The following is a 72,089-nucleotide window of genomic DNA, read 5'->3' as shown; positions in this document are numbered from 1 at the left end:
TGGGTTTCTGTGGTGAGTCAGTGGGTCTCCGTGTGGTGAGTCTGTGGGTCTCTGTGTGGTGAGTCTATGGATCTCTGTGTGGTGAGTCTGTGGGTGTCTGTGTGGTGAGTCTGTAGGTCTCTGTGTGGTGAGTCTGTTGGTGTCTGTGTGTGGTGAGTCTGTGGGTCTCTGTGCGGTGAGTCTCTGGGTGTTTGTGGTGAGTCTATGGGTCTCTGTGTGGTGAGTCTGTGTGTCTCTGTGTGATGAGTCTGTGGGTCTCTGTGTGATGAGTCTGTGGGTCTCTGATGAGTCAGTGGGTCTCTGTGTGGTGAGTCTATGGGTCTCTTTGTGATGAGTCTATGTGTCTCTGTGTGATGAGTCTGTGGGTCTCTGTGTGGTGAGTCCGTGGGTCTCTGTGTGGTGAGTCTGTGGGTCTCTGTGTGGTGAGTCTATGGGTCTCTTTGTGATGAGTCTATGTGTCTCTGTGTGGTGAGTCTGTGGGTCTCTGTGTGGTGAGTCCGTGGGTCTCTGTGTGGTGAGTCTGTGGGTCTCTGTGTGGTGAGTCTGTGGGTCTCTGTGTGATGAGTCTATGGGTCTCTGTGTGGTGAGTCTGTGGGACTCTGTGTGGTGAGTCTGTAGGTCTCTGTGTGGTGAGTCTGTGGGTCTCTGTGTGGTGAGTCTGTGGGTCTCTTTGTGGTGAGACTGTGGGTCTCTGTGTGGTGAGTCTATCGGTCTCTGTGTGGTGAGTCTGTGGGTCTCTGTGTGGTGAGTCTGTGGGTCTCTGTGTGGTGAGTCTGTGGGTCTCTGTGTGGTGAGTCTGTCTGTCTCTGTTTGATGAGTCTATGGGTCTCTGTGTGGTGAGTCTCTGGGTATCTGTGTGGTGAGTCTGTGAGTCTCTGTGTGGTGAGTCTGTGGGTCTCTGTGTGGTGAGTCTGTGGGTCTCTGTGTGGTGAGTCTGTGGGTCTCTGTGTGGTGAGCCTGTGGGTCTCTGTGTGGTGAGTCTGTGGTTCTCTGTGTGGTGAGTCCGTGGGTCTCTGTGTGGTGAGTCTGTGGGTTTCTGTGTGGTGAGTCTGTGGGTCTCTGTGTGGTGAGTCTGTGGGTCTCTGTGTGGTGAGTCTGTGGGTCTCTGTGTGGTGAGTCTGTGGGTCTCTGTGTGGTGAGTCTGTGGGTCTCTGTGTGGTGAGTCTGTGGGTCTCTGTGTGGTGAGTCTGTGGGTCTCTGTGTGGTGAGACTGTGGGTCTCTGTGTGGTGAGTCTGTGGGTCTCTGTGTGGTGAGTCTGTGGGTCTCTGTGTGATGAGTCTGTGGGTTTCTGTGTGGTGAGTCTGTGGGTCTCTGTGGTGAGTCAGTGGGTCTCTGTGTGGTGAGTCTGTGGGTCTCTGTGTGGTGAGTCTGTGGGTGTCTGTGTGTGGTGAGTCTGTGGGTCTCTGTGTGGTGAGTCTGTGGGTCTCTGTGTGGTGAGTCTGTGGGTGTCTGTGTGTGGTGAGTCTGTGGGTTTCTGTGCGGTGAGTCTCTGGGTGTTTGTGGTGAGTCTATGGGTCTCTGTGTGGTGAGTCTGTGGGTATCTGTGTGGTGAGTCTGTGGGTCTCTGTGTGGTGAGTCTGTGTGTCTCTGTGTGATGAGTCTGTGGGTCTCTGTGTGATGAGTCTGTGGGTCTCTGTGTGGTGAGTCTGTGGGTCTCTGTGTGGTGAGTCTATGGGTCTCTGTGTGGTGAGTCTGTGGGTCTCTGTGTGGTGAGTCTGTGGGTCTCTGTGTGGTTAGTCTGTGGGTCTCTGTGTGGTGAGTCTGTGTGTCTCTGTGTGATGAGTCTATGGGTCTATGTGTGGTGAGTCTGTGTGTATCTGTGTGGTGAGTCTGTGGGTCTCTGTGTGGTGAGTCTGTGGGTCTCTGTGTGGTGAGTCTGTGGGTCTCTGTGTGATGAGTCTATGGGTCTCTGTGTGGTGAGTCTGTGGGACTCTGTGTGGTGAGTCTGTAGGTCTCTGTGTGGTGAGTCTGTGGGTCTCTGTGTGGTGAGTCTGTGGGTCTCTTTGTGGTGAGACTGTGGGTCTCTGTGTGGTGAGTCTATCGGTCTCTGTGTGGTGAGTCTGTGGGTCTCTGTGTGGTGAGTCTGTGGGTCTCTGTGTGGTGAGTCTGTGGGTCTCTGTGTGGTGAGTCTGTGTGTCTCTGTTTGATGAGTCTATGGGTCTCTGTGTGGTGAGTCTCTGGGTATCTGTGTGGTGAGTCTGTGGGTCTCTGTGTGGTGAGTCTGTGGGTCTCTGTGTGGTGAGTCTGTGGGTCTCTGTGTGGTGAGTCTGTGGGTCTCTGTGTGGTGAGTCTGTGGGTCTCTGTGTGGTGAGTCTGTGGGTCTCTGTGTGGTGAGTCTGTGGGTACTCTTTGGTTCTATTGGGTAAAGTCAAGTAGGTAAAAAAATAAAATAACAAAAATCACGACGTTTCGGCCACAACACAAGCGGCCTTCATCAGGTGAAGGGACGAGACTGTCTGGAGGACAGCGCTGGAGTGAAAAAAGCCACGCTCAGATCACGACCTTTAAGCTGTGTGAGAAGAAACAAAGCGCCTTGACAAAGGAATTAGCATATAATTTAGCATTGAAATGGCTGAGTGATTAGCTTGTGGCTGGTGACAGAAATTACTATGTTAAAGTTAAAGCATACACATCCGCAAAGGCACCCCTTGACAAAGGAATTAGCATAGAATTTAGCAATGAAATAGCTAAGTTAAAGTATACACATCCGTAGAGGCACCTTTTGACAAAGGAATTAGCATAGAATTTAGCATTGAAATAGCTGAGTGATTAGCTTGTAACTGGTCGCAGAAATAGCTATGTTAAAGTCAGAGCATATACATTCACCGAGGCACCTAGTACAAATCAAACAGGAGAATTAAGCAACCATTGGAAAGATGTTCTAAATCGAACTAAACATTAAAGTAACTTCAATGGTACAGTATATTTTTCAAGTAGTGGTACCCCAAACTTTCGCAGCTCTTATAAATTCCCTTTTCACACCATCAATAGGTAAACTCCCCCCACGCGCCAAACGGCCAGTCCACCGGCACGTACACCACCTCTTTTCTATAATCGGCCAATCAAATGCTAATTTTTATGCTAATTTCTTTGTCAGGACACCTTGTTTGCTCGCACACAGCTTAAAGGTCCGCGGTCTGAGCATGGTTGTGTTTCGCTAAATTCTCCTGTTTGATTTGTACTAGGTGCCTCGGTGAATGTATATGCTCTGACTTTAACATAGCTATTTCTGAGTCCAGTTACAAGCTAATCACTCAGCTATTTCAATGCTAAATTCTATGCTAATTCCTTTGTCAAGGGGTGCCTCTGCGGATGTGTATACTTTAACTTAGCTATTTCAATGCTAAATTCTATGCTAATTCCTTTATCAAGGGGTGCCTTTGCGGATGTGTATGCTTTAACTTTAACATAGCCATTTCTGTGACCAGCCACAAGCTAATCACTCAGCCATTTCATTCCTTTGTCAAGGCGCTTTGTTTCTTCTCACACGGCTTAAAGGTCGTGATCTGAGCGTGGCTTTTTTCACTCCACCAGAACTCACACAGCCAGCCCCAAACACTGACCCAGAACTCATACGGCCTGCACCAAACACTCACCCAGAACTCACACAGCCACCCCCAACACTCATGCAGAACTCACACAGCCAGCCCCAAACACTCACCCAGAACTCACAAGGCCAGCACCAAACACTCACCCAGAACTCACTGTCACCCCCAAACACTCACCCAGAACTCACACAGCCACCCACAAACACTCACCCAGAACTCACACAGCCAGCCCCAAACCCTCACCCAGAACTCACACAGCAAGCACCAAACCATCACCCAGAACTCACACAGCCAGCCCCAAACACTCACCCAGCACTCACACAGCCAGCCCCAAGCCCTCACCCAGCACTCACACAGCCAGCCCCAAACACTCACCCAGAACTCACACAGCCAGCCCCAAACCCTCACCCAGAACTCACACAGCCAGCTCCAAACCCTCACCCAGCACTCACACAGCCAGCCCCAAACACTCACCCAGAACTCACACAGTCAGCCCCAAACACTCACCCAGAACTCAAACAGCCAGCCCCAAACACTCACCCAGAACTCACACAGCCAGCCCCAAACACTCACCCAGAACTCACACAGCCAGCCCCAAACACTCATCCAGAACTCACACAGCCATCCCCAAACACTCACCCAGAACTCACTGCCACCCCCAAACACTCACCCAGAACTCACACAGCCACCCACAAACACTCACCCAGAACTCACACAGCCAGCCCCAAACCCTCACCCAGAACTCACACAGCAAGCACCAAACCATCACCCAGAACTCACACAGCCAGCCCCAAACACTCACCCAGCACTCACACAGCCAGCCCCAAGCCCTCACCCAGCACTCACACAGCCAGCCCCAAACACTCACCCAGAACTCACACAGCCACCCACAAACACTCACCCAGAACTCACACAGCCAGCCCCAAACCCTCACCCAGAACTCACACAGCAAGCACCAAACCATCACCCAGAACTCACACAGCCAGCCCCAAACCCTCACCCAGCACTCACACAGCCAGCCCCAAGCTCTCACCCAGCACTCACACAGCCAGCCCCAAACACTCACCCAGAACTCACACAGCCAGCCCCAAACCCTCACCCAAAACTTACACAGCCAGCTCCAAACCCTCACCCAGCACTCACACAGCCAGCCCCAAACAATCACCCAGAACTCACACAGCCAGCCCCAAACACTCACCCAGAACTCACACAGTCAGCCCCAAACACTCACCCAGAACTCAAACAGCCAGCCCCAAACACTCACCCAGAACTCACACAGCCAGCAGCAAACCCTCACCCAGAACTCACACAGCAAGCACCAAACCATCACCCAGAACTCACACAGCCAGCCCCAAACACTCACCCAGAACTCACACAGCCAGCCCCAAACCCTCACCCAGAACTCACACAGCCAGCTCCAAACCCTCACCCAGCACTCACACAGCCAGCCCCAAACACTCACCCAGAACTCACACAGCCAGCCCCAAACACTCACCCAGAACTCACACAGTCAGCCCCAAACACTCACCCAGAACTCAAACAGCCAGCCCCAAACACTCACCCAGAACTCACACAGCCAGCCCCAAACACTCACCCAGAACTCACACAGCCTGCCCCAAACACTCATCCAGAACTCACACAGCCATCCCCAAACACTCACCCAGAACTCACAAGGCCAGCACCAAACACTCACCCAGAACTCACTGCCACCCCCAAACACTCACCCAGAACTCACACAGCCACCCACAAACACTCACCCAGAACTCACACAGCCAGCCCCAAACCCTCACCCAGAACTCACACAGCAAGCACCAAACCATCACCCAGAACTCACACAGCCAGCCCCAAACACTCACCCAGCACTCACACAGCCAGCCCCAAGCCCTCACCCAGCACTCACACAGCCAGCCCCAAACACTCACCCAGAACTCACACAGCCACCCACAAACACTCACCCAGAACTCACACAGCCAGCCCCAAACCCTCACCCAGAACTCACACAGCAAGCACCAAACCATCACCCAGAACTCACACAGCCAGCCCCAAACCCTCACCCAGCACTCACACAGCCAGCCCCAAGCCCTCACCCAGCACTCACACAGCCAGCCCCAAACACTCACCCAGAACTCACACAGCCAGCCCCAAACCCTCACCCAAAACTTACACAGCCAGCTCCAAACCCTCACCCAGCACTCACACAGCCAGCCCCAAACAATCACCCAGAACTCACACAGCCAGCCCCAAACACTCACCCAGAACTCACACAGTCAGCCCCAAACACTCACCCAGAACTCAAACAGTCAGCCCCAAACACTCACCCAGAACTCACACAGCCAGCAGCAAACCCTCACCCAGAACTCACACAGCAAGCACCAAACCATCACCCAGAACTCACACAGCCAGCCCCAAACACTCACCCAGAACTCACACAGCCAGCCCCAAACCCTCACCCAGAACTCACACAGCCAGCTCCAAACCCTCACCCAGCACTCACACAGCCAGCCCCAAACACTCACCCAGAACTCACACAGCCAGCCCCAAACACTCACCCAGAACTCACACAGTCAGCCCCAAACACTCACCCAGAACTCAAACAGCCAGCCCCAAACACTCACCCAGAACTCACACAGCCAGCCCCAAACACTCACCCAGAACTCACACAGCCTGCCCCAAACACTCATCCAGAACTCACACAACCATCCCCAAACACTCACCCAGAACTCACAAGGCCAGCACCAAACACTCACCCAGAACTCACTGCCACCCCCAAACACTCACCCAGAACTCACACAGCCACCCACAAACACTCACCCAGAACTCACACAGCCAGCCCCAAACCCTCACCCAGAACTCACACAGCAAGCACCAAACCATCACCCAGAACTCACACAGCCAGCCCCAAACACTCACCCAGCACTCACACAGCCAGCCCCAAGCCCTCACCCAGCACTCACACAGCCAGCCCCAAACACTCACCCAGAACTCACACAGCCAGCCCCAAACCCTCACCCAAAACTTACACAGCCAGCTCCAAACCCTCACCCAGCACTCACACAGCCAGCCCCAAACAATCACCCAGAACTCACACAGCCAGCCCCAAACACTCACCCAGAACTCACACAGTCAGCCCCAAACGCTCACCCAGAACTCAAACAGCCAGCCCCAAACACTCACCCAGAACTCACACAGCCAGCCCCAAACCCTCACGCAGAACTCACACAGCCAGCAGCAAACACTCACCCAGAACTCACACGGCCAGCCCCAAACACTCACCCAGAACTCACACAGCCAGCCCCAAACCCTCACGCAGAACTCACACAGCCAGCCCCAAACACTCACCCAGAACTCACACAGCCAGCACCAAACACTCACCCAAAACTCACACAGCCAGCCCCAAGCACTCATCCAGAACTCACACAGCCAGCCCCAAACACTCACCCAGAACTCACACAGCCAGCACCAAACACTCCCCCAGAACTCACACAGCCAGCCCCAAACACTCACCCAGAACTCACACAGCCAGCCCCAAACACTCACCCAGAACTCACACGGCCAGCCCCAATCCCTCACCCAGAACTCACCCAGCCAGCCCCAAACACTAACCTATAACTCACACAGCCAGCCCCAAACACTCACCCAGAACTCACACAGCCAGCCCCAAACCCTCACCCAGAACTCACACAGCCAGCCCCAAACCCTCACCCAGAACTCACACAGCCAGCTCCAAACCCTCACCCAGCACTCACACAGCCAGCCCCAAACACTCACCCAGAACTCACACAGCCAGCCCCAAACACTCACCCAGAACTCACACAGTCAGCCCCAAACACTCACCCAGAACTCAAACAGCCAGCCCCAAACACTCACCCAGAACTCACACAGCCAGCCCCAAACACTCACCCAGAACTCACACAGCCTGCCCCAAACACTCATCCAGAACTCACACAGCCATCCCCAAACACTCACCCAGAACTCACAAGGCCAGCACCAAACACTCACCCAGAACTCACTGCCACCCCCAAACACTCACCCAGAACTCACACAGCCACCCACAAACACTCACCCAGAACTCACACAGCCAGCCCCAAACCCTCACCCAGAACTCACACAGCAAGCACCAAACCATCACCCAGAACTCACACAGCCAGCCCCAAACACTCACCCAGCACTCACACAGCCAGCCCCAAGCCCTCACCCAGCACTCACACAGCCAGCCCCAAACACTCACCCAGAACTCACACAGCCACCCACAAACACTCACCCAGAACTCACACAGCCAGCCCCAAACCCTCACCCAGAACTCACACAGCAAGCACCAAACCATCACCCAGAACTCACACAGCCAGCCCCAAACCCTCACCCAGCACTCACACAGCCAGCCCCAAGCCCTCACCCAGCACTCACACAGCCAGCCCCAAACACTCACCCAGAACTCACACAGCCAGCCCCAAACCCTCACCCAAAACTTACACAGCCAGCTCCAAACCCTCACCCAGCACTCACACAGCCAGCCCCAAACAATCACCCAGAACTCACACAGCCAGCCCCAAACACTCACCCAGAACTCACACAGTCAGCCCCAAACACTCACCCAGAACTCAAACAGTCAGCCCCAAACACTCACCCAGAACTCACACAGCCAGCAGCAAACCCTCACCCAGAACTCACACAGCAAGCACCAAACCATCACCCAGAACTCACACAGCCAGCCCCAAACACTCACCCAGAACTCACACAGCCAGCCCCAAACCCTCACCCAGAACTCACACAGCCAGCTCCAAACCCTCACCCAGCACTCACACAGCCAGCCCCAAACACTCACCCAGAACTCACACAGCCAGCCCAAACACTCACCCAGAACTCACACAGTCAGCCCCAAACACTCACCCAGAACTCAAACAGCCAGCCCCAAACACTCACCCAGAACTCACACAGCCAGCCCCAAACACTCACCCAGAACTCACACAGCCTGCCCCAAACACTCATCCAGAACTCACACAACCATCCCCAAACACTCACCCAGAACTCACAAGGCCAGCACCAAACACTCACCCAGAACTCACTGCCACCCCCAAACACTCACCCAGAACTCACACAGCCACCCACAAACACTCACCCAGAACTCACACAGCCAGCCCCAAACCCTCACCCAGAACTCACACAGCAAGCACCAAACCATCACCCATAACTCACACAGCCAGCCCCAAACACTCACCCAGCACTCACACAGCCAGCCCCAAGCCCTCACCCAGCACTCACACAGCCAGCCCCAAACACTCACCCAGAACTCACACAGCCAGCCCCAAACCCTCACCCAAAACTTACACAGCCAGCTCCAAACCCTCACCCAGCACTCACACAGCCAGCCCCAAACAATCACCCAGAACTCACACAGCCAGCCCCAAACACTCACCCAGAACTCACACAGTCAGCCCCAAACGCTCACCCAGAACTCAAACAGCCAGCCCCAAACACTCACCCAGAACTCACACAGCCAGCCCCAAACCCTCACGCAGAACTCACACAGCCAGCAGCAAACACTCACCCAGAACTCACACGGCCAGCCCCAAACACTCACCCAGAACTCACACAGCCAGCCCCAAACCCTCACGCAGAACTCACACAGCCAGCCCCAAACACTCACCCAGAACTCACACAGCCAGCACCAAACACTCACCCAAAACTCACACAGCCAGCCCCAAGCACTCATCCAGAACTCACACAGCCAGCCCCAAACACTCACCCAGAACTCACACAGCCAGCACCAAACACTCCCCCAGAACTCACACAGCCAGCCCCAAACACTCACCCAGAACTCACACAGCCAGCCCCAAACACTCACCCAGAACTCACACGGCCAGCCCCAATCCCTCACCCAGAACTCACCCAGCCAGCCCCAAACACTAACCTATAACTCACACAGCCAGCCCCAAACACTCACCCAGAACTCACACAGCCAGCCCCAAACCCTCACCCAGAACTCACACAGCCAGCCCCAAACACTCACCCAGAACTCACACAGCCAGCCCCATACCCTCACGCAGAACTCACACAGCCAGCCCCAAACACTCATCCAGAACTCACACAGCCAGCCCCAAACACTCACCCAGAACTCACACAGCCAGCCCCAAACACTCACCCAGACCTCACACAGCCAGCCCTATACCCACCTAGCAATCAAACAGCCAGATAGTCTAATCTACAGCCCATACACCCAACTCGAATACAAACACCCATCCTCGTACACACCTTGCACACCCCCAACTCCTATACCCAGCCTCATACACACCTAGCAACATACGATCAGCCTCTTTGTCCGGTCCACATACCACCGACCACTCGCCCCAACACTCAGCGCACACAGCCTACCCAAACCTCCACATTATCTCAGAGCCAGGATCTCCAATACACAACCTTCTTCCTGCCCACATCCCACATTCCATGTATCTGGCCCCAGACTCTTCTTCCCCCTACATGCACATCACGCCCTACACCTTGTTGGTGGCAGAAGCAAAGTTAGTTTGTGGTGCAAAGCAGGGCCCTTGTGGTGCGGGACACCACGCTGCACAGTCCACAAGCTGCAAGACGGATTTATAGCGCTGATATGGCTCCCCACGTGGGTAATTAACGGTGTGCATATTCATTAATTATTCTTATTTTAGGGAGAATGGTGGGAGGAAGTGCATGGATTGATAATAAATGCTAGATTCCTTTGCCTATGCCCAAATCCATGGCATTCATTATACAGACAAAGATCACCCGTATAGCCTTAACAGACTGTTGGGGCAAGTGCTATAAGCAAGCACCTATGAAGGCCTGAACGGCACACGAGGGATGGGTGGCCAGCACCACGCCCGCCCGTCTTTATCTTGCCAGTGACGATATTTACACATCGCACCAGGTAAGAATTTGAGGTTGAGTCAACCTTAGCCTCATCACATCTCACAACTTCCCTCCTTCCACATGCCCTGCCTTCCACACCGCGTTTGCTTTCCCGGGCAACAGGAAACTTCTCATCGCCCCTACCTTGTCTCTCACTCTATACAGGTATCCCTCGATTTACGAACGTTCAGTTTCACGAAATTTCGCGGATTCTTAAGTACTAGTGTTCGTCAGTCGGGTGTTCCTAAGGCGGGTATTCTTAAGTCGGGTGTTCGTAAGTCGAGGGCTGCCTGTAATTTTCATTTTACAGGTCCAGCTGATTTTTACCAGAAACCGATAACCTATGGCACTGGTAATGACCTATAACAACTGCTTATAGCCTCTAAACTAGATTAAAGAAACATCTGTGGTTCATGTGGTGGATGGAGCTGAACAGGGCCCGCTGGTGGAGGAGCGAGGCCAAGGGAAGGAGTGGGGACAGCCTCTGGAGAGAGAGGCAACAAGGAAAACACGTGTGTGAGTTATGGCGCAGATTATGAATCGGCTCACATAAGCCGGTGTGTTTTGGCAGCATTAATTTGAGTAGTTGCCAACGTACAGAGCCGAAAGATAACTCATTTTGACCGTATTAATCCAGCTGGCTATGATATTAAATGTGAACTTTGTACGACGTATGAATTTTATCTCAGATTTAAAAAAAAAATAGAATCCAGTGCGTGACACAGGTAGGGTGTTTGATGGCAATCTGAAACACCCACCATAATCATCCATGGGGGTCTTTGGAATTGCACATTGCCTATGTTATGACTCTTGACCTAGATACAATAAAAAAGTCACGTGCTGCAGTGCAATGACTACTCAGAGAAAATTCGTAAATAAAAAACTGTGGTCTTAAAAGTATTTATTTTTTAATACGCGACATTTGGTCAATTGTTCTTCTTCATAGCACGTGAAGCCAACACGTGCGTCAACAACATTGCCGCAGCACCCCCTGCTGGACTAAACACGCTACTGTGCCGCGGAGACAATACGCATCAGACGGCCACAAGCGAGTGGTGTCAAGTGTGATCATGATGATTAACACATTCCTGCGGAGGGAGCTGGTAGGAACGTTGGGTTGCTCGGTCAATGGCCAGGGTCAACGGCGGCACCACGTGGTGTATTCCGCAAATATGCCCGACTGTGAGGGCGGGCACAAGCCGGCGTGAGTAGGTTAAACGTTGAGTTTTATAAGGGCACCACAGGGTGACCAGCCCCTCCCCACCCAGCCCCACCCCTCCCACCCCCCACCCAGCCCCACCCTCACCACCCTCCCCACTCAGCCCCTCCCCACCCAGCCCCACCCTCCCCATCCAGCCCCTCCCCACCCTCCCCTCCCCACTCAGCCCCTCCCCACTCAGCCCCTCCCCACCCTCCCCTCTCCACCCAGCCCCACCCCTCCTATTTTTTGATGCACGACGGATGGACGGACACAATAATCCCCTGTGGGCTGGTGTAACCAGGAGGTTCCTACCAGTATGAGGCTTGTTTACCCAGGAAAGCCTCACTGCAGGCGCGACACGTCCATGTAGGCTATCTAGGCGGTCGTCTAGGGAGCCAAGTTAAGTGGGGTGCCAAATTCGAGGAAAAAAAATAATTTCTCAACATTTCTGACAATTGATTGATTGGACAGACGGACAAATCGAATAAATATGCCTCTTTAAAAACCATTAAACGGAAAATAGGGGCAAAATGTTTCCCAGTTTACCAAAAAACTCAGCCTCGATCTGCCCCTGGGGTTTGGGGGGCGCCGATTGCTGGCAACAGCGGGTCCAGGGCCACCGCTGCCTCACTGAGTGAGTCTCGTGGCTCTTTTTCAGGAGGGTCCTGCCAGTTTTCACAGTAAGGGGTGGCTATCTATAATCCCAATTGAGTAATGTGTGCTGTATATCAGAATCTATTACAGTACAGTATACCATTTTGCGTGAAAACTCGGACCCATTATCTTGAAGTTATCGGGGGTGGGGCGTCTTTGCTTATTAGCATCTTTAGTATCTTGCGATTCACCAATGTTGGTTGGGGCAAGCCTGACTGCTGATGAGACGCTGAATGTCTAATCGAGCCCATAGCTTGCTTTGTATTGAACTAATACTGCTGATATTATGCACTCCACGAAGACCTTGGGGCCGATGGGATAAAAAAAAACATTGATTTTTTTGTTTTATGCGATGAGACAGATACAGGATTGTGAATGAGACGTGTTTTTTGTCAATGTTATGGACGAATAGGTGAGAATGGTGTGAGTTTGTGTGCGAGTGAATGGCAAATGCCTGGAATGTGTGGTTCGGATCAGGTGAGTGGTGCGTGGTGGTTGATGAGTATATCATGTGTGTGCCAGGTGAATGATATCTGGTGAGTGGTGAGTGCCCGCATGGTGAGCGGTGTCTGGCGATGGGTCAGTTGTCATGCATGTGAGGTCACGCCACCTTATCCGTCCTCTAGTGTGTGTGTCAATAATAACAATGTCAACTTGCAACACGCCGCTACCGCACATCACTCGCTCGCTCTCGCAGAGAGGACAACGACTCGGAGGCGCGAGGAGGAACCACAGATGAGCGGGAAGGCAGCAGCCAGGTGACGAGTCGGCGCCAACGATTGCCCAAGCTCTGCGGTCCTCTACAGTTTGAGGTGGTGTGGGCCAATTAATGTGGGAGGAAACCGGAGCACCTGAAGAATAACCAAATAAAAAAATGTTCACCACGTGAAGCTCACTCAGCTATACAGCTCTTTTTTGCAGAAACGACCTGGCCTCAAATGATAGCTCAACGAAGTGGCTTATCTTGTGGAAATTTACAGCAGTCAAATACTCAAAACGCTCGTTTATTCTGTATCTGCGGAGGTAAAAACCGGAGGACCCGGAAAAAATCCACGCGACCACGGGGAGACAGAGACATGCAAACTCCAAATATACAGCAGGCGTCTGGGTCGGGATCGAATCCATGACCTGTATACCAGGTGAGGTAGTTAACATCTCACCACCGTGGCGCCCATGCGTGCGAAGGGGGCAAACGATCAATCCCATGCAGTCCACATTCTTCCTTTACCGCCTTCTCCTGGCATAGCCAGAGCATGGCACCTCCTCGACGCCCACGGCAAGGGAGTTTCACAACATCGAAGTGCGGTGATCCACCGACCCTCGCTGCTGCCTCCACAGTGCAGCAGCCACGTGCAGCAGCGTAGCCGCCACCGCCCAGCTTTTGTTGTGTGCGTGTGTACACAGGAGACGGTAAAAACGAGACATGAGCAAGTAATAAATGAAATTGTAAATTCTGAATCGTGACGAATTAAATTACTGGTGGACTACATAACTGCGTCCCTACGAACCATCCGCCAGCAGCAGGTCTAGCGATGTTTTCAATCTCAGATCATTCTAATGTTTTACATTTCCATGCATTCGTTTTCCTTCTTCAGCACGCAGATGCTTATACATTAATCCAGAGATCATATGTCAATGTCTTCCTCGTCCAAGTATTAGCTGCACTCATTTGATATGTCGGTGTGTCTGAGCCATACATCACAGCAGGTGATAGATGCACCGTTTGTTAACGTGATTCCCTGAGCACATAGCTATGTTGATATTCAGAAGCACTCCGATCTAACGTCGTCCCCCTCTCTTATATCCTGTCTATGATCCCGGTCTGCCTTCAATAACTCCCCTAGGTATACATATGAGCATGCATATTCTAGTTCCTCTAACATTGATTCCACAGGGAGCTACAATTACTTTTTAATATTTTCCCACAGAAACTTTCACCACTCTACATGGTCAATAGGCCTGATTAGGTACGTCTTCATGCTAAGTATATGGTACAGTATTTACATGAGGTGGATGTGACTGTGATTCTCGTATTGTAAAATGTTTTAGCACTAAAGTCAGGACTGGACTTAGGAATGGACGATCGGGGCAGCTACTCATGGGCGAAAATTTGTAATGAAAATAATGAGGGCATCGCCATGGGCAAATAGGGGTAGAGAGAAAGACACGGAGAGAAACACACACAGCGAAAGATAGACACAGAAATAGGCAGTGAGAGACGTAGGAGTAAAGTGAGAAACAAACACAACAACAACCGCCATTCGCCACTAAGTGGCAGTGACATCACCATGACGCTTGTGCCAGGCTATGTGCACCTTGAGGTCACGTGAAGTGTCGAAAACCCGCTGGCAGGAGGTCACGGGGCAGACCTTGATGCCACGGGTCTACTGACTGAGACTACTGGCTGATGCACCACCTGTGCCCCCTACTGTATCAACTTGCTGTGCTTTAGCCACCCGGCACTCCGCTCGTTGTTGTGAGCGTCGCTCCTCCGCCGTCTGTTGTTGTTGGAGGGTGACTGCCTCCAACTGCCCAGTAGCAGCGTCCTTCACGAGCCTCCTCCACCGAGGCCGATCTTGACACCGCTGGTACAAGTCATCGGCAAGTCCACATCCTCATGTACCACATCAATCCATCTCTTCTCTAGCCCGTCCGCGCCCGTTTCACCACCTAGATCCGGCTGAACAAAAGCTGTTTAGGAATGCGGTGGCTGGGCATGCGGGCTACATGATCCAGCCAACGAAGCCTTGCCTGCCGGAGGAGCTCACCAATGGGACTTTGTCCACATCTTTCAACGATTTGTGAGCTCACACAATCTAGCCTGGTTAAACCCAGGATGGATCGTAGGCAGGCCAGCATAAATGTTTCTAACCGGCGACGATGTTCCATTAGGGGGGTCCACGTTTTGCAAGCGTAGAGAAGGGAGGGAATGACCGTGGCCGAGAAGACCTGAGGCTTTGTGCGGAGTGAAAGACCAGGTAGCTTCCACACAGCGTTACGCAACCGATGAAAATATAATGCCGCTTGACTGATTTGGAGTGAGACCTCTGCTGTTAAAGCGGAGCCGGTCATGAGCACATTGCCAAGGTATGGGAAGCTCTCCACTCTCTCCACAACTACCCTATCACCAATTTGGAGTTGTGGGGGTGGAGTGTCCGATGGTACAAATACCCAGGCAGGTGCTTAGTTTTGGTGGGGCTGATGGTAACGCCCCACCTCTTGGTGGCAAGCTCCAGGTTCGGCAGCAGAGCCTCCAACTCCTCCTCTGAGTGAGCAGCAATTACCCGGGCATCGATCAGCCTCCCATTGTATCCGTACCAAATGGAGATTCCTCCGGTACAGCTATTGAAGGCTTCACGAACCACGAGGTCAAAATAGATGTTAAATAATGTGGGAGCCAGAGGACATCCCTGTCGCACCCCAAGGTGTGCAGGGAATAGCTCTGACTCCCAGCCACGTAGTTTTACCCAGGCCCGCTCACCATCATGAAGGTCCTTAATGATCGTGAGCAGAGGGACAGGGACTCCGAAAGCATGAAGAACAACCAGAGCCCAGGCCTACAAATACACACACAAAGGGACACAGACACAGAGAAAAACCATCATGCAGACTCCGGTCATCCTCACAGTGGCTTTTGGCTGGCCATAGAACAAAGATGGCCACCGCATCACGTGTTTTCTGATGCAGTTTTACGGCCGTCTGGAACGCTGTCCCGATATTAGGAAGCCACTGGAGCTATGCAATTTTAAATATAGATTGAAAACTAATTTCTTTATAACTTATTTTTGTGTTTAGTAGGCTGTCTTTCCCCCGCACCTCCGATTAGCACGGTTGGCAATGTATGGAACGAAAGAACTTCCACAGATATATAGAGACAGACACAGAAATAGAGAGGGACATTCAAAAAAAGCAGTGCAGAGAGAGACACGAAACATTAATACAGAGACATAGGGAGAGAGAGACAGACACAGAGAGATACACAGACTGAGATAGAAACAGATAGAGAGACAGAGACATAAAGAGAGATGCAGAGAGAGGGACAGTGACATACAAGTTTTGTGGCCCGAACTAACCACACGGAGACATCTGCTGGAGGCAACGCGTTTATTGTAACAACTCTTAACACTCTGTTAAGACTACTCTGTTAAACACTACTGTAACACCCGATAGCCTAAGGGAGAGACAGCCTCCCTTCTAGCGTGTCCTACACACGCCGGGCTTCGCTACACGCCGGTCCCTTGCGACGGCGGCTAGGGGAAGACTGGACCGACCGACCCACCCCGGGGTACGGGACTCGCCCTGGTCCGCTGCAACCCCGGCTCTAGCGAGAGCCTCGGGGAGGGTCCCCGGGTGCTGGTCCAGTCTTCAGGTCTTCAGATGTCTTCAAGCTTGAGTTGGCGAACACTCCCTGGCCCGTCCCGAGGGCCGGCCTTTTATCCCCAGGTCGAGGTCACCCCTCCCCTCATGATCCCCCCTACAGAACCTTCTAGAAGGTCTTAGTAGGTCTTAATTCTTAAGGGGTTTTAGGAAGTGGTGGGGGTCCCCATCCCCCTCAGCCCCCAGCCCCTGGGGGGTCTGGGGTGTCAACCTCCGGTCACGGAGGGGCGGGGGTTTGACCTTCGGTCAACCCCTACACACCTCGCTCTCTCTCGGCTGCCCCCTGTCGGTCCATTGGCGTGGTGGCAGCTCAGCTGCCTACAGCGCCTTATTATGGCGCATTAAAGTAATTATTATGGCGCATTAAAGTAATGATCAGCCACAGCAGAAGTATTGGTCCTGCCGTGTTTCAGATCTGCCTTATGTTCACGAACACGGCCCGAGACATGTCGTTTGGTTTCCCCAATGTAACTGCTGCCGCAGATACAGCTTAGTTTGTAGACACCGCGATATTGCATGTCAGGAATTTTGTCCTTCACAGATGGGATCAGATCACGAATTTTATGTACTGTGTTAAATCGGACCTGGATCTTGTATTTCTTCATGATTTTATAAATATTTGTGGTTACCCCTGCTATGTATGGCAGGGTGATGGTTTTGATTGGATCCTCAGATGGCTCCTTCCTCACGCTTGGGGTGAAGGCTTTGCGGATTGTTTAATCAGAATATCCATTCGCCTTGAGAGCTTGGTGTACGTGTTTTACTTCACTGGTTAGGTGTTCATGGTCGGAGATACACTGAGCTCTATGTGTAGCGTTTTGATGAGGGGATTCTTCTGGGATGGATGGTGGTGGGAATCAGGTTTTAGGTAGGCGTCAGTATGGGTTACTTTCCTGTAGACAGAGTGGCTCATTGAGCCATCTGGTCTCTTTTTGATTAAGACATCCAAGAAAGTTAGCATGCCATCCTTTTCTACCTCCATCGTGAATTTGATGGCTGGGTGTATGGAATTGATGTAGTTGAGCCGGTCGGCCATGTGGCCAGATGACAAACGTGTCATACACGTACCTCTTCCACAAGGACAGGCGTAGAGTGGATGCCTGGATGGCGTCCGTCTCAGATATTTCCATGAAAATATTGGCCACAACCGGAGATAAGGGAGAACCCATTGGGTGCCTTCAATTTTTTTTTGTAAAATGATGGTGAATATGTATGTCTTAGCATTTGCTATTAAAATATGAAATAATTATTCTTTATTAGATTAAGTAATTATTTTTTATTAGATATTAAATAATGTGGGATCTGTAGAACATCCCTGTCGCACATACAGAGGGAAAAAAAGCATTTGATCCCCTGCTGATTTTGTACGTTTGCCCACTGACAAATACATGATCAGTCTATAATTTTAATGGCAGGTTTATTTGAACAGTGAGAGACAGAATAACAACAAAAAAATCCAGAAAAACGCATGTCAAAAATGTTATAAATTGATTTGCATTTTAATAAGGGATATAAGTATTTGAGCCCTCTTCAAAACATGACTTAGTACTTGGTGGCAAAACCCTTGTTGGCAATCACAGAGGTCAGACGTTTCTTGAAGTTGGCCACCAGGTTTGCACACATCTCAAGAGGGATTTTGTCCCACTCCTCTTTGCAGATCTTCTCCAAGTCATTAAGGTTTCGAGGCTGACGTTTGGCAACTCGAACCTTCCCCATCCACGACCCATTTTCAATGCCCTGGCTGAGGGAAGGAGGTTCTCACCCAAGATTTGATGGTACATGGTCCCCACCATTGTCCCTTTGATACGGTGAAGTTGTCCTGTCCCCTTAGCAGAAAAACACCCCCAAAAATAATGTTTTTACCTCCATGTTTGACGGTGGGCATGGTGTTCTTGGGGTCATAGGCAGCATTCCTCCTCCTCCTCCTCCTCCAAACACGGCGAGTTGAGTTGATGCCAAAGAGCTCCATTTTGGTCTCATCTGACCACAACACTTTCACCCAGTTGTCCTCTGAATCATTCAGATGTTCATTGGCAAACTTCAGACGGGCATATATATGTGCTTTCTTGAGCAGGGGGACCTTGCGGGTGCTGTAGGATTTCAGTCCTTCACGGCATAGTGTGTTACCATTTGTTTTCTTGATGACTATGGTCCCAGCTGCCTTGAGATCATTGACAAGATCCTCCTGTGTAGTTCTGGGCTGATTCCTCACCGTTCTCATGATCATTGCAACTCCACGAGGTGAGATCTTGCATGGAACCCCAGGCCGAGGGAGATTGACAGTTCATTTGTGTTTCTTCCATTTGCGAATAATCGCACCAACTGTTGTCACCTTCTCACCAAGCTGCTTGGCAATGGTCTTGTAGCCCATTCCAGCCTTGTGCAGGTCTACAATCTTGTCCCTGACATCCTTGCAGAGCTCTTTGGTCTTGGCCATGGTGGAGAGTTTGGAATTTGATTGATTGCTTGTGGACAGGTGTCTTTTATAGAGGTAACAAGCTGAGATTAGGAGCACTCCCTTTAAGAGTGTGCTCCTAATCTCAGCTCGTTACCTATATAAAAGACACCTGGGAGCCAGAAATCTTTCTGATTGAGACGGGGTCAAATTCTTATTTCCCTCATTAAAATGCAAATCAATTTATAACATTTTTGACATGCGTTTTTCTGGATTTTTGTTGATGTTATTGTCTCTCACTGTTCAAATCAACCTACCATTAACATTATAGACTAATAATTTCTTTGTCAGTGGGCAAACGTACAAAATCAGCAGGGGAACAAATACTTTTTTCCCTCACTTTATACATACGCTCACACGTACACTCAACACACACTCTCAGTGGTGATGTTAGGACTCATCACAGCTGGCTCCGCCAAACCAAAGAGTTTTGGTGGTTCGTTTCGCCAGTGCGAGTCGGCGTTTTCAAGCTGTTACTGTAAGTTTTTTTCTCATGGAATGTGTTATCTCCGTGTTGTCATAAGTGGGGCTTTCGTCCACTGAGTGTCAACTTACAAATGAGTTGGATCAATGAACGGGCCTCAGGAACGCAGCCTGTTCGTGAAGCGGGGACTGGCCGTAAAGTGTTATGACGGCGAGTTGAAAAATAACGTAGCTTTTTTGCAGCACAGGATTATTAATTATTTCATGGATAGGGTCTCACCTTTATTTATCGGAAGTTTGTATCTTCACGTTTACAGGGCATGCATACGTGACGTAACACTCAGCAAGCAGCCACTCAGCCTGTGCGATGGCGCCAAGTATAACATTGTTAATGAGCCCCGTTGCAAGAGGTCAATTTGCCTCTTGCCTGTGAGCTGCTGGTGTCAAATATTTTACCGTGTTTAACCCGTTCGTGATGTATAACATTTTTCCCACTCAAATTCACGTGGGCCTTTTTGATCAAATAGCTTTTCAATTTCACTTTCAAGGAAAATCCAAGGCGACTCATTTTTCAGTCACTTCCGTTTATTCGTGTTGTTCAATAAAGTGATTTCTATTTCATGTTACCGGTAACTACCTTGTGATCCCTCCCCCCACACTCCCTCAAACTCTCGAAATTCCTAAGCTTACCCTCCTCTTAAAAATGTCCAACAAAGTCACCGTCATTTATAAACTTGATGATAAAAATGCCCAGAATGAGTCAAATGTGCAAGAGTGACTGGGTTGGTGCCGTGATGATGCAGCAGAGAAGCCCCAAGGGCCTGAGTAGCAATGCAAAAAGAATAGCAATGCAAATTGCTATTCTGATTAGCACGGTTGGCGATGCGAAACAAATTCAACATACATACAAACAAACGAAGTCGAGTCAATGTGAATTATCAAGACAATTTATTCACAGTTGGTAATACATAATATAGGTTTTATACTGGTAGGAACGAAGTTGTAAACTGAGTGTACCAGCCTGCAATAGATTAATGTGTCCGTCCGTCCCCTTTCAATACTTTAACGAAGTGAAATCTCGTGCTGTTCTTAAACATTTACTTATCTTAAACATCGACTTATCTTAATCATTGACTTATCTTAAACATCTACATATCTTAAACATTTACTTATCTTAAACATCTACATATCTTAAACATTTACTTATCTTAAACATCGATTTATCTTAAACATCGACTTATGTTAAACATCGACTTATCTTCAACATTTACTTATGTTAAACATCGACTTATCTTCAACATTTACTTATCTTAAACATCCACTTATCTTAAACATTTACTTATCTTAAACATCGACTTATCTTAATAATTGACTTATCTTAAACATCTACTTATCTTAAACATTTACTTATCTTGAACATCGACTTATCTTAAACATCGACTTATCTTGAACATCGACTTATCTTGAACATCGACTTATCTTAAACATCGACTTATCTTAATCATTAACTATTCTTAAACATCGACTTGTCTTTAACATTTACTTATCTTAAACATCGACTTCTCTTAATCATTGACTTGTCTTAAACATCGACTTGTCTTAAACATCGACTTATCTTGAACATTTACTTATCGTAAATATCGACTTATCTTAAACATCGACTTATCTTTAACATTTACTTATCTTAAACATTGACTTGTCTTAATCATCGACTTGTCTTAAACATCGACTTGTCTTAAACATCGACTTGTCTTAAACATTTACTTATCTTAAACATCGACTTATCTTAAACATCGACTTATCTTTAACATTTACTTATCTTAAACATCGACTTATATTAAACATCGACTTATCTTAAACATCGACTTATCTTGAACATTTACTTATCTTAAACATCGACTTATCTTGAACATTTACTTATCTTAAACATCGACTTATCTTAAACATCGACTTATCTTAAACAACGACTTATCTTAAACATCGACTTATCTTAAACATCGATTTATCTTAACATTTACTTATCTTAAACATCGACTTATCTTAAACATCGACTTATACTGGTAGGAACGAAGTTGTAAACTGAGTGTACCAGCCTGCAATAGATTAATGTGTCCGTCTGTCCGTCCCTTTCAATACTTTAAGAAGTGAAATCTCGTGCTGTTGGGTGTAATAAATTTGCGCAAAATTCCAATGTTTCTACCAGCCCACCCTGCAGGGACCTGTTAAGTTAGATTTCGTAAATATAAATGTGTCATGCAACACACCACCACCCGACACAGTAAGGTTTGTCACATAAACAGAACATGCCAACACACTGGTATGCTGTACTAGTAACAAATTGCCATGTTCTGTTTACGTGATAAACCTTTGTCGGGTGGTGGCGGGTTTAACGACAGATTTATATTTACGAAGCCATCTCCCAGAGGTCCCCAGCGAAAGAACCGTGTTCAGAGGAGGTGCCGAGCCAGCAGCACACTCAATCTCCCATCTCGCTGGCGGTGGGGTCGGGGTGGGGCGGACGCTCGTGCCTGCTCATCACAGTTGGTTGGCACAAGGTGTAACGTTGATAAACCTGCGGAAGAAAACGAGCGTTAAGCCGCGCAGTCCTTTGGTACCCGCCCCTCCCATCTTTCCCACCTGGCACACGCAAGCTGAGTCAGCGCAGGGGGCCACGGCGCGTGGGTGAGACAGAAAGAGGTCCGTGTCCGTGCCTGGACGGGATGTGGCGCCGGGTGTTAACGGCGATGCTCTCGTGACCGTGCGTTCGTTTGTGTGTATGCGCGCGTGCGTCTCACCTGTGACCGTCCTTCTGCTGCACGAACCCCGGTGGCTGTTGGTTCTCATACATTGGAGAAACATTTCCCCCCCGGGGCTGGGAGACCTGTGAAGGAGACCGCCATGAACATCAGCTCGTCGAGAACGCCCGAGGCAAACGAGCGATTCGCTCGCACATCCTAAACCCATGTTCTGGGCTTTACAGCGAACACCTTAACATGGCTGTCATTGCATGTGTGTGTACGCATATGTTGGTACTTGTACGCGTGTGTATGTACGTGCGGAGCAGTAGTGTAGCGGATAGCGCGCTGCTCTACGAACCCGGTGACCCGACTTCTATGGCCGCTTATGGACAATACCAGTGACGATTATCTGAATGGGTCCTGGGGCTTCCCTAAAGTCGAATGAGCCTCAAATGAGTACTTTGTGAAGTGTGTAAACATTGCCATTGGGAAGACAAAGGCGGCCGGGCGTAGTGTCGGCCACCTACCCCCTTGTGTGCCATAATTACGGCCTTCATAGATGCTTGCTAACAGCACTTGCTCCAAAAGTCTTTTTAGGCTCTATAGGGGATCTTTGTCTTTTTTACAGTTCTGTATGTGTTTGCATCTGCAAGTCACTCCCTACCGATTCATGGCCGAACTTCCAATCAGCTAGCCGTGGCTTGCTGGAAGTGTCCACGACCGTGCTGTCCGTGTTCACAAGTTCCTGCAGTAAGGAGAATAGGAAATCAGCAGGCGGTGAACATATGGCCACGGGCCACTTGCCAAAGTGCCATTCTTCACGAGGGCCCGATGATACTTTGCCTCTTGAGAAGAAAAATTAACTCACACTCATAAACGATACTGTGGCCTTGAAATAAAAAAAACATAAAATACATATACAGTGAGGGAAAAAAAGTATTTGATCCCCTGCAGGTTTGTACGTTTGCCCACTGACAAAGAAATGATCAGTCTATAATTTTAATGGTAGGTTTAGTTGAACAGTAAGAGACAGAATAGCAACAATAAAATCCATGTTTGACGGTGGGGATGGTGTTCTTGGGGTCATAGGCAGCATTCCTCCTCCTCCAAAGACGGCGAGTTAAGTTGATGCCAAAGAGCTCCATTTTGGTCTCATCTGACCACAACACTTTCACCCAGTTGTCCTCTGAATCATTTAGATGTTCATTGGCAAACTTCAGACGGGCATGTATATGTGCTTTCTTGAGCAGGGGGACCTTGCGGGCGCTGCAGGATTTCAGTCCTTCACGGCGCAGTGTGTTACCAATTGTTTTCTTGGTAACTATGGTCCCAGCTGCCTTGAGATCATTGACAAGATCCTCCCGCGTAGTTCTGGGCTGATTCCTCACCGTTCTCATGATCATTGCAACTCCACGAGGTGAGATCTTGCATGGAGCCCCAGGCCGAGGGAGATTGACAGTTCTTTTATGTTTCTTCCATTTGCGAATAATCGCACCAACTGTTGTCACCTTCTCACCAAGCTGCTTGGCAATGGTCCTGTAGCCCATTCCAGCCTTGTGTAGGTCTACAATCTTGTCCCTGACATCCTTGCAGAGCTCTTTGGTCTTGGCCATGGTGGATAGTTTGGAATCTGATTGATTTGTTGCTTCTGTGGACAGGTACCTGTTACACAAGCTGAGATTAGGAGCACTCCCTTTAAGAGTGTGCTCCTAAATCTCAGCTCGTTACCTGTATAAAAGACACCTGGGGGCCAGAAATCTTTCTGATTGAGAGGGGGTCAAATACTTATTTCCATCATTAAAATGCAAACCAATTTATAACATTTTTGACATGCGTTTTTCTGGATTTTTGTTGTTGTTATTGTCTCTCACTGTTCAAATAAACCTACCATTAAAATTATAGACTGATCATTTCTTTGTCAGTGGGCAAACGTACAAAATCAGCAGGGAATCAAATACTTTTTTCCCTCACTGTATATCATGTGTGTGCCAGGTGAATGATATCTGGTGAGTGGTGAGTGCCCGCATGGTGAGCGGTGTCTGGCGATGGGTCAGTTGTCATGCATGTGAGGTCACGCCACCTTATCCGTCCTCTAGTGTGTGTGTCAATAATAACAATGTCAACTTGCAACACGCCGCTACCGCACATCACTCGCTCGCTCTCGCAGAGAGGACAACGACTCGGAGGCGCGAGGAGGAACCACAGATGAGCGGGAAGGCAGCAGCCAGGCGACGAGTCGGCGCCAACGATTGCCCAAGCTCTGCGGTCCTCTACAGTTTGAGGTGGTGTGGGCCAATTAATGTGGGAGGAAACCGGAGCACCTGAAGAATAACTAAATAAAAAAATGTTTACCAGGTAAACATTTTTACCTGGTAACGTCGTGAGAATATTATTTTGTTATTTTATATTATCAATTTATTATTTTATTCTCATTTTACGTGACTTTACCGAAATAATCAAAGAAGATGTATGCTTTAACTTTAACATAGCCATTTCTGTGACCAGTCACAAGCTAATCACTCAGCCATTTCAATGCTAAATTATATGCTAATTCCTTTGTCAAGGCGCTTTGTTTCTTCTCACACAGCTTAAAGGTCGTGATCTGAGCGTGGCTTTTTTCACTCCAGCCCTGCCTCCAGACAGTCTTGTCCCTTCACCTGATGAAGGCCGCTTGTGTTGTGGCCGAAACGTCGTGATTTTTGTTACTTTATTTTTTACCTACGTGACTTTACCCAATAGAACCAGAGTATAGCGTGTGTTGCTTTTACGTCCAACAGATGGCGCTGTTTTTCAAAAAAAGCATATTTTTACCGAAAAAGCCAATGAGTATATTTTTACCTGTCACAGGTGTGACATCTATATAATAGTAGGTATATAACAACATAGTATGTATATAAAAACATGCGTGTATTCGAATGCAACGTTGTGTCAAAATTTCAAAGCAATCGGTGAAGAACTTTCGGAGATTTAAGATTTTGAACAAACGAACATTTACATTTTTATTTATATAGATTGTTATTCTGTTTATTTGCTTCCCGTATGAATAGAGATTACTTAAATACAGTTTTTTTTTCAATCACTGCAACTTTATAGTCAAGACAATAATGCTCGTAGAGTAATACCCCGATGTATGTCTTCCCCCTTTTTACGTCGTTTGGCAAATACGTGGTAACGTGATGATTAACACCGCCGCTTGATTGATTTGCGTCGCATCAAGACACATCTACGTCGCTGACAGCATCACCGTGCGTCCTTTCTCGTTGTTGTCAGTGTGAATTCATGAATTAAGAAAATTACGACAGAGACAAGCAGACACAATGTCTCCATTTATCACCACAATTTATTTAGATTCACACTATCAGACTGGAGAGGTGACCGAGTGGTTCAGAGGTCCACAGTGGTGAGATGTTAACTTCCTCGCCTGGTAATGCAGGAGGTCGTGGGTTTGACCCCGACCCTGATGCATGTATTTTTTTGGAATTTTAGTGTCTCTCTCCCCGTGGTTGCATGGACTTTTCTCCAATTCCTCCGTTTTTTTTTCTCTCTCCACATTTACAAGCGCGCGTTTAGAGTATTTAGCCGCTCAAAATTTCCACGTGATAAGCCACTTTGTCGAATTATTGTTTGGGACCAGGTCACTTCTGAAAAAGAGCTACATAACTCAGTGGGCCTTACCTGGTAAAATCAAACATCGTTTATAGGTTGAAAATAGTTGATGGGTCCCGAGAACTCAGCCAGTACTGCTGCGATCATGAGTGTGAATCAGGGCAGTGAGCAGGATGATCTCATCCCGCTCGAAAAAAGGATACAAACTAAGCCTCATTGTGTTACGTTCATGTTTTACACTTGGTACGGTTAAATCCCATCTCTGAGCATTATAAATATAATTTTTGACTGTTACATGACAAAAAAAATTCTCCAGCAGGGTGCGTGTGAAGATGCTGCCTCCTCGTGTGCTGATTGAGACATTGCCAAAACCGGTCCTGAGTTTGCTTGTATTGAACCAAAGTTGCTGCAATTATTAAATTCCTAGATGGTCGTGATACTTAAGCGATGTGTAAAACTAAACGTTTACATTGTTATGCAGAGGGACAGATATATGAAACGAAGCTTCTTAATGTTTTGACTTGTAATCTCCACAATAAAAACATAATTATTGTGTTATATGTATTACTGTATACAATTATGCGTTCAATTAGTACCCATATCGAACAGAGAGGGTCCTCGCCTCTACACATTTGGCAGTTTACCACCATTGCTTCAAGCGATGTTGGCTCTGCTGATGAGACACTGCATGTCGAAAACGCTCCAGAGGCTGCTTGTGTTGAACTTACAATGCTGTGGGTTGTGCAGTCGCAGAAGGTCACGTGTCTGATGGGATGTGTAAACAAAAAAACATTTAGACAAATGAAGCAACTGTTGTGTCAACCTATTTATGGTGTGGATAAAATGGCTACTTGATATATCAGATACATATTCTTAGCTCTTTCGGTAAAGTCACGTTGAAGGGAAACAATAAAATATATATAAAACAATAAAAATTCTCACGACGTTTCGACCATAACACAAACGGTCGTCATCAGGTGTGTCGGTTTGCATAAATGTATTTTTAAACGGTGTATTTATTTATTTATAACAAAAAACGTCAGCGCCACGCGCAGCGATTTGGCAGTTTATTTAGGACTAGTCCATCTATGTTCTGAAAAGAGGAGGGGGGAGACGAAAAATTAATGTATGCTGTCTGAAAGCCACTGTAAGCGTGAACAATCAATTAAGACCTGAAATGGTTTATCAAATCTTTCCAATGACATCAGATACAGTCGTGGTATCTCCTTCCGAGGGATATTTTGTAACACGAGGCGATGGTGATGACGTTATTCTGCTCTGTGAGCGTTCTGAATGGATTATTAATCTCATGATAGTTAAATATGTTTGGGGGAAGAAATAACAGAAAGATTAATCAGATTGGTCTGAGTAATGTCATATTAAAGTGTGTATTACAGATGCGATGCGTCCCATCCTCAAAGTAAGTGTAGTGATATTTATATTCATAATAACAATTATTCTTATTAATAGAGTGCCCTTTTCGCCCAGGCTTATCGGAGTGCTTCAGACAAGATAAGTGACGTACATCAACAACAACCGCCGTTCGCCACTAAGTGGCGGTGGCGGAACTCCAATGGCTGGTTGTGGAATAGGGGTTATGATGAGAGATGTATCTTAGGCGAATAGATTGGATGACCTATATCTAAATCACCCAGTATGTGCTCGATTTCGCTAGGCCTTAGAAGCTCGGCAGAGTTGAGCGTGGATATACTGTAGCCTGGATGTATGACTGATTAATTGCCAGCACGCACAAAGACGGTGCCGTAGCCAGCGTGAGCAGGAAAGGACAGTGCAGAAAAATCCATTGTTGTTCTGCAGTCCCCCCCCCCCTCCATCTGCACCAACGCACTACTGACCAGCGTGGTGAAGTATGGTCATATATACCTCACGACCCGCAAGACTTTGGGAGGCCCTCATCCAGCAGTGGATTGATAAATTCTGGGCTGTTTATGTACATGCACATCTGGATTAGGGGTTGCAGTGTGGGGTAAGTATCTGCATTTGGGCTTAATGGTGGGGGTTATGACTGGGGATTATACAGGTAGGAACAACAGGTTCCACACACGAAAAAGATGGCACGCTACCCTTTTTAGATGTCCTAATTAAAAGGAGACCTGATGGTTCAATGAGCCACTCTGTCTACAGGAAAGCTACCCATATGGATGCTCACTTAAAACCGGATTCCCACCACCATCCATCCCAGAAGAATTCCCTCATCAAGACTCTATACCATAGAGCCCAATGCATTTCCGACCAGGAACACATTGCCAGTGAACTCAAGCACGTACACCAAGCTCTCAAGGCTAATGGTTACTCCGACTACACAATCCGCAAAACCATCACTCCAACCATGAAGTAGGATCCTCTTGACGAGCCATTCAAAACCATCACCTTACCCTACATTGCGGGGGTCACAAAAAATATCTCCAAAATCCTGAATAAACACAAGATCCAGGTCCGATTCAACACAGTACATAAAATCCGTGATCTGGTTCCGTCTGTAAAAGATGTGTTCCAGACATACAGTACCCGGGCGTCTACAAACTAAGTTGCCTCTGTGGAAGCAGCTACATTGGAGAAACCAAACGACATATCTCAGACCGCATCCGTGAACATAAAGCAGACTTGAAACACGGTAGGACGAACACCTCAGCCGTGGCAGATCACTTTTATTATTCAGTGGGCTCACATGACATTGACTTCTCCAAGACGGAGGTTCTCTGCAAGCCACCTGGCTACCATGAGAGATCCGTTCATGAGGCTATCCACATATACAAACACAGAGACAATTTCAACCGAGAAGATGGATTCCGGCTTAGTAACCATTGGAAAGACGTTATAAACCATTTCGGTTTTTGATTGATTGTATTTTACGGTGACTTTCAGACTGCAATCCATTTGCTGGCATTGCCTCTTAGTACCTTTCACACGACGGTCAATAGTTTAGTTTATAGCATTTTGTATAATAATAAATAGTATAACAGTGTAATGTTAAATATAATTGATAAGGCAATATATAGTACCGTAATTGTATAGTGAATATACAGCAGTGTGGTATACAGTAGGGTTAGTAGAATAATACATAGTGTAATACTACAAGTCTAATATTTTATAGTCTAAAGTATAGGGTAGTGTATAGTAACGCATTGTATAATTCAAGGGTGGGGTTTGTCTATGTATACGATATCATACAATGTAGTTTAGATTGGAAGGTATAATATTGTAATGTATAGTAGTCTAGTTTGTAGCATAGTTATAACGCAACACAGGACAGAGCAGCGCACCGTGGCTGTTTCCCCCTCTTCCCCCCCCCTCCTCCGTTCCGAACATAGATAGACTCGTCCGTCTGAACCAAGCTCGTCGCTCTCCGTGGTGTTAATCCCTCATACTAACATCATGCTAATCCCCCAGTTACATGCTAATTTACTGTTGATATGTAAACTCCTCTCCCCCCTTCCTCCGTTCCGTACATAGATGAACTCGTCCGTCTGAACAAAACTCGTCGCTCTCCGTGGTGCTCATCCATCACACCAACATCATGCTAATCCCCCAGTTACATGCTAATTCATATGTAAACTCCTTTGTCAAGACGCTCTGTTCCTCCCACACAGCTTAAAAGACGCTTCCAAGCTTGGCAGGGTTCACTCAAGCGCTGTCTTCCGGACAGTCCTGTTTCTTCACCTGAGGAAGGCTACTTGTGTTGTGGCCGAAACGTCGTGAGAATTTTATTCTGCTATTATTTGTATTATTTTATCTCCATTCTACGTGACTTTACCGAAAGAACCCATAAGAGATTCCACACTGCCCACCAGGGATTATTTGTCTATCTGTCTGTCGTGCATAGCCGGAATTACATCCGCATAATTTGACTGCCATCTAGCGGGTAATGACAGTTTTGTGCTCTATAACAGTCAAGTATGGCTAATGATTCTGAGCACATACGTACATCATCAAACACTTGCATCAGTGACTTCAAACTTTATTTGACTGCAGGAATTCATATTATTTGGTTCTTTCGGTAAAGTCACGTAGATGGAAAATAAAAAAAATGTTTCATAAGAGCCAAAAACTTGGAGTGCATAATGTCAGCAGTATTAGTTCAATACAAAGCAAGCTATGGGCTCGCTTCGACATTCAGTGTCTCATCAGCAGTCAGGCTTGCCCCAACCATCGTTGGTGAATCGCAAGATACTAAAGATGCTAATAAGCAAAGACGCCCCACCCCCGATAACTTCAAGATAATGGGTCCGAGTTTTCACGCAAAATGGTATAGTGTACTGTAATGTATTCTGATATAAAGTACACATTACTCAATTGGGATTATACATAGCCACCCCCTACTGTGAAAACTGGCAGGACCCTCCTGAAAAAGAGCCACGAGGCTCACTCAGTGAGGCAGCGGCGGCCCTGGACCCGCTGCTGCCAGCAATCGGCGCCCCCCAAACCCCAGGGGCAGATCGAGGCTGAGTTTTTTGGTAAACTGGGAAACATTTTGCCCCTATTTTCCGTCCAATATTAATTATTTATTTAAAGAGGTATAATTAATCGGTTTGTCCGTCCGTCTGTCCAATTAATCAATTGTCAGAAATGTTGAGAAATTAATTACAGGTTTTTTTTCCTCGAATTTGGCACCCCACTTAACTTTACGCCCTAGACGACCGCCTAGATAGCCTACATGGACGTGTCGCGCCTGCAGTGAGGCTTTCCTGGGTAAACGAGCCTCATAATTCTAGATTTAAAGCTTTAGTGACTGCTAGGATCCATACTCTTTGGTTCTATTGGGTAAAGTCACGTAGGTGAAAATAAAATAACAAAAAATCACAACGTTTCAGCCACAACACAAGCGGCCTTCATCAGGTGAAGAGACGAGACTGTCTGGAGGACAGCGCTGGAGTGGAAGAAGCCACGCTTAGAGCACGACCTGTAAGCTGTGTGAGAAGAAAAAGACCAAGCGCCTTGACAAAGGAAATAGCATATAATTTAGCATTGAAATGGCTCATTGAAATAGCTAAGTTAAAGTATACACATCTGCAGAGGGAGCCCTTGACAAAGGAATTAGCATCGAATTTAGCATTGAAATAGCTGAGTGATTAGCTTGTAACTGGTCACAGAAATAGCTATGTTAAAGTTAGAGCATATACATTCACCGAGGCACCTAGTACTCATCAAACAGGAGAATTTAGCGAAACACAACCACGCTCAGACATCGGACCTGTGTGCGAGCAAACAAGGTGTTCTGATAAAGAAATTAGCATAAAAATTAGCATTTGATTGGCGGATTTTAGGAAAGAGGTGGTGTACGTGCCGGTGGACTTGCAGTTTGGCGCGGGGGGGGGGGGGAAGGGGGGAGGGGGAGTTTACCTATTGATGGTGTGAAAAGGGGGAATTTATAAGAGCTGCGAAAGTTTGGGGTACCACTACTTGAAAAAATATACTGTACCATTGAAATTAGTTTAATGTTTAGTTCGATTTAGAACATCTTTCCAATGGTTGCTTAATTTGAAACCATCCTCTCGGTTGAAATTGTGTCTGTGTTTGTAGATCTGAATTGCTTCATGAACAAATCTCTGATAAAAGCCCGTGGGTTTGCAAAGAACCTTGGTATCGGAGAAAATTATATCGTGATCCCCTACAGCGTTGTAACAGTGATCAGCCACGGCAGAAGAATTCGTTTTGCCGTGTTTCAAATCTGATTTGTGCTCGCGAATTCGGTCAGAGACATGTCGCTTTGTCTCACCGATGTAGCAATCACCGCAGGTACAACTCAATTTGTAAACCCCGGGGTACTGTAAATCAGGAATGACATCCTTCACGGATGGGATCAGATCACGAATTTTGTGTACTGTATTGAGCCGGACCTGGATCTTGTGTTTGTTTAGAATTTTGGAAATCTTTTTAGTAACGCCTGCTATATATGGAAGTGTGATGGTTTTGACCGGAGTATCAAGTGGTTGTTTCTGTATGGAGGGAGAGACAGCTTGGCGGATGGTACGGTCAGAGTAACCATTCCTTTTGAGGGCCAGGTGTACATGTTTTAATTCACTGGTCAGGTTGTGTTGGTCCGAAATGCAATGAACCCAATGGTATAAAGTTTTGATGAGATAATTCTTTTGGGCTGGGTGGTGGTGGGAATCAGGTTTCAAGTAGGAATCTGTGTGGGTGGGTTTCCTGTAGACAGAATGCCCCAATGAGCCATCAGGTCTCCTCTCAAACAGAACATCGAAGAATGGTAGCTTGCCATCTTTCTCCACTTCCATGGTGAATTTGATGGCGGGATGTCTGGAATTGATGGGGTGTAGGAAAAGGTTCAAAGCTGGGAGGCTTTGTGGCCAAATGACGAAAGTGTCATCCACATATCTCTTCCCCTGGGAAGGTCTGAGGGTGGAAGTCTGGATGGCGTCTGATTCAAATTTCTCCATGAAAATATTGGCTATCACTGGTGACAAGGGGGAACCCATGGGGGTACCCTCATTTTGTTTGTAGAAGGAGCCATTCCAAGTAAAGTAGGTATTGTTGAGGCAGTGCCTAACCAGTGCAGGTGTATCGGCGTCTAGTCCATGTTGGACCAAATTTTCAATTATTTCAATGGTATCAGGTACTGGGACCTTGGTGAACAAAGAGACCACATCGAAGCTGACAAGGATATCGTCAGGGGACAGTACAACGTCTTTGACCATAGAGACCAATTGGGCTGAGTTAAGTACTGCTGAGGTGGTCTTGTCAGTGAAAGGCAGCAAGGAATATGACAGAAAACGGGCTAGTCTATAGGTAGGGGAGTTGATCGTGGATACGATGGGTCGTAGTAGGAGCCTTCTTTATGGATCTTGGGAAGACCATAGAATCTAGGGAGTCTTGCAGCAGAAGGTTTTAGGGAGGGACGTTTAGTTGGGTCGATTAGGGAGGTCGAACTTGTGATGATCTTGTTGGTTTTCATCGCTAGGCTATTGGTAGGGTAATTTTTAATTTTTGAGTAACTTCCATCGTTGAGCAGATTCTGGATTTTGTTGTTGTATGAATCTTTATCCATAATTACAGTAGCGTTGCCTTTATCGGCTGAGAGGATGACTATATCACTTCTGTTTTTTTTTAATTCGCGAGTTCAGAGCATTCATTTTTGCTGATGTTACTAATGGGTTTCTTAGCATTCTTAAGAATAGGGGCTATTTCAGCTCTCACAACATCTGCTTGGATGTGTCCCACGCCTTTGAGGGCTACATCGACCTGAGAGATGATATCATCTACTGGTATGTGTTTTGGGGTGACAGCAAAATTCAGTCCCCTAGCCAGTACTGTTTTCAGATTGTCCGAAATCGGCGTGCTACTCTGATTAATGACGATTTTGTTGACGTCGAGTTTTGTTATATGTGGAACTGGGTTCTTCTTTAATAGCTGGTTGAATTTAGAAATCAGGTTAGCTTTACATTTGACTGACAGTGAATCAGCAGAAGCAGTCATGTTGTCTATGTGATTTCAATCCGCACCAACCGGCATGTGCACCCGCATGTACACCACCTCTACACCGTTCATCATGCTAAGTCGGCCAATCAAATGCTAATTTTTATGCTAATTCCTTTGTCAAGGCACCTTGTTTCCTCGCACACAGCTTAACGGTCGCGGTCTGAGCGTGGCTGTGTTTCACTCCAGCGCTGTCCTCGAGACAGCCTGGTTCCTTCACCTGATGAAGGCCGCTTGTGTTGTGGCTGAAACGTCGTGATTTTTGTTGTTTTATTATTTACCTACGTGACTTTACTGAATAGAACCAAAGAGTATGGATCCTTGCAGTCACGAAAGCTTTAAATCTAGAATTGATAACCTCTACGGGGAGGGCTTTCACCTATCTGTTAGAGCTTTAAACAGACAACGGGACAAGAAGTCACAGCTCATCGAGACTCTGACCTTCCTCAAAAGATGCCGCGATCACAAGGTAATACCCATCGCTTTCACACTCATTTCTGCTGTATCTTCTCCAAATTCTAAACAGATTCTGTTTAAGGCCAGCCTATCTTAAATCTCAGAGAGGATAAGGCTACACCGATTTGAACTCGATACTTTAGACAGGACTCTCCTACAAGCTAATTTAATGTTAACACAAAAAATGTCACCTTCTGATTGGAATCACATAGACAACATGACTGCTTCTTCTGCTGATTCACTGTCAGTCAAATGTAAAGCTAACCTAATTTCTTTCTGATTGAGAGGGGGTCAAATATATAACATTTTTGACATGCGTTTTTTCTGGATTTTGTTGTTGTTATTCTGTCTCTCACTGTTCAAATAAACCTACCATTAAAATTATAGACTGATAATTTCTTTACCAGTGGGCAAACGTACAAAATCAGCAGGGGATCAAATACTTTTTTCCCTCACTGTATATATAAATAAATAGTGCATATTTAGTGTATTATTGAGTGCATGTTTACGTGCTCTAACCCAAATATCCCGATTATGGACTCAAAAAACCGCTGGGAGACTTCTCACTCAGACCCGTAGCAAGACGATATCGCCCCAATATTCAAATTGTTCAAATATCCCCTGACTGAGTCCAGGATCAATTTAAAGATCATACTCGGCATTCTGAAGGTCCTCCGTGGTCTGACAATGATCACGTTGCCATGTTTACGCTTCTTATAAATATTTTTGCCCGTTGAATCAATCACCAAACCCAAGTGACGGTAATGTTACGGTAAAAAAAATCTCAGTGGGTGACCTCTGGGCAGAGCATGACCTTGCAAACAGACGACCAATCGAGTGAAATAAACATGGGAAACGCACCTCGATGAACAGGCTGACTTCCCTGTGTGTTTGGACAAACTCATTCATCACAGGCAAAACGAACATGTCCCGAATGCCCACGTCCTTCAGGAACTGCATCTGGAGGTGTTGGCACACCAATTGCATCACCTAGCAAAAGAGGAAAACAGCAGGAACGACGTGAATACATCATCGCCATGCAGCAGTCTACGCCCGTCAATTTCTCACAGCGGTAATAAGGTCCTTAGGTGTCTGGGAGCACAAGGCAGGTGCAGGTGGGTGAGTCATAATTTCCATCCCTGACGCCAAAACTTATTTCAGGCTGTGCAAGAGATAATGACATGGGTTAATTGTCACACAAGCCACTTAGAAAGCTGCCATGCTGTTAATGGTTAGTAAACTGAACTCACAGACCAGAGGTCGCTAAATGGGCACACCACAGTTAGCTGATCGGCAAGTCACGTGTGATCCAGCAAAGTGTGGCTTTCAGCCGGCTCTTCCAACACATCTGGTCAACGTGGAAAAGTAGAATATGGGACCTTCCTGGTGTGGACTAATCAGTTTCAAAGACAATGCATATATTATCAGAGCATGTTTCCATGTTCACCACAAGTACGTGGTTAATCCAGACAGGATTCCTTGAATGAGGATTCTGTTTGGTGTTTTAACATCTTGACACCTGTTGTATTGCCAGAATGGGTAAAACCTATTGCTAAATGGAAAATTAGACCAAATACTCGTAAAGAGTTCGCTCTCATGAAGGTCTTTTCACCAGCGGTCGTGTGACCAAGCAATTGCAGAACTGCACTTTTATATAAGTCAGGTCAGAGCCAGATACACATTGGAGGATAAACATCCCACGGTGGCTGGGCAATTGTTGTGCAATAATGTCAGGTCAAACTTACTTAGGATATTTACAGGTGCGTTTTATTCATGCCGTATATATTAATGCACACATTGTGTAGTGGTATTATTATTAAACTCACCTTTAATGACGATGACCATAAACATGATTAAGAGTGTGACTATTAATGAATGTGCGACTGTACGATGTGGACGTAGCGGAGGGGCCCCCCACGGTGAGCGGTGACGCAACGCGCGCAGTGGCCCGCGTCACGTGGTTGACACCTCACGTGCACAGAGCGAGGCAGGCAGAGCCAGAGGGGGGGGGGCGGCGTTGCCTAGGCGACGTTGGCGTCCTCGCGGTCTACTCCACGGTAAAGCTGCGTGTCACTTGGTGACCCCCCCACCGCCTCTTACTGGACACCTGTGAGTGAGAGCTTGATAGCACTTCGGATTTCTCCAGGGTCAAAACAGATTTTGATTCCGAGTACAGTGTGCACAGCACCTGTATGGCGAGTCCTCGTTTAACGCAGTAGATGCGTTCCTGAAAAGTGCCGCGCTAAGCGAAAACTATTTCCCCCATAATGAATGTCCAAGCGCAGTCAGAATTGGGTTACAAACAACTTGAGGGGACGCCGCCGCGTTACCGTCTCGTCTCGCTCAACCGCGCAGCTCAAGAAAGTAGTTCGGCGTCGACCGCTCACAAGTCGCCTTATGGCGGTGCGCGTTCTCTAAATGAAGGCAACCGCGTTATAGCGTGAACACGCGGGACAGACCCAGTTGTCGTGTGCGGGTCAACTCCCTGAGATAAATTTGCTGCCGACTTCATGCGTTGTATACGCCCAGTGCTCAGCCAATTGTTGTGAGCGTCGCTCCTCTGCCCTCTGTTGTTAATGGAGGGAGACTGCACCCAACTGCCAAGTATCATCCTTCGCGAGCCTCTTCAAAATGCTCATCTTGACACCGCTGGAAGCAGCCATCGACCTTGACCTCACCCCGCTTGCACCAATCGCACAACATCACAGCGTTGACTCTCAACTGTTACTTGTGTAGAGGGGGTCAGATTGTCCAGACATTCGGTTGATACTAATAGGGTTTATTTGCCAGTATTGTAGATTATTTGAATTACATTTGTTTGGGCGTCAGGGTGGTGCAGTGGTCACGCCCGTGCATGGCATCTTCTGAAGGAGTGCCTGGTTTCGCTTTCCTAATTCTGGTCCCTTTCTCTGCATGGATTTACTCCCATAGCAAAACAACAACAAACACATACACTGTAACTGGTACTAGCCAAACATCTGGGATTGTTTTTGTTATGCTGCCTTGCCCAAAATGGCATTTGGTGATAAAAAAATTTGGCAGGAATTGATGCACTAATGCAATTTGAACTCTTATTTATTTTTATTTCATGACTTGCTTAGCGTTCATATTCTTGGTTCTTTCGGTAAAGTCACATAAATAGAAAACAAGAAATAAAATTCAAATTAAATAAAAACATTCAATTTAAAAAAGAACAAATAAAAAATAAATGTAAAATAATAAAAGCAAAAAACCCACGACGTTTCAATCGCAACACAAGCGGTCTTTATTTTATTGTTTTTTGTTTTCTATTTACGCGACTTTACCGAAAGAACCAAGAATATAAATTCCTGCAGTCACGAAAGTTAAGTCAAAATTTGCTTCGCGTTCCTTTACTTTGCCCTCCCATCTGTTTGTACTGTTGTTTGTTGTTGTAACTTTCTGACTCGCCCCGACTGGACATCTGTGAAAAAAGAGCTTCATAGCTCATCAGATTCGTCCAGCCTAATTAAAGATTCTGATTCGGACATTAACTGACCCAGTTTTCACGTGGAGATCACGGCCAGGATGTGGAACAAAGGGACCACCGGTCACACTCACGTGGAATGCCTAGGGCATTGCACAGCATTTAATGGACTAGTTTCGTGAGATTTAGTGGTGGCTTAGGGAAGGCCTTTATTCAACAATGTATATCATGTATATCATGGCCGATAAGAATTTTTATAGTCATACACCATAGCCCACGATTTCCTGCACCGTTCATTCACTTGAGGAGACTGCGCATGGTGGAGATGGATGACCCTCGGTATCCTGTCTCAAAGTGATTCCAGTGGTTCAGGTAGTGGAAGAGTTGCTGGAGCTTCTGGCTCTTGCCGAAGCCTTGTGACTTTGGGATGAGAGCGTGGTAGGATGAGTGAAGCGTGGAGCTAAAGCTCCTGGAACATCCTGTACCCAAACAACACCAAACATTCAAAATCTTACAATGCTGTTGTTCCAGCATGAACAACATAACAATGAACAACATTTTCACAAATTCAACGTAATGCAGGAAATTGAGTGGCTCGAGGTTAATTTCAATGTCAGAGCACCGAGCCAATGCCATTGAGGTCCTCCATTCAAAATTCAGTGAGCCATCTATCAACAAACGTCCCTGCGAATTGAGGGCAGGAATGCTGTGGTCTCAACTTGGTCACCAATGGCTGCACAGTAAACATCATGTCAAATGTGTTTTTGTTCACTGAAGCATATCCCAGCTCTGAGGGTTTGAATTCCATTTGACGTGTAATGAATTATCTTCAGCTTGGATTTCTGGTAAAGCACATCAGTGGCAACTTGTCTCTGAACCAGGGGTTCCTTGTTCGACAAACTGTGTTTCTGGAACATTCAAGCATCCTCAAGTGCCGTGGATAAGTAAGAGTTTTATTGTTCCACTATTGTTTTGTGCACCGTATCAGCTTTAACAGGATTTGCCCAAAAAGCCTTAGCAAGGAAGGATGAGTCTTTGTAAGTTAGCAAATAGAGAGGGTGGAGACCTCAGCATGTAGACATCTCAACCACAACTCTACCTGGTCTCTGTTATTTATTTAGTGAGCCAGCCCTTGCCACACTGAGGTTATACGAATGAACCTTGCATGCCACAGACAGGGCAGTGAATGGCAGTTGCTGCTATTGTTTTGGTTGTTTGTAGTTTTTTCTTACCCAGCGATGGCAAGCTCGTACTCCGAGTGCCCATAGAAGGAGGCTGGGTCAAAGATGACGGGCCCTTCATTAATCTCTGCAGCGTTCCCAGTCCATAGGTCACCGTGGAGCAGTGCCGGAACCACCTCTACGTCCCGGAAAAAATCCCCCAACCGAAGCTGCACACCACGCAAAAAACAACACCACTTTATTCATGATAACGTTTTTTTAGAGTTAGATCGCATAAATTTACATGCGTCGTACACCCACTCCAATTGCCATTAGGCAATTGCCAGAAGCCAGAACGCTTCTGGCAATTGCTTGATGATGCTGGGTGTAATCACCAGCGAAAGGTCGTACTCGTTTGAAAATGTTCTGCGTTTCCTCTCTAACACACCAGAGTGCCGAGCAATAACATAAATGGCACGTTCTGTTCATGTCAGAAACATTACTAATGGGCTGTGTTGGGTGGATGTGGGTGTACGACGCATTTACACTTACGCTATCTAAGCCAAAAAAAACTTTATCATGAATAATATTGGTCGCGAAAGCCTGCGTGTGAAACACCACTTTACCTTTAAAGTCACCTCGAAAACCCACTGCGATCAAATGGGTTTCCCATATGGCTGTGCACATGATGAGCTACACTGCTGCATGTATTAACTCTTTCCTGCTCCGAGATGACTGCAAGTTGCGGGGTGCATCCCGTTCACCGCTGAATCTCGTGTACGTCATCGGAACGTAATAGGAAGTAAATATTAAATAACTTTATCGGTACCGAGGATCCCACAAGGCCGTGCGGGAAGGTGTGTAGCACAGTTTGGTACCAGCTATAATAGAGTGCTGTCCTGTCGCTACGGTGCTCTGCGGCGAGTACAATGTCTTTAAAAACAACGGCGCTATGCCTCTCTAAAAAAAATTACCGCTGAACCACTTGCGCGTTCCGAGATTCGGTGGTGAACGAGACCCATCCTGAAATGAGCAGTCGTCTCGGAACAGGAAAGGGTTAAGGGCGAGAGTGAAACGGCTTACGAACCTGAAGCCGAGACCAGAGCTCGCGGGTTTCCCGTTCACCGTAGTCCTTCTCTATCATGTCCAGCTGAAGCTGCAGTCGCTGCCGTGAGAAGAATGTCACCCAGTCCTCCTGCCACTCATTCAGCTGGTGGCATAAATATAGTTTTATTACAGACATTTAAAAACATAAGCAAATAATACCTACTTTATTTGGCCAATCCTTGACCTAAAACAGTGATATTCACTCATTTTCGGAGGCGGGCCACTTTCGCGAATAAGACATTATCAGTGAAAGAGCCATCTCACATTTGAAACCATTGGGGGGTTTGACAGCATGATGGGGTGTTTTCACTTGTGTGTATTGTCGGGGACTGCACGTCAGGGGTCGCAGTAAAAAGGACACCAGGGACTGCCACCGGCCCGCGGGCCTTGCAATGAAGAACACGGTCACCCAGAAACGTTGAATTTTATGTACAAATGGCTGGGTAATTCTTAAGACATAATTCGACACTCATGTTATGTACCGATTATCATGCTGTAGTCTTTGAACATCTCATTCTAGCCACCAATTGATATCCTCATAAAAAATTACAACAGCATTGATCCTAACGATAGGTTCTGCGCTTAATTCCCGCACCTCCGTTTAGCACGGTTGGCTATGTACGGTGGAAAGGAAGTGCAACATACATTCATACAAGTCTGTCAAACCCGGCTGAGTGTAATTGGTAATTAGCGAAAACATAACTAATTATGTGAACACTGGTTATGCAAGATCGATCTCTGAGGGAACTTGAGTGACATCTGGTGATGTCAGTTGTAACTGTGTGCCCTGTTATCAAAGGTACAACTCTGTGCAATTGAAGAAAATATATGCATTTTTTCATCAAATATACTGTTTTATAAATTTGTGTACTTATGCAAGAAAAAATGTACGTCAATCTAGTTCTTAAAATGTAACCTTAAACCAATGTTACCATCATCAGTGGTTAATAGACTATTACACAAAGGACTCTCATATTTCTACGATGTAATACTAATTAGACTGACATCTGAACAACAGCTGATTTTACCGCTCCATGATAAAACTAATTTAATCAAGTAAACATTATTGCCGCTCCTATAAAACTTTGGTCACCCAGGCTGTCCTTCAACAAAAGGGTATATTAAATCTATAATATGCTTTTTTCTGGGTTAGATCGCATAAAAATAAATGAGCCGTTAAACCTACCACCACCTAACAGCCAATTTGTAAGGTTGTCACGTAAACGGAACATGCCAATCCGCTACTAGTACAGCAAACCGAAGTGTTGGAGAGAAAATCCACAACATTTACAATCTGAGTATGACGTTTCGCCAGTATTTACAACTATCATCATTAGGTGGACAGCCAAATTCGTAGAGAAATCCTCCTGTTTCATTCCTTGGAGGGATAGATGTGATGACGTCACTTGTGAGCCCTTCACGAATTGGAATGTTCTGTTTATGTGACAAACCTTACGAATTGGCTGTGTCGGTGGCGGGTATAACGACAAATTTATATTTCAACGATCCAACCCAAAAAAACCGATATTATGGATATTGGCCGCGAAAGCCTACGTGTTAAACGGGTATATTAAAATTTAAATGGGCTACAACCAGTTTCATGACTTTAAAGCGGAGATCACATGTGGGATGTAACCACAGCATATAGCCGTATGAAACCCACATACTCTACATCCTCCTGCCCAGGGTCCATACCTGTTGGGAGAAATTCAAGACTGAAATTTGTATCAAAATCTGTAAAGCACATGAGAACCTTAATTTAGCAGTCTCAAACTGACTGGGACCCCTGTCGTGACGGAGCAGCTGAACATTGCACAAAATCATCAACGCATATACCAAGGGTGACCAACTTTCCTGACCCTACCAGCAGCATACCATAATCTTTAGATGGCCACGGGAGCCACAAGAGATAAAGATTAGCCATACAGAAGTTGACTCGTGTTGACTGGCTGTGGAATTTTGAGTTTAGAAATCTCAGTGCCCTGGGAGTACTCATGGCCTGCCTCCGATACCAGATTGTTCTCACTTCATATAAAGTTAAATTGAAGAGTTACAAATTAGCAGCGCCTCTGCAGAGCCACACTTGAACTGCCCAGGAGCCACATGCAGATGCCGAGCGATGGTCTGGCCAACCATGGTATTTTCTGTACATTATAGACTTGTAAATCTAGCGTATATAAAAAAATTAGCTGGAAACATTTATTTTAGCATTTACTCTATTGCCCTTTAATGAATGAATAGCAAAACTACATGAACTCTCTCCTAAAGCCTTCTTTTGGCTAGCAGACCTTGACATTTATCTCCTGAACATATTGCGATTATATTCTTGGTTCTTTCGGCAAAGTCACGTAGAAGGGAAATAATACAAATAAAACATAATATAATAAAATTCTCACGACATTTCGGCCACAACGCAAGCAGCCGTCCTCAGGTGAAGAAACAGAGCTGTCGGAAAGACAGCGTCTTAATGAACACTGCCCAGTGTTCACTGCCCAGTGTTCATTAAGACGCTGTCTTTCCGACAGCTCTGTTTCTTCATCTGAGGACGTCTGCTTGCGTTGTGGTCGAAACTTCGTGAAAATTTTATTATATAATGTTTTATTTGTATTATTTTATTATTTCCCTTCCACGTGACTTTACCGAAAGAACCAAGCATATGAATCCCTGCAGTCACGAAAGCTTTAAATCGAAAAATATTGCGATTAGCAAAAATATAAAGGGACGCAATGTTGAATGCTCTAAGTCTCCTTTGCAGAAGAGTTTGTCCTGATGGACTTAAATACAGATACTTTTAATAGCCATAATTCATATATTACCCAACATAATTCATATTCTGAAAAGTACATTGCACACACATGAACAATACAGTTCCCTTCATCACAAAGATGGCTAAAACAAAGAGATGAATGTGATTAGGTGTGGAAAAGCATGACTGCTGGCTGGCTAGTTGTGTTCATGTATGAAATAATGACAGCATGTGTCTATCTCATTCACTAGCTCAATCGCTTGATTTTTACGATTAATAAACAGCTGTATGAAATGTGTGTTTGTTTACACACAAATCGCCTGTTTACACATATTCATTAGATCCGATTAGCATGCCTACTCTCAGTGCGAAGGAATGTCAACATAATACATAGTTGACATGATGCTAGGGTTGGATCGGTGGGCCTAGTTTTCCACATGTTTTACATTTTCATGATTCAATACCGATAGTTTTCTCTTCCTTGTGAAGCCTCTCTCCAATCTTCCTGTTGTGAAGGTGCATTTCAGCCAGATGCTGCCCCAACAAGCCTGAGCCCCTGTCAGAGTGTACAACACAATAGACATGTCAAAGAAAACATTAACTTTATCATGTCAACAAACCCCAAGTAATAATTCATATGCAAACTAAACTACATCATATTTGTCCAGGTGGTCTGTGGCCGAGAACCTCGCTTGAAAATACGAATATATCAGTTCACATTCTGGTTTGGGTGACTCAAAACAATATTCTTCTGGGGTTTATACAATGAGTGTTACTTCCTGGGAAGTCAATCCTATGTAGACTATAAATGAAACCATTTTTTATTTTACCAGAGCTATTTTTCAGAACCGACCTGGCCACAAATGATAGCCTAACGAAGTGGCTTATCACATGGAAATTTATAGCAGCCAAATGCTCAAAATACTCATGTTTCTAAATGTGCAGGGAAAAACTGGAGAAACTGGAGAAAAACCTGCACGACCACGGGGAAAACATGCAAACTTCAAATATACAGCAGGCGTCAAGGTCGGGATCGAACCTACGAAGTTCAATATACCAGGCGAGGTAGTTAACATCTCCTAGCCACCATGGCGCCCCATTCTCTGACTTATCCACCCACCCACCCACTCGTAAAGCCACCCACCCACTGACTCACCCTGCCACGTACTGAATCTCTAAACCAACAACTCAACCGCCCACCCACGCACTCACCCTGCCACATACTAAATTTCTAAACCAACAACTCAACCACCCACCCACTCATCCAACCTCTCACTTACTAAACCAGCCACTCACCAACCCACCGACCCACTCATCCACCTATTCACTTAAAATAGTTCAACTACAATTTAATTATTTAAAAATCACCAGGGAAGGCCCACTGAGCTATACAGATCCTTGTCGGAAACGACGTGGCAAACAAATGATAGCTCAAAGAAGTGGCTTATCACGTGGACATTTATAGCAGCCAAAGCCTCTAAATGTATATTTCTAAATATGCATGAAAAACTCGGAGGTCCCAGAGAAAAATCCATGCAACCACAGGGAGAACATGCAAACTCCAAATATACAGGCGTCACGATCGGGATCGAACCCACGATGTCTTATACAAATGGCGAGGGAGTTAACATTCCGCTACCCTGGCGCTCCACTCTGACTCAGCCTCCCACCCACCCACTCAAACACCCAGCCAAGCACTCATGAACCCAATCACCCTGGCACCCACTCAATCGCGAAACCCACTCACTCATCAACACACCCAGCCACTCACTTAACCACTTACCTACGAACCCACCTGCATACCCCCCACTCACTACCTCAACGACCCACTCACTCAACACTCCACTAACCCACCCACTCACCTATTCATGCCCCAAATCACACACTGACCCATCCACCCACTTAATCTATAACTCATGCACTCACTCACCCACCTGCTCACCAGCCACTTATCTACTCACCCACCCACTCATCCTGCCACCTTCTCAACCTCTAACCCACCCACGCACCGAACTACCCACCTACCCAATCACCCATCCAATAAACTACAACTAAACTATTTTGTATTTTACCAGGTAAGCCCCACAGAGCTATATAAAACATTTTAGAAGTGATCTGGTTACAACTGATACGTGAACGAAGTGGCTGATCACGCTGACATTTAGTGCAGCCAAATCTTCTAAACAAATCTTGACTCTAAATGCAGAGGGATAAATCTGGAGGACCCGGAGAAAAAACCAGAAGGCCACAGGCAAAACATTAAACCTCATAATATACAGGCAGCAGGGTCAGAATCGAATACACGATTTCCTGTATACTCAGTGAGGTAGTTAATCTCTCACCATAGTGGCACCCCTCTCTCTGACCCACTCACCCAATTACACACTAACTCACCCACTCAACCTCCCACATTAACTTACCCACCCACCAGTCACTCCCCCATTCACCCAACCACCCCCTCACTCACCCAACCACGCACCAACTCACCTACCCACTAACTCATCCACCCATCTTCTCCCGCACTCAGCCAGCCACCCGCTCAATCACGTGCCGACTAACTTACTCACACACTCACCGACCAATACACCCATTCACCCACTCACTTACCCACCCACAATCTCACTACCCAAGCCAACCACCCAGCCCCTCACTCACCCACTTATTCAATCACCCACTACCCCACACACTCACCCAACCACTTGCTCACTTACCCATATGCTAACCCAACCACTCACTCACCGACTCACCCACCCACTAACTCATCAAAATTAATTATCAACCACTCACCCAGCCACCCACGCAATCTCATACCCACTAACTCACTCACCTACCCATTTATGCACTCACGCACCCACAAACCAACCCACCTACCCATCTCTTCACTCACTCACCCACCCACACAGTCAATCACTCACCTACATACCTACCCACTAATACTCACCCACTCATCCAACAACGAACTCACCAACCCACCCGCCGAATCACTCACTCAGGTACTAACCCACTCAACTTCTAACCCACACGCTAACCACCTAACCACCTACCCACACACTCACTCACTCACCCACACACTCACTCACTCATCCACCCACCCAAACATCCACTCACCCACCCACTAATTCACTCACCCACTCACTCCCTCATCCATCCACTCACCTACTCGCCCATCCACTCACTTACTCAATGAGCCACTCACCTTCTCACCCAGTACTTACACATCAACTGACCCTGCCACCCACTCAATTTCTAACCCACCCACTCACCCAACCAGCTGCCCACTCCCTCAGCCACTCACCTACTTACCCACCCCGCTTACACATCCACTTACCCTGCAATCCACTCAATTTCTAATCCCCCACTCACCCAACCACCCGCCCACTCATCTACTCACCCATTACCACGGAATTATTCACCCACCCATCAGTAAACCACCCAATAATCCAACCACTCACAAACTAAATCACCTATTAATTAAACCACCCACTACCTCAACCACCCACTAACTTAACCACCGAGCCACTCACCCACTCAGCAAGCCACCCACTACTATATATCTAACCCAATATCTCACTCACCCACCGCCCACTCACCTACACACGTATGCACTCACTCACACACCGCTCACTCACCTACACACTAAATTATGTTTATTTTACCAGGTGAGGCCCAATGAGCTACATAGCTCGTTTTCAAAACAACCTTCACCACAAATAAACCGACCATTAAAATTATATTTCGATTTAAAGCTTTCGTGACTGCAATGATTCATCTTCTTTGGTTCTTTCGGTAAAGTCACGTAGAATGATAATAAAATAATAAATTGATATTATTGATATTATTGATATTATTGTGTTATTTTATTTTATCAATTTATTATTTTATTATCATTCTACGTGACTTTACCGAAAGAACCAAAGAACATTAAAATTATAGACTGATCATTTCTTTGTCAGTGGGCAAACGTACAAAATCGGCAGAGGATCAAATACTTTTTTTCCCTCACTGTACATTGCGGGGGTCACAAAAATATCTCCAAAATCCTGAATGAACACAAGATCCAGGTCCGATTCAACACAGTACAAAAAAAATCCGTGATCTGGTTATATCTGTAAAGGATGTGGTTCCAGACATACAGTACCCGGGCGTTTACAAACTAAAGTGCAACTGTGGTAGCAGCTACATTGGAGAAACCATACGACATATATCGGACCCCATCCGCGAACATAAAGCAGACTTGAAACACGGTAGGAGGAACTCCTCTGCCGTGGCAGATCACTGTTATAATTCAGTGGGCTAACATGACATTGACTTCTCCAAGACGGAGGTTCTTTGCAAGCCAACCGGCTACCATGAGAGATTCGTTCATGAGGCCATCCACATATACAAGCACAGAGACAATTTCAACCTAGAAGATGGATTCTGGCTTAGTAACCATTGGAAAGATGTTTTAAACCATTTCGGTTCTTAATTGATTGTACTTTATGGTGATTTTCAGACCGCAGCCCTTTCACTGGCACTGCCTCTTAATACTTCTCACACCACGGTCAATGGTATGGTTTACAACATGTAGTATAATAATCAATAGTATAACATTGTAATGTTTAACATAACTCATAAGGCAATATATAGCATCGTAATTGCATAATGAATATACATCAGTGTGGTATATAGTTGGGTTCATAAAATAAGACATAGTGTAATATAACAAGTCTAATAGTTTATAATCTAAAGTATAGGGTAGTGTAAAGTAACGCATTGTATAATTCAAAAGTGGAATCTGTCTATGATATGATGTTATACCATGTAGTTTAGATTGGAAGGTATAATATTGTATTATATAGTAGTCCAGTTTACAGCATAGTCGTAAGGCAACTCAGGACACAACAGCGCACCTTGGCTGTTGCACTTGCCCCTTTTCTTGTTTCCTCTCTGCCTGTGTTCCCAGCCCCCTCCCTCCTCCTCTCCGGAGGTGATGCTGGTAACATGCAAATTCATATTTTAACTCCGCCCACACAGCTTAATAGACGCGGTCCTTGCATGTCAGCGTTCATTCAAGCTCTGTCTTCCGCACAGACCTGTCTCTTCACTTGAAGAAGGCCACTTGTGTTGTGGCCAAAACGTCGTGAGAATTTTATTGTCTTATTTTATTTTATTATTTTATTCCCATTCTACGTGACTTTACCGAAAGCACCAAGAAGATGAATCCTTGCAGTCATGAAAGCTTTAAACCGAAATTTACTTTTTATTTCACCAGGCAAGGCCCATTGAGCTATATAGATCCTTTTCAGAACAGACCTGGCTACAAATGATAGATATACGAGTGGCTTATCACAGATACATTTATTGCAGCCAAATCCTCTAAACGCATGTTGCTTCTAAATGCAGAGGGAAAACCCTGAGGATCTAGAACAAAATCCAGGCGACCACGGGTGAGAACTTACAAACTCCAAATATACAGGCGACAGGGTCGGGATCGAATCCACCACCTCCTGTATACTAGGCAAAATAGTGAACATCTCACCACCTTGGCGCCTCACTCTCTGACTCAACCATCCACTCACTTACACGCTAACTTACCCACTCAACTTCCAATGTTAAATTACCCACCCAGCCATCACTCACCCATTCACTCACTCACCCAACCCGTCACTCAACCCTCCGCTCACCCACCCACTCACTCATTAACTTGCCCACCTATCTTCTCAACCACTCACCCAGCATCCCACTCAATCTCATACCAAACTAATCTACACACACCCACACACCCACTCACTGACCCACTCACTTATGCACTCGCCCAACCACCCACTTACTCCCTCATGGACTCACCAACCCACCCACCCATCTCCTCACTCACACACCCACCCCATCAATCACCCACCCACTAACTAACACCCACACACTCACCTACTCACCCACTCACCGACCCAGCACTCACTCACCGAGCCACTCAATCGCTAACCCACCCACTCACCCACCTACCTGCCCACTCACTCACCCAGTCACTAACGCACTCACTCAATGTATAGCCCACCCACTACCCACCTAACCTCCTTCCCACACACTCATTCACCCAACCACATACCCACCCACACTCACCCATACACTCACCTACTCGCCCAGCTGCTCAATTATTTACCGAGCCACTCACCTAATTACCCAGCCACTCACCTACTCACTCACCCTGCCACCCACTCCATTTCTAACCCACACACTCACCTAACCACCTCCCACTCCCTCAGCCACTCACCGACTCATCAAATCACCCACTACCCAAATAACTAATCATCCACCCACCCATCACTCAACCAAACAATAATAAAGCCACCCAATAATTAAACTACTCATTAACTCAACCACCCACTAACTCAACCAGGTTTATTTTACCAGGTAAGGCCCACTGAGCTATAAATATTGTTTTCAGAAGCACCATCGCCAAAAATTATAGCTCAAAAAAGTGGCTTATCATGTATACATTTATAGCAACCAACTCCTCTAAATACATGTTTCTAAATGTGGAGGGAAATATACAGGCATTAGGGTCAGGATCGAACCCACAACCTTCTGTATACGAGGCGAGGTAGTTAACATATCGCCACTGTGGCCCCCCACTATATGACTCTCCCACCCACTAACCCACACAGTCACCCACTCACTTAAACACCCACCGTCACATGCATCCAGGCACTGACTCACCCAGCCACTCAGTACCCATAAAACCACCCAGGCACTCACCCATGCACTTGCCCACTCACCCACCCACCCAATTATCCACACACTAAACTAAATTTTAAATTTTTTTTTTTATTTTACCAGGTCAGGCCCACAGCAAAATAGATATTTTTCAGAAGCCACGTGACCACAAATAACAGTTCAATGAAGTGGCTTTTCACGTAGAAGCTAAATTATATAAATGCATGTGTCTAAATGCAGCAGGACAACCCGGAGAACTCTGATTAAATGTCACGCGACCACAGGAACAACATGCACACTCCAAATTTCCAGGCGTCAGGGTCGGGATTGAACTCACAACCTCCTGCATAAAATACGAGGAAGTTAACATCTCGCCACAATGGCACTCCACTATCTGACGTAGCCACCCACTCACCCACCCACTCATAACAAACCCACTCAACCCTGACAACTACTCAATCTCTAACCCACCAACCCAAGCACACAACAACCCACCTACCCATTCACCAACCCAGCCAATAAACTAAACTAATTTTATTTTACCAGGTAAGGGTCACAGAGCTATATACTGTACATCGCTTTCAGTAGTGACCTGGTTACAAATGATAGGCCAACGAAGTGGCTTATCACGCGGACATTTATTGCAGCCAAATCCTATAAATGCATGTTGATTTTATATGCAGAGGGAAAACCCGGAGGACATGGAGAAAAATCCATGCGACCAAGGGGAGAACGTGCAAACTCCAAATATACAGGCAGAAGGGTCGAGATCGAAACCACAACCTCCTGTTTTCCAGGTGAAGTGGTTCGCATCTCACCACAATGGCGCTCCATTCTCCGACTCTCCCATCCATGAACCCACACACCCACCCACTCAAATACCCACCCATTAACTCAACAACACATGAACTCAACCACCTACTAACTCAACCAGCCACTTACTCAACCAGCTTACTCAACCACCCACAAACTCAACCACCGAGCCACTCACACACTCACCAAGCCACTCTCTCAATCTCTAACTCACGCTCATGCATCCAGCTACTCACCCATCCACTCATCCACCCACCCACACACCAACCCACTCACCCACGCACCCAGCCAATCATAAAAAAACACTGAACTAAAACGAGTTTTTTTCCAGGTAAGGCCCACAGCTATATAAATCTTTATCAGAAGCAATCTGCCCACAAATAACAGCTCAATGAAGTGGCTTTTCACGTAGAACGTTATAGCAGCCAAGTTCTATAAATGCATGTTTCTAAATACGGAGGGACAACCCGGAGAACCCGGAGAAAATTCCAACCGACCATGGGGAGAAGATACAAACTCCAAATGTATACAGGCTTTAGGGTTGGGGGGAACCTACGAACTCCAATATACCAGGCGAGGGAGTTAACATCTCGCCACTGTGGCGCCTCATTATCTGACTCACCCACCAACTCAACTACTAAAGCCACCCACACACTCACTCACCCACTCACAAACCCACTCACTCACTAACCCACTGACTCATCAACACACCAAGCCACTCACTCAAGAACTTACCTATGCACCCACCTACACACCCACTCACTCTAAATATACAGACGTCAGGGTCGGGATCGAACCCATGACCTCGTTTATAAAAGACGAGGCAGTTAACATCTCGCCACTATGGCACTCCACTCTCCGACTCAGCCACCTACTCACCCACCCACTCACAAAACCACCCACTGGATCTCAAACACACTCACTCACCAATTTACCCACCCACTCACCCTGACACCCACTCAATCTCCAACTGACCCACCCACGCACTCAAAATCCCACCTACCCACTCAACCATCCAATAAACTGAAACTAAACAAAAAAATTTTATTTTACCAGGTAAGGTCCACAGAGGTATATCAAGTGACCTGGTTACAAATAATAGGTCGACGAAGTGGCTTATCATGTAAACATTTATTGCATTCAAATCCTTTAAACGCATGTTGATTTGAAATACGGAGGGAAAACCCGGCTAACTTAATGCACACAATGGACCAGAAGGACAAGCGCAAAGGGTTCACATAATGCGCATGCATAATGTATGTTGACTCATTAATCTCTCCCCCCCTCCCCACTTTGCATCAAGAGCACCAAAGTGTGGTCACCACATCTATGCCTCTTTATAAGGAACGAAACAGACTAACTTCTCCACAAATCTGGCTGTCGCCTGATGAAGCTAGTTGTAATTACTGGCGAAAAGTTGTACTCAGATTGTAAATGTTGTGGCTTGACTCTCCAACACACCGGTGTGCTGTACTAGTTACAAATTGGAATGTTCTGATTACGTGACAACCCTTACTAGTTGGCTGTGTCGGGTGGTGGTGGGTTTTTTAACGACACATTTATATATTTACGCGATCTAACCCAAAAAAACCCCTCTATTATGGATATTGGTCGCGAAAGCCTACGTGTAAAACAAACCCCAAGGAATCAAAAAAATCGACGCGACCACGGAAGAAGATGAAAACTCCAAATATACAGGCTTCAGGGTCGGGATCGAATTGATTACATCCTGTATTCTGGGCGAGGGAGTTAACATCTCGCCACTGCGGCGCCTCATTATCTGACTCACCCACCCGCTCAACTACTAAAGCCACCCACACACTCACTCACCCACTCACAAACCCACTCACCCTGCCACCCACCCACTCATACAAATCGGCATCAATACCGTTGCTTTGTATGATCTGTGAAACGCAGAATATTGCAGATAAAATCGGACATTTTGAGCTTACTGCCGGATCGATTGAGAGGAATCAATACAATTAGTCTCGATTCACGATCAACAAAGACAATATATAGGAAAATCTCTGATCGGTGATTTTGATTGCATCATATTGCAGCGCCCCTTTGATGATGTTATAAAGCACTTGCCCCAACAGTCTGTTAAAGGCTACACGGGGGATCTTTGTGTGCGAGTAGCTCACAGATGCTTGAGAGATCTGGACACTGTCCGATCATCAGTGAGCTCCTCCGGCAGGCGAGGCTGAGTTGGCTGTTGTCTGTGCATTAAGAGGTGTTAAATATCCCACGCAGAGGAGTCTGCTTACAGGACAGTTAAAAGGTTCTTCACGTACCGTGTCCCGTGTCACCTGAACGTTAAATGGGGCCCCAGTAATTCAGTGTCCACCGCTGATCATCTTTCACCATCACCACTCGTCCATGAAGGCCAATGCGACGAGGCCATAGATAGACGGCGTGTTATAACGGAGGAGGGGGGGACCAGGAGAAACGTTGTACTACGTGACATCACAACACCCTGCACACAACCGTAGTGGCAGATTAGGGTGCGCATCATTCACGAATATGTGGTTTAAGTGGTTGAGAGTAGATTTTGGTGTAAACTGATCACGATGCTTTGCGTGGCCTGCATTTAAAATGTAATGTGTGGGTGCGTGAGCAGATATGAGTGGGTGAGTGCGTCAGTAAGCCAGTAGGTGAGTATGTGGGTGGATGGAGGGGGATGGGCGGGCACGCCATGGGCTGGAGTGGAGGTGGACTGATGCGTTATGGGAGGATGTGGAGCTGAGTGGGCTTTGCCGACGACTGGTACCAGCGGTGTCGGGATCGGCCTCTGCGGGAGAGGCTCGTGAAGGACGCTTCTACTGGGCAGTTGGAGACAGTCGCCCTCCACCAACGGAGGAGTGACGCTCACAACAACGAGCGGAACACCGGATGATAAATATGCAGCAATTTGGCACAGTACGGGGTACAGGTGGTGCATCTGCCAGTCATCTCAGTCAGCCAACCCATGGCACCTGGGTCTGTTCCAGGATCTCTGGTCAGCAAGCCTTCGACACGTCACGTGGCTTCAAAGTGCACCTGGCCTGGCACAGGCGCCGTGGTGACGTCACTGTCACTTATTGGCGAATGGCGACGGTCGATAACGCGGCGGTGGTTGTGAGAAATGCCATTTTGGGGGGGGGGGGGGGGCGCCAAACCTGACCAGCTGTAAACCTCACGTCGCCTCGCAGCCACACAGTGGCAACAGGGAGTTCTGGATGGGTGCAAGGGGCTGGTAATCCCCCTCCACCTTCAACTAAATAACCACACACGCGAGCCCTTGGGTCTCTCTGTGAGTCGATGGATCTGTGTGTGGTGAGTCTATGGGTCTCTGTGAGAGTCCGTGGGTCTCTGTGTGGTGAGTTTATGTGTCTCTGTTTTATGAGTCTATAGGGCTCTGTGCGAGTCTGTTTGATTCGGTGGTTCTCTGTGTGATGAGTCTATGCGTTTTTGTATGACTCTATGGGTCTCTATGTGGTGAGTCTATGGGTCTGTTTGGTGAGTCTATGGGTCTCTCTCTGAGTCTATGGGTCTCTGTGGGGTAAGTCTCTGCGGCTTTGTGGGGTGAGTCTATGCGTCTCTGTCTGATGTGTCTATGGGTCTCTGTGGTGAGTCTATGGGTCTCTGTGGTGAGTCTATGGGTCTCTGTGGTGAGTCTATGGGTCTCTGTGTGAGTATGGGTACGATTGAGTCTATGGGTATCTGTCTGGTGAGTCTATGTCTCTGTTTGGTGAGTCTATGTCTCTGTTTGGTGAGTCTATAGGGCTCTGTGCGAGTCTGTGGATCTGTCTGAGTCTGTGGTTCTCTGTCTGATGACTCTATGGGTCTCTGTGGTGAGTCTATGGTTCTCTGTGCAAGTCTGAGGGTATGTGCGTGGTGAGTGTATAGGTCTATGTGTGATGACTCTATGGGTCTCTATGTGATGGATATCTGTGGTGCACATATCCTGGCACAAGCGCCGTGGTGTCGTCACCACCACTAAGTGGAGAATGCTCCTACCCCTGCTCCTGCTTGTTCTTGTGCTCGGGAAGGAGAGAGAAAACTAGACTAAGGTCCACTGAGCTAAACATCTCTTTTTCAGAAGCGACTTGGCACCAATGATAGCTCAACGAAGTGGCTCATCATCACAGTCACTAAAGTTTTAAGTCAAAACTTTAAACGAATGTTTCTAAATGTGGAGGGAAAAACCGGAGGACCCGGAGAAAAAGTCCACACGACCACGGGGAGAGACAGAGACACGCAAACTCCAAATATACAGCAGGCATCAGGGTCGAACCCACAACCTCCTGTACACCAGGCGAGGTAGTTAGGGGGGAAAGCAGAGACAGCGAGAGGGAGGAGAATTAGTCAAACTCACACTCAGTATTACTAACTAACCATGATACACTCACCATGATACTCACCATCATACTCACGCATTCACCATCATACTCACACACAAGCCCACACACATCAACAGTCACCATTCACCACTACGTGGCGGTGATGTCCCCACAATAACTCAGGTGCCAAGGTTTGACGGCTGTGCCAGGCTAAGTGCAGGAGGAGGCCACGGGCCAGACTCAGGTGCCATGGGTTGACTGCTCTGCCTGGCTAGGTACAAGAGGAGGGCTAGACCCTGGTGCTATGGGTTAACTCGTGTGCCACCACCTGCACAACCACCACAATAACAACCACACAACAATAACCACGACCAACAACTGTAACCACAACTATAATTTAACCACAACTATAATTCCCATCAGCCACACGGCCCTCTGGGAGTGCCTCTCAACAGCAGCAGGGCCGAGCTCTGCTTGAAGCAGCGCCGTGAACTCAGCAGAACGTGACGGCTGTGGGCCAGGCGCCTCCTTTGTCTCCCCCCACCGCCGCCGCCGCCACTGCTGATGTGGACACACCGCGCGAGGTTCCCACCTTCAGGCTGAGTCGACGTAGAGGAGGCCCAGCGAGCCGCCGCTTCAGAAGCTTTCGCGACCCACTGACGGTGGCCGTGAGCGGGAAACCAAATCAGCCGCTCGCCACCCACAATCCACAGCGCGCGCCGCCTCCACTCGGCCCCGGCCTAAGCGGAAGTAGCAGCGGGGGAGGGGGGCGGGGCATGGGGGGTGAGGGGGCGGGTCACGAGGGGGTGGGGCAGGGGGGGCAAGGGGGGGGTGAGGGGGAGCATAGAGGGGGTTCGTTAGGTGGAGAAAAAGGGGGGGCATGGGGGGTTGTGAGGGGGCATGGGGGGTTGTGAGGGGGCATGGGGGGTTGTGAGGGGCATGGGGGGTTGCGAATGTGGAGGGGCGGGGGGGGAAGGGGGGTCACGAGGAGGGGCAGGGGGGTAGCGAGGGGGAGGGAAATGGCGGACCATGGGGCGTGGTCGCGAGGGGGGGCAGGGGGGGAGGAGCTCAGGTGTGAGGGGGAGGAGCTCATGGCTCTGACGTCACGGGGGCGTGGTTACCTTGGACCACCCCCGCGCCTCGCGCCACGTGCTTCCCACTGGCAGTTTGGCCGTTAGAGAGACGCGGACCGACCCCAGAGCAGGAGTGGAACCGAGCTGTGGGTGAGTGGTGGCGGTGGTGGTGTGAGTCTCTCTGTGTGAGTCTGTGTGTGTGTGAGGCTTTCTATATGAGTCTGTGTGTGTGTGACTCTGTGTGTGTGTGTCTCTCTGTGTGAGTCTGTGTGTGTGTGAGTCTCTCTGTGTGAGTCTGTGTGTGTGAATCTGTGTGTGTGACTCTCTGTATGTGTGTGAGTTTCTGTGTGAGTCTGTGTGTGTGTGTGAGACTCTCTGTGTGTGTATGACTCTCTGTGTGAGTCTCTGTGTGTGTGACTCTCTGTGTGACTCTCTGTATGTGTGAGTCTGTGTGTGTGTGACTCTCTGTATGTGTGAGTCTCTGTGTGTGTGTGTGAGTCTCTGTGTCTGTGTGTGTGTGAGTCTCTGTGTGTGTGTGAGTCTCTGTGTGAGTCTCTGTGTGTGTGAGTCTGTATGTGTGCGAGTCTCTGTGTGAGTCTGTGTGTGTGAGTCTGTGTGAGTCTCTGTGTGTGTGAGTCTCTACGTGTGCGAGTCTCTGTGTGAGTCTGTGTGTGTGTGGAACGGTCGTAGAGCTGACAGCGCGCCGCGCTATGAACCCGGCGACCCCGAGTTGGATTCCCTCTAAAGGCCAACAGCAGTAACGATTATCTGAACCGGTGCTGGGCCTCCCCTAGGTTGACTCAACCTCGAATGAGTACCTGGTGTGGTGTGTAAAGATCGCCACTGGGGAGACAAAGGCGGCCGGGCGTGGTGCTGGCAATCCAACCCCCTCGTGTGTCGTGCCGGCCTTCATACGTACTGCTGGCTAACAGCACTTGCCCCTACAGCCTGTTAAGTCTCTACGGGGATCTTTGTCTTTGGTGTCCCATACTGGCAGGGGGAGGAGTGTTGGTGTTAATGTTGGTGGTATTAGTGGTGGGGGTGCTCGTGATGGTGGTGGTGTTAGTTGTGTTAGTGATGGTGGTGTTAGTGATTGTGGTTGTTAGTAGTGGTGATAGTGGTGGTGTTACTGGTGTTAGTGATGGTGGTGTTGGTGTTGGTGGTATTAGTGATGGTGGTGTAAGTGAGGTGATTGGATACCATGGTGGTCCCCATCTTTAAGAAGGGAGACCGCACAGACTGTAACAACTACAGGGGCATCTCACTCCTCAGTGTGCCGGGAAAGGTCCTGGCAAGGATTATTCAACACTGCCTTACCAGGCATGCTGAGGAGAGGCTTGCGGAGCCCCAATGTGGTTTCAGGAAAGGGTGGTCCTGCACAGATGCCATATTTTCTGTCCGTTTGCTAAAGCAGAGGTGTAGGGAATTCCAACAAGACCTACATCTCTGCTTTATTGACCTGGTAAAGGCCTATGACACCATCAGTAGGCCTGGGCTCTGGGTTCTTCGTGCTTTCGGAGTCCCTGACCCGCTGCTGACGATCTTTAAGGACCTTCATTATGGTGAGCGGACCCGGGTAAAACTACATTGCCGGGAGTCGGAGCCATTCCCTGTTCACCTTGGGGTGCGACAGGGATGTCCTCTGGCTCCAACATTATTTAACATCTATTTCGACCACGTAGTTCGTGAGGCCTTCAGTAGCTGTACCGGAGGAATTTCCATCTGGTACAGATACAGTGGGAGGCTGATCAATGCCCGGATGCCGTCAAGGGATGGCTCCCTATTGGTCAACCACGTTATGTATGCCGATGACGTGATAATTGCGGCTCACTCAGAGGAGGAGTTGGAGGCGCTGCTGCTAAAACTGGAGTGTGCCACTAAGAGGTGGGGCCTTACCATCAGCCCCACCAAAACGAAGCACCTGCCTGGGTATTTTGTACCATCGGGCACTCCACCCCCACAACTCCCAATCGGTGATGGGGCAGTTGTGGAGAGAGTGGAAAGTTTCCCATACCTGGGCAGTGTGCTCATGACCGTCTCCGGTTTAACAGCAGAGGTCTCACTCCGAATCAGTCGAGCGGCATTATCTTTTCAGCAGTTGCGTAACGCTGTGTGGAAGCTACCTGGTCTGTCGCTCCACACGAAGCTTCGGGTCTTCTCAGCCGCAGTCATTCCCTCCCTTCTCTACGCTTGTGAAACGTGGACCCCCCTAATGGAACATCTTTGCCAGTTAGAAACGTTGAGGCTGGCCTGCCTCCGATCAATCCTGGGTTTACCCATGCTGGATTGTGTGAGGAGCTCACAAATCCTCGAAAGATCTGGACAAAGCCCCATCAGTGAGCTCCAGCAGGCAAGGCTGCGTTGGCTGGACCATGTAGCCCGCATGCCCAATCACCGCATGCGCAAGCAGCTTTTATTCGGCCGGATTGAGGGGGCTGAACGGACGCGGCACGGGCTAGAGAAGATATGGAGTGATGTGGTACAGCAGGATGTGGAGCTGAGTGGACTTGCCGATAACTGGTACCAGCTGTGTCAAGATCGGCCTCTGTGGAAGAGGCTCGTGAAGGACGCTACTGGGCAGTTGGAGGCAGTCGCCCTCCAACAACAACGGAGAGCGCAGGAACGACGCTCGCAACAACGAGCAGAGCGCCGGATGGCTAAAGCACAGCAAGTTGGCACAGTAAGGGGCACAGGTGGTGCATCAGCCAGTCATCTCAGTCAGTCGACCTGTGGCACCTGGGTCTGCCCTGTGATCTCCTGCCAGCGGGCGGGCGTTCGACACTTCACGTGGCCTCAAGGTGCACATGGCCTGGCACAAGCGTCGTGGTGACATCACCGCCACTTAGTGGCGAATGTCGGTTGTTGTTGTTGTTGGTGTTAGTGATGGTGGAATTTTTGTTGCTGGTCTTAGTCGTGGTGGTGTTAGTGATGGTGCTATTATTGGTGCTGGTAGTGGTGTTCGTGGTGGTCTTAGTGGTGGTGTTAGTGGTGGTGGTATTATTGGTGGTGGTGTTAGTAGTGGTGTTAGTGATGGTATTAGTGGGGTAGTGTAGCGGTTAGCGCGCTGCGCTAAGAACCTGGCGACCTGGGTTTGATTCCCGCTCACGGCCAACATTGGTGATGATTATCTGAACTGGTCCTGGGCCTCACCCTAGATCGACTCAGCCTTAAATAAGTACCTGGTGCGAGGTGCAAACATTGCCACTGGGGAGACAAAGGCGGCCGGGCGTGGTGTTGGCCACCCACCCCCTCGTGTGCCGTGCCGGCCTTCATAGGTGCTCGCGGACAGCACTTGCCCCAACAGTCTGTTAAGGCTAAACGGGGGATCGTTGTCTTTGTTCGTGGTGTTAATTGTGGTGTTAGTAGTGGTGTTCGTAGTAGTGGTGTTCGTAGTGGTGGTGTTCGTAGTGGTGGTGTTCGTAGTGGTGGTGTTGGTGGTGTTAGGAGTAGTGTTAGTAGTGGTGTCCGAACAGAGGAGCAACGCTCACGACAACAACCTTTGAGCCGGGCATCTAAAAGGCAGCAAGTTGGCACAGTCATCTCAGTCAGACAACTCATGGCACCTGGGTCTGACCTGCGACCGCCTGTCAGTGAGCCTTCGGCACTTCACGTGGTCTCAAAGTGCACCTGGCCTGGCACAGGCGCCGTGGTCACATCACCGCTACTTAGTGGCGAATGGCAGTTGTTGTTTCTTGTGTTTTTCGTATTGTGGGTGACTGGTGAGGATGTGAGTCCGTGTTGATGATGAGAGTCCGCATTGTGACGTGACGTGCGTTTAGACGTGGGTGTGTCACGCCCCTTCAACTCTGCGTGTCCCTCACCTCTGTCTCCCGCTCTCCACGCAGAGACCCGGACCGCGCGAGAGACACAGTGAGCTCTGAGCACCCTCGTCTGCAAGTTGCAACTATGGAGGTACATGTGGCTCCTTGACTCGTGTGGTGAAGTATGGGTGGACGTGTGTTCTCCCCTCTGCGTATGCCTACCTGTCACCTGTATACCTGGGTGTGCTTCTCCTTGCCCGCCTAAGTGTGTGCGCGTCTATCAGAGTGTCTCTCTGAGATCCTGTTGGTGTACGTGCCCGTCTATGCGTGAGCATCCACAGCGCTGTTATCTATCCACTGATGGATGAACGCCTCCCTCCCTGAGACCCTACTACCCCTCACATCCTGTGATGGAATAATCCGCCAAGCGCCGATTTCGTCGCACCATCTCTCTGGCGGCTCTCCTCTCTGATGTGTTCTGTTCCTTGGTTGTCGCTCAGTTATTATTCTTGACCGTGAGCCATTGTTGTCCCTCCTAGCCATGGCTCGTCCGGCCCGAGTCCCACTCACTCCTCTTAACAGTTTGAACGATCCCATTGACCTGCCTGTGACCTCGAAATCCACACGTCTTTCATTGTAAATCCAAGCATGGCAACTGATATTGGCCAAATATCCCAACGCTGAGAACTGGCAACATCTCGGCAGGACCCTCCTGAATGTGGAGCCCAGGATGTCAGAGATGCTGGCTCAGTGCTCGCCCACTGCACTTGCTCCAACATCTTAATCAAGCCCATGTGGTGGACCTTCGTCTTTGTGTGTGTAGATCAGCCGAGCTGGAGAGGCTCGGAGTAACGGCGAGTCTTGCACCACGTGGAGTGCGCTGTCCTCAGCACGCACCGGCTCCATCCGCAGCAAATCGCCACAAGGTAAGAACAGAAATGAGTGACGTCAAGATGGCCACGCTGAATGGTGGGACATCACGATGGTCATGTTTCAAGGGGGACGTCACAGTGACCATGATGCATGGGGGGACTTCATGGTGGCCATGTTGCATGGGTGATGTACCGTTCGACTTTTGCCGTTCTCTGGTCTAACACCGACGAGACAAGGTCATAAAGAAGGCTGTCTCTGGTGCGGGCCAGTCAGTTTCAAAGACAATGCCCATATATTATCAGAGCATGTTTGTTTGCATATTTTTCCACAAGTACGTGTGGTAAATGTAGACTTGATGCCTTGCAAAAGGTAGCTATTTGGTGTTTGAACATATTAACACCTGTTTTTGTGCCAGAAAGGGTAAAAGCTATTCTTATTTCATAAAATCCTTCATGGCATATCTGTGTTATATTTATCTAATTCATTAACCCTGTTGTCAAACCCAAGCAACCTAAGATGTCCTCAGAGCTGCATATAGCTGGACATCAAACAAAGATGGTCACTGCATGGCACGCTTTCAGATGTGCTTCTGCAGTCATCTGGAATGCTCTTCTGACATTAGGCAGCCACTGGAGCGATGCACTTTTAAATCAATATTTTTTGCGAACTTGTTAGTTTGTTGTCTTTCCCCCTCACTTCTGATTAGCAGGGCTGCCGAAGCACGGTTTAACATACGGACATAACTGGTATTGGCCAAAACATCCAAATCCCCTGCAAATTCCTCAAATTGGGATCACACAGCAGACGTAATGGCAGCAGCGTCACCCCCATTCTCTGTAAATCATCTGCAGGAACCTCCTGAAAAGGAATCTTGAGACTTTTTGAGGCTGTGCTGCGTAAACGAAAGATCACCGACAGCTGTTGTTATTCTCTTGCCTGCAGCAATCCTGGCTCTCTTTGGCCCACAAATGACCCACCGGGAGAAGCTGGAGCTTGTCGCCATACAGAAAGTATGGTACTTTGCGCTCAGCAACAGATCCCGGGGACACAACAACGATGGATACGACGACCACGAACATCATTACATTCCGGTGAGACTCGCCACAAAGCCCCCGCCGTGGGGGCGGTCACAGGGCGCAGCGGTCGCGGGGTTCGTGGCTTCTTGTCATTGCAACTTAAGCACCAACCAACCAGAGAAAGCACATGTGCACTCTCCCACACACTTCACAATCAGAAGTTTATTTCCCAAGTTAAGCCCATTGAGCTAAAGAGCTTTTTTTAGGGTGACTCGGCCAGCAGACATCAGAGCATTCCACAATTACAGATTTAAGAAAACCAAACACTTAAAAAAGCAATTATTTCGTAAAATAATGCTCACATGTTGTGATTTTCAAAATATAGTCAGTCTAAATTTGTGTAATTTTGTGCAGGTCCACCATGAGCACCTTCACTACCGCTATGAGGTGCTGAAGAAGATTGGGCGCGGAGGTCAAGGCCAGGTGATCCGGTGCCTTGACCACAAGATGAACACCCTGGTGGCCGTGAAGATCTTGGTATCACCATTGAGGTAAGAATTCAGAGTGCTGTCGTCACAAGGATGATGTTGTTACGTCCAGTGCTGTGGGCGGCCGTGTGATGAGGTGGTGACAACTCGTGCCTCACGTAGAGGGTCCCCGGTTCGACTCCTGACTCGGGTGCCCTCCTGTGTGGAGTTTGTATGTTCTCCCCCTGTTCTGGATCAGTTCACGCTTACATTACATTAAGTCTTCATTTTACCTAGTAGAGGCATTCCTGAAAAGTGCCACGTTAAGGGAAAGCACATTAAGCAAACATAATATCCCCATATATAATGTAACGATAAAGTTTTGCAAGATATAATACACGCACACAGTGATGTGAAGAGACCAATAACGGAGGGCATGCTGTCACGTCACGTGATCATTCCGCATTCCGCCTACTGTGTCATACCGCTCAGCCGTGCAATTTTATAGCGGGCACATTCCACGTTATAATGGGCGCTTTCCTGCATTAGAACAGAAGCATTCCGGATTATAATGGGTGCGGTCCGCGTTATAATGGGAGCCTTCCACGTTATCATGGGCACGTTCCACGCTATAAAAGGCATGTTCCACACTGTAATGGAGTTGTCCCATGTCATAACGGGCGTGTTTTGTGTTATAACGTGTGCGTTCTGCGCTACAGCAGCTACATCATGGGACCTCCTTTGCCAGTACCAAAATATACTCCCAAAGGAGGTCCCATGATGTAGCCATTCACCCCGAGCTCTCATTACTCTGATAACGCTTGTCTTTGTGCTGTACGCCTTTTGGCGTCCCTGGTCTAACACCGTTTTTGAGACGAGGCTCAAAAGAAAGCTGTTTCTGGTGTGGACCAATCAGTTTCAAAGACAATGCATATATTATCAGAGTATTTTTTTGTTTGCATTCTGACCACAAGTATTGTGGTTAATGCAGTAATGATTCCTTGTAAAAGGTTTCAGTTTGGTGTTTTAACATCTTAACACCTGTTTTCTTGCTAGAAAAAAGGAGAAAATATATTCTGATATTTTGGTACTGGCAAAGGAGGTCCCATGATATTCCACGTTATAATGTCTTGCTCTGTGAGAGCCACATTCAGTCACGACTCAGCTGTGGCTCAGTCTCTAAAACTCAGGCTCAGCTCTAGCTCAGCCGTGGTTTGGCCCAGGCTTGAGCCGCTCAGCTGCTTTTAAAGATACATGAGTGGCTCAGCCGTGGCTTGGCTCAGCTCCTGGGAATCCTGAGTGTGGCTGGGGCCATGCTAGGAGTCGGCTCAATTCACACATTAGGGAATCACTACGTTCAGGCAGCACCCCAAGCCCCCTTCTATCCCTTGCTTATTTGATCCTCTTCCCGATCCTTTCTGGAACCTTCCATGAGCGCACTACCGGAACTCACAATGCCATTACACTTGGGGAACGTTTATTTATTTATTTCTGAATAGAATTTGTTTCTGGTCATTCCTTAAGCAAGTCTAAGTCATGATTCATTTGTGGATTTTCTCTGCACAGCTCCAAGCGTGATAAATTTCAGAGAAAGGAGCTCCAGATGGCTCTGGAACTTCAGGGCGAGGGCAGTGATGAGGACTACAACGTTGTCAAAGTCCTGAATCATTTTGACTTCAGAGGACACCACTGCATTGTCCTGGAGCTGTTGAAGTACGTACCATGTGTTCCCACCCCCCCCCCCCCCCCCCCCCATAGCGTGGTTAACTTCATTAGCTAAACTAAAACTTTTATTTAACAGGTGAAGCCCACTGCCCTATCAGTTATTTTTCACAAGCGGCCTGGCTACAAATGATAGCTAAAAAAAGTTGCTGATGTGGAAATGTATAGCAGCCAAATACTCTAAACACATGTTTCGAAATGTGGAGGGAAAAACCAGAGAACCCGGAGAAAAAGCCACGTGACCAGGGGTAGAACATGCAAACTCAAAATATACATGCGTCACGGTCGGGATCAAAGCCTCGATCTCTTCCACACCAGGGGAGGGTGATAACGTCACACCACCGGAGCTAGATGTTACTTTTGGGATTCCTGTGCCACCCACGCATTGTGATACTGTGGAGCTGTCATGTGTCCCGGGTGCATGAGGCCACGCCTCTTTTCTCAATAAGCCCCGCCCACTTTTATATAGCCACGCCTCCACTCGATCAGCGCAGTGGTAATGCTTGAGCCCCTCGGTGAAAATCCCTGAGTTCGATTCTCAACTCGGACGCCTTTCTCTGTGGAGTTTGTATCTCCTAATGGATAATTCCACCACCCGGAAACAGAGCCAATGAAAGCAAGTGGACAGATGTGCTAAGCTATTTGGTTTATCAGCAAACCGATGACCTAAACCCACACTGAGCTATGAATCATATTAGTCGTGAATGTGCAAATATAATATTAATATTGTCGTTATCAGAATCCACGCAGTATTGCAGGGTATGACACTGACGCTGCTTCGTTGTTGTCATTGTTGTTGCTGCTGCTGCCTCTTTCACAGGGAGAGCCTCTATGATGTGATTATGGAAGCGGGGCTCCGGAAATTGCACATGGGGATGGTGAAAACTTACACCAGGGGCATCCTCAAGTTCCTTTGCCACACCAAGGCCAGGAGCATCATCCATGCAGATATCAAGCCAGTGAGTGGACACAGCAATCAGCGTGACTTTGTTCCAGAGTTGTGTCATTATTGGGGACTCGGTCCATAGAGAAAACCGACCACGTTGGTCACAGGGTCGATGTGTTAGCTCTGTCCGTCTATCTGGAAGGAGGCAGGGTCACGTTACCTCTGGTGATGATCTGGTATGAATTAAACTGTCGTGTAGAGTCGTGTCGCTATTGGGGGACTCACCAAAGAGAAAACTAGCAATGTAGATCACAGCGTTGCCCCAAACTTTGAGAAACACAAACCGGAGCCGAAAAGAATGATTTTCAAAACGTGCCAAACACGCGTTTGAACTGACAGCTGCCCGTTGTCAGCTTCCATGCTGTGAATGGAAAACTTCCCAAGACAAACGCGCGGTGGAAAGCGTCACGAAATCCGTGCGCCCTTGAGTGTGGTTTTTGGTCCATAACTCGTTATTGGGCAGCTGTGAGCAACTAGGATAAGTTGTCGATAGAGCCGCACCCTTTTACTTAGATGGTGCTTCAGAGAGCTTTAAATATGATGAGCCTCGACTAACATCGCTCATCTTGACGCATTTGAAAGGGGCACCCCCAGTGGCAGCTGTCAGAAAACAGCGAATGTTGCACTTGACTCAAGGTTGATGACGGCGCTACGCCTCACCTAGTTCCCCTGTTTAGCTTGTACCGTGGTACGTGATTGATCCACTGCTGGCTGAATGCTATCGGCGTAACCTCCGAGTGTGAATTCCTTCTGCCTTTCTTCCTTTAGGAAAATGTTCTACTCAAGGATACCGTGACCGGCACCGTCAGGGTCACGGACTTTGGCAACAGCTGTTTTGTGAAAAGGCAACGTGAGTAACCTCACCTGGGTGTGAGTTTCTGCGTGTGGGTGTGAGTTTCTGCATGTGGGTGTGTCTGTGTTCCAGTGTGTGTGTGTAAGTCTCTTAGTGTCTGTACATGTGACAGTGTGTGATAACGATGCTGTTCATGACACAGTGAGTATACACACACACGTACATATATATTTGTTGTTGTTGTGCAGCTCTGTATGTGGGTGGGACCCTGCCATACCTCTCTCCGGAGGTATTGCTGGGCTACAGATTAACGTGTGCAGTGGACATGTGGGCACTGGGCTGCACAGTGGCGGAGTTGGCGACCGGCAGGGAATTATTCCAGTCGGACAGCCGCGACGACCACCTCCCGTGCTGCATGGAGGTATTTCCAACTGGACGTTCACCCGCTCGTGATTCCCCCCTCCTTTCTTGAAGTTGTAGGCTATGGGGGGGGGGGGGGGGTGGGGAGCCAGGAGAGGGGGGCGATTGGCTACTTGGTGATCTGGCGAATGGCAGCCATCGTATGTTGTATGTGTGTACACGTGTGTGTCCTGTACGTGTTGTGGGAGCAGTGGTGTAGCGGTTAGCGTGCTCAGCTACAAACCCGGTAATGCGAGTTTGATTCCAATTCACGGCCAACATCAGTGACGATTATCTGAACCGGTACTGGGCATCCCCTAGTACAAATCAGCCTCAAATGAGTACCTGGTGCCGTGTGTACCTGCTTCAATATAGCCAACCATCCCCTCTCTGTGTGTGCCACAGTCCTGGCCCTCAACAGGTGCCGCTACTGTTGCTGCTGCTGTTTCTACTCACTACTATAAGCACTTGCCCCTACAGTCTGCTGCGGTTACACGGGTGACTTTTGCCTTTATTTCAACCATGTGCAGATCCTCGGGTTGCCTCCAAGATGCATGATGGATGCAGCTCCTGACGGAATGCACTACTTTGGTGAGTTGAAGGGTGGGGCGAGCAACCGGCCGGATTCAGTGTTAGGGTGTGGCCTGGAGCTGTTGTAGTTCTTTTTGGGGGGGTGGCCATGGGGGGGGGGGCCTCTTTGTATTTTCAATTCCTTGGGTGAGTGGGTGGCTAATTGGGCGCGTGGGCAAGTGGGTAGGTGGGCAAAGTGGTGAATGGTGACTGTGTGTCTCTCCTGCTGTGCATGTCTCCTGCAGATCGTTTGGGCATGATGTTCTCCCCAGTCAAGAGAAGGGTGCCAGGGAGCTTGTCACTTCACGGGGCACTCAAAAGCCACGACCCGGAGTTTGTTGACTTTGTCAGCTCCTGCCTGCGGTAAGAATCATCCCCCACCCCCTCCCCCCTCCCCATGAGGATTTCTCCCACCAAGGTGATCAACGATCGCCCTCCACCGATCACCAGGAAGATGTGGAGCTGAGTTAACCTGCCGATAACCAGTACCACCCTTGTTAAGATCGCCCTCTTTGGAGGTCCGTTAAAGATGATCCTCGGCAGTGCGAGGCTCAGGGCATTTTTAGAGTACTGCGTAATGAAGGATTGCCGCTGCTACCAAGACTACCGCTGATGCCGTGCGATCCTGGACCTCGTGGGAGAAGGGAAGGAACGTCAATCCTCTCACCACGCCTCTCTCACCATGTGCGCTGCGTGTGACCCCGGTGCGTCTCTCAACAGATGGGATCCGGATTGTCGCATGACGCCAGCGCAGGCGCTGGGTCACAGCTGGCTCCGGACCGTGGCCACCAGCACCACCAGCAACGCCACTGCCACCACCATTGCTGCTCCTGGCAGTGTACAGTGTTTTGGAGCTGCTGAGCGACGGTAAGCCATGAGCTGCTTGTCCAATGTTCAAGGCAGTCCATAGGGAGGTGTGGGGCCCAGGGCAAGTCACAATTAAATCGGAAGTATTACCAACAATACAGGGTTTTTTTCGGTTAGATCGCATAGATATACATGTGTTGTTAAACTCACCACCACCCAACACAGCCAATTAGTAAGGTGTATCATGTAAACAAAATGTGCCAATTAGTTACTAGATCAGCACACCAGTGTGTTGGAAAGTAAACCCACCACATTTACTATTCGAGTACGACATTTTGCCGGGGATTGCAACCAGCCTCATAAGGTGACGGCCAGAATTGTGGAGAAATACTCCTGTTTCGGTCTTAAATAGTGATAAATGTGAATGTGATGTCATCATTTGTGAGCCAATCTGGTGCGAAAGCTTGCGTGTTAAAAATACATTTTACGTCTGACACCGTGACATCGAAGCACAGGGCCGCCAAAAGCACGGTGCCCGGGGCGGTTTCCCCAGTACACCGTACCCGGGGGACGGCTCTGCTCCTGTTAATGTATTTATATTTATTACTACTACCCTTATTTAGCCAGCATGAGCCTCACTCAGTCTCAAGACTCTTTTTCAGTAGAGTCCTGCCAAGTTGTTTGCAGTACAGAACAAATTTGCTTTTGCTACTGCTGCTATGCGATCCCGATTGAATGATTTGGAGGTTCAATTTCTAACACTGACGAGGATGTCCATCCAAAACTGGTTGCATTGCGTTTGTCAGGGTTCAGTTACGTGGAGGAAAATGCCAAACCCAAAGGAATGAAAGTTACATTTTAATGTACAATTTTATTGAGGGACTGTGTGTTGTCTTGGTGGGGTCTGGGGCTGTTTTTGTTGATGTTTTGCTGCCTTGCCCAAATTTACAGTTAGTGTTGAAAACTGGCAGGATTTTATGTACTTTGTGCTTATGTGCTCAATTTTTTGTGACTTGCTTACATTTTTACACGTTGCACTCCTTTTGTTTGTTGTTGTAACTTGCTTACCCTGTGCCTCGACTGCATATCTGTGAAGGAAGAGATTCATAGCTTATCGTATTCCTCTTCATCCAGTCTAAATAATGTATTCTGATTTGGAAACCAATGCAGGACAAAACGGGGGGGGGGGGGGGTAGAACACACTCCACATTCCACACGGAGAAGTGACCCAAGTATGGGAATCAAACCCAGGTCCCTCTTTGACTGAGTTCCAGCCCTGCCGCCTGCAAACGAACACATGTACAGTTCAAACCCCACGTGTACATTCGGTTATATACGGATGTATTTTTATAATTGGTTCCTGGGTGAGGACAAATAATGAGGCAGCCATATCTTTGCCATTTAGCCCTTCATCCAGTGTGATATCGCAAGACTAATGCCCATTTTGTAACCAGACCCACGATGGGCATGGTATGCTGCATTATTGCAGCATCGTTATTAACCTGGTTAATCTATCTCTGCACACAGTTAGTCCGTACGCAGACGATGGGGGGGGACGGACTGCGATCTCTGCTGTAGCAGGAAGTTGGAACGGTGTCGTGCGCATCTCTTCACAGAGCGGAGCCGGCGCTGCCCCCATCCTCCGCGCTTGCCCTGGCCTCTAAATGGAAGCTGACGGTTGTGGTGGAAGAGGAGACCCTGGTGGAGGAGCTCGTGGTGCAGGGAGAGGAGACCCTGGTGGAGGAGCTGGTGGTGCAGGAGACCCTGGTGGAGGAGCTGGTGGTACAGGAGGAAGAGGAGACTCTGCTGGAGGAGCTGGTGGTGCAGGAGGAAACCCTGGTGGAGGAGCTGATGGTGCAGGAGGAGACCCTGGTGGAGGAGCTGGTGGTGCAGGAGGAGACCCTGGTGGAGGAGCTGGTGGTGCAGGACGAGGAGACCCTGCTGGAGGAGCTGGTGGTGCAGGAGGAGACCCTGGTGGAGGAGCTGGTGGTGCAGGAGGAGACCCGGGTGGAGGAGCTGGTGGTGCAGGAGGAGGAGACCCGGGTGGAGGAGCTGGTGGTGCAGGAGGAGGAGACCCAGGTGGAGGAGCTGGTGGTGCAGGACGAAGAGGAGATGGGGGGGGAGACAGAGGAGGTGGAGACGAAGAAGGAGCAGGAGGAGGAGATGGTGGTGCAGGAGATGGTGGTGGAGGAGAAGGAGATGACAAGGAAAGAGGATCAGGCGATGGTGATGCAGGAGAAGAGGAAGCGAGGGGGCCTGGCCCGCATAGGGAGAACCATCCGTTCACTCCTCCGACGCGCGCTGCTGTGTGGTGGCCGGTCCACCACACAGTAGAGGTGATGGTCATGGATAGTTGTGAACCACGACCACTATCACCACACCCACCACATGCACACTCCACACATACACCCCCCTGTGATACCCACCACCCACCACACACACCCTGCACCCACCCACCCCGTGACACCCACCACACACTACACAAAGAGCTAGGAGTTTAGAGGGTTAGGGATTTATAAAATTATGGGTTTAGAGGTTTTGGGGTATTTTGGGGATAAGGGGTTTATATGTTTAGGTATTTCGAGAGTTATAGGGTTTAGGGGTTGAGAGTGTTAGGGGTTTAGGGGATTCTAGAGTTAGGGGTTTAGAGGGTTAGGGTTTTAAGGGTAAAGGGGTTTAAAGGGTTAGGTGTTTATGTTTCCTCTATAAGTAATGATAAATGTAAGATGTCTTCTTCCTACACGCGTTTGTTCCACTCACGTGGGGTCCGCCGTCCTTGCCACCTTCTCCACACCGCCCCGTCCCGCGCCATCTCTCCCTCCGCTCCTCGGGCCACCACGTTCGACCGCATCACCACATCGCCCCACGTCTTCTTCTGCCTTCATCTCCTCATCTTAAAATCACAATTACTTAATAATACGCTTCCAGGCCGCACTAAGCCTGTAGCTGTCAGAGAGGTTAAAATAATACAAATTTTCTCAGTTTCAATGGATTCTCGAATTAGTCTTGGCCAGTAATAATGAGTTTTACACAACACTTCATCCTTATCAAAATACATTAAGTGTTCTTGTTGGCAAGCATGTACTGCAACTTCCGACAGTTATGTTTGAGAGTGTTTAATATTTATTTGGTGTTCCTTTAGTCTTACGCTAATGTTACGTCCCATCTGTCCAATATAACATCTGCCACATAAGCCATTAATCCGATACACACCATCCGTTGACAACTTAGGCAATTCATCTTAAGTACAAGATACTATTTTTTTAATTTTGTGTACCGTGCCAAATCTTACTTAGATGTTTAGCTTTTTGCTTTTCCAAAACTCGAGCTAATTTCTCAATTACTCCCACGATATATGGTATTTTAATTGTTTAATAACCTGATTCAGCAGTATTGCTGTTCGATCTTGGTTTAGCATTCATTGCTGTTAATTATTTGAGCATTATTGTAGACATTCAATCGTAGCGTTTCTTTGACATGTTCAATCTCTCTCCAGACATTCACCATCTGACACTGTTTTAGCCAGATGTATGAGCATCTTGATGAGAGAGGTTTTCTGTACGGGGTGATAATGCGAATCTGCATTCAGATAGGCATCAGTATGCGTTCCCTTTTGGTAAACGCTGTGTGTGTTATTTTACCATTTAGGCCTCGTCCGATAAATCACCTCTCCAAAGGAAATAAGTATTTAGAGGCCACACGGGACCGGGGGGGGGGGGGGAGTTTATCGTTGTGTCTGTTGCTGCAAGCAGATAGCGCGCAATGGAGAGCTTGCTCAGAGCGGAGCTGGGCACGGACTCAGCGAGGACGCTGGGCGCTTCGGCCAGTGGAGGCTGCATCAGCACCGGGCAGAGCTACGAGACGGGGCGCGGACACGTGTTCACCAAGATCAACGCCAAGAGCGGGGCACCCTCCTCTACGCCTCCTCTACGCCTCCTCACCACCTCACCTCCTCTACCCTTCTCCTCGCCTCCTCTACGCCTCCTCACCACGCCACCTCACCACGCCACCTCACCTCCTCACCACGCCACCTCACCTTCTCACCACGCCACCTCACCTCCTCACCACGCCACCTCAACACCTCACCACCTCACCTCCTCTACCCTCCTCTTCGCCTCCTCTACACCACCCCGCATCCTTGCCTCAACCTTCATTCATTCAGCCCTGTCATTAATGTATCACTTTTTTTTTAGCTGCGACTACTAGCTAATTTGTCAGTTACTCCCACGATATATGGTATTTTAATTGTTTAATAACCTGATTCAGCAGTATTGCTGTTTGATCTTGGTTTAGCATTCATTGCTCTGTTAATTTGAGCATTATTGTAGACATTCAATCGTAGCGTTTCTTTGACATGTTTAATCTCTCTCCTCAAACTTTGACCATCTGACACTGTTTTAGCCAGATGTATGAGCATCTCGTTGAGAAAGGATTTCTGTGCGGGGTGATGATGCCAATCTGCATTCAGATAGGCATCAGTATGTGTTCCCTTTCGGTAAACGCTGTGTGTGTTACTTTACCATTTAGGCCTCGTCCGAGCAAAATATCCAGGAAAGGGAGTGTGTTATTCACCTCCATTTCCATGATGAACTGGATGGCCGTTTTTTGTAAATTGAGATGATTTAGACATTCATTCATTAAGTATCTTTACCATGTCGCCAGACAACCAAAGTGTCATCTACATATCTACACCAAAAGTGGGTTTTAATGTACTTGAAGCAAGTGCTCTTGCAACCCGGGGGTTGATGACCCCTGTGTTAGAGGCCACACGGGACGGGGGGGGGGGGGGAAGTTTAACGTTGTGTTTGTCGCTGCGAGCAGACAGCGTGCAATGGAGAGCTTGCTCAGAACGGAGCTGGGCACGGACTCGGCGAGGCCGCTGGACGCTGCGGCCGGTGGAGGCTGCATCAGCACCGGGCAGAGCTACGAGACGGGGCGCGGACACGTGTTCACCAAGATCAACGCCAAGAGCGGGGCACCCTCCTCTATGCCTCCTCACCACCTCACCTCCTCTACCCTCCTCTTCGCCTCCTCTACACCACCTTGCATCCTTGCCTCAACCTTCATTCAGTCAGCCCTGTATCACTTTCTTTCGCTGCGACTACTAGCACCACCATGGTGAATGTTGCAGTGAACTTCACCTCGTTGATTCTCCCCTCCACCCACGTTAAGGGACTCGGTCTACCAGACACTTTGACCGCTTCGTCTCATCCACTCCACGTTCAACCACCGCGCCTCACTGCAGTTCACAACAACGCACTCAACTAAACAACTCGGTCACCCACTCATCCAGTCACTAACTCAATCACCCTATCACACATTCATCCAGTCACTAACTCATCCAGTCACTAACTCAATCACCCTATCACACACTTATCTCGTCACTAATTCAATCACCCTATCACCCACTCATCCAGTTAACCACTCATCCAGTCACCCACTCATTCAGTCACCCACTCATCCAGTCACCCACTCATTCAGTCACCCACTCAATCACCTTATCACCCACTCATCAAATCAGCCACGCATCCAGTCACCCACTCATCCAGTCATCCACGCAATCACCCTATAACCCACTCA

The 72,089-nt window shown here is 48.0% G+C and overlaps 2 protein-coding genes and 1 long non-coding RNA gene across 3 annotated transcripts; 1 reads left to right on the top strand and 2 right to left on the bottom strand.

Moving 5' to 3' along the window:
- Positions 1–20,472: 20,472 nt before the first annotated feature.
- LOC142922688 (uncharacterized) lies at positions 20,473–22,509 on the bottom strand. Its single transcript, XR_012940236.1, has 2 exons — positions 22,337–22,509; positions 20,473–22,113 (listed from the first exon to the last, which is right to left on the bottom strand). It is a non-coding gene; the product is annotated as an uncharacterized LOC142922688 (long non-coding RNA).
- A 14,050-nt stretch (positions 22,510–36,559) lies between these two features.
- LOC142922692 (fructosamine-3-kinase-like) lies at positions 36,560–54,819 on the bottom strand (the record flags this gene model as incomplete). Its single annotated transcript, XM_076063516.1, has 5 exons — positions 36,560–37,720; positions 38,474–38,631; positions 39,489–39,611; positions 42,719–42,810; positions 54,675–54,819. Coding segments are annotated over 5 exons (537 nt in total), but the record flags the coding sequence as incomplete, so codon positions are not given.
- Positions 54,820–65,881: 11,062 nt separating this feature from the next.
- LOC142922671 (uncharacterized) lies at positions 65,882–70,234 on the top strand. The gene is made up of 3 exons (XM_076063506.1): positions 65,882–66,065; positions 66,423–66,569; positions 68,126–70,234. Exons 1-3 carry the CDS (start codon positions 65,935–65,937, stop codon positions 68,841–68,843), a joined length of 996 nt encoding a protein of 331 aa, XP_075919621.1. The 5' UTR covers positions 65,882–65,934; the 3' UTR covers positions 68,844–70,234.
- Positions 70,235–72,089: the final 1,855 nt, after the last annotated feature.

This window comes from Petromyzon marinus, unplaced genomic scaffold (assembly GCF_048934315.1).
Source record: "Petromyzon marinus isolate PM22_M1 ecotype Great Lakes invasive population unplaced genomic scaffold, UKy_Petmar_22M1.pri1.0 PM_Scaffold_14, whole genome shotgun sequence".
Classification (NCBI taxonomy): Eukaryota; Metazoa; Chordata; class Hyperoartia; order Petromyzontiformes; family Petromyzontidae; genus Petromyzon; species Petromyzon marinus.
Note: the sequence above shows the minus strand (reverse complement) of the source record. Positions and strands in the feature narration are given on the sequence as shown.

Bases quoted from the DNA above. Each gene is read 5' to 3' on its own strand.
- LOC142922671 (XM_076063506.1), top strand. From the start codon at position 65,935: ATGTCTCCTGCAGATCGTTTGGGCATGATGTTCTCCCCAGTCAAGAGA. The intron at 66,066-66,422 runs GTAAGAATCATC...GTCTCTCAACAG, and splicing joins TTTGTCAGCTCCTGCCTGCG to ATGGGATCCGGATTGTCGCA. The intron at 66,570-68,125 runs GTAAGCCATGAG...ATCTCTTCACAG, and splicing joins TTTGGAGCTGCTGAGCGACG to AGCGGAGCCGGCGCTGCCCC.